Below are 72,089 nucleotides of genomic sequence, written 5' to 3'. Positions count from 1 at the left end.
AGCAATTCTCTGAGAAAGAAAAGGGAGAAGAGGGAAAAAAAGGTTAGATAAACAGATTCAGATGCTGGATGAAATTTTAAAAAAGCTGCAAAGCATTTCAGTACACTTAGCTGTACTTGGCTTTCTGTCTCCCAACGCCCATCTGTGCGCACAGAAACAGAGCACTGAAAGATTGGAAGGAGTAGCACATTCCTTAATATTTACGGCATCTGAAATGAGGCTCATGCAGGCAGCAGAGCACCGCTACTTTTCCTATAGAGGTTGGCTTGCAGCTCCAGCACTTGCCACATCCAGGTTACTGATCAAACCCAATGCACCAAGAGGTGCATTAAAGGGCTCTGATTGCTCATGATTTAAGGGAAGAATGGGCTGTTCTGCTGCCTGACAGTACAGCCCTTCCTGGGAGTTGCAGACAGGTAGACAGGAAGGTGAAGTGAGCTTCACCGCTTCACCCTCTTGAAGGTGCTGGTAATGTTTATATACTCATTCTTTTTTTTTTTACATAGATAGAGTGAGGAAAACAATTATCCTTCTTGATATTCCAAAACCTGGTCATGGGTGGCTGGATTAGAAAGGAAATTGCTTCTCACTCTCCCGTCATTTAGCATTCATATTTGTATGGTTTGCTGGGATAGTCAGAGCACTCCTCTGCCTTCTGGGTATAGTTCCCACTATCAGTTTATAAAACCACCTTCCTTCATCTGCTCAATGCCATAAAGCATCCAGCAGTCCAAGCAGCAAAGCAGAGAAATTTCCCAGGTGGTGTCCTTGTCTGTTTGTGTTGCAGTGATCGATTGCCAAGTGAATGCCCTATCAGGCTGTGTGTGCCCCACATGCTCTTTTCCACCTACTACTCCTTCCAGTTTCTTCTGGAGCAAGAAACAGGACTAGTACAGGGCTGCAGTGTGGTGAGGCAGGCGCTGGGCCAAGCCTTGCCCACATCCCACCAACACTCTTCACATGAGAGAGGGATGTGCTGTGTGCCTAGCAGCTCCAAAACAAAATAGTTTCCTTGCCACCCCCTTCAAGAAAATATGACTGTACATTAAGCAAAACAGGAGAGTTGAGTGTGCATGTGTGTGTGCGTGAGTCATGTTCCCTTCACTGCCTGGCACTGTTCCCAGATGCAGACCTGAGTCAAACACGTCACGCGTTGTTGACTCTTTTATAGTAACTGGCACTAATTCTGCCATGTTATATTCTGATAAAGTGGCCATGTCCAGACTTACTGTCACGACTGGCATATCTGTGCTGTGTTTACATGGTGCTTTCAAGCAAGCTGTAGCCACAGCAGTGCTGCCGAATAAGATGGGAGCAGTAAGTTTGACCTTTAAAGCAGACCCTTCCATGTTTCCAGGTATCTTTCTGCAAATCACTGCCACATTAGAAACCGAGCTCCCAATTCAAGGAAGCATTCAAGCATGTGCTTAACACCCATTGACTTCAATTTTCCTGTATGTATATCTTCTTTGGCAAAAAGGAAGGCAAAAGAAGGGTTCTTTTCATTCCTGGAAAGTGATACTAGAGAAGTGACCCCAGGAGTAATTTCTAACTGAAAAGTGACATGTATGCACACGGTTAAATGCTTCTCTGACTAGGGATACCCACCTTAGGACTGAGCAACTAGAATTAACCATCTCAGAAATTGAATCTTGCAATATTTCCAGCAGAAGGGTAAAAGACCCAACTGAGATTTGTTCTTCTAAGGTTGCTGATTCAAATACCATGCTATGGAGAAGCGGGTTCTGGCTTGTGCAGAGGTGCTTTGCAGTCCTCTCAGTTTGCCAGTAAGAGAATGGAGAAACAGAGCTCTACTGATAAACAATAGTGGTAGTTGGGCTAGATGCTTCATTGGCACCGATTATCTGTTCCTCCCAAAATTGTGTATCTGAGCACATCAGGGACCTGTTGTAGTCAGAGGATTGGACTCTTGAAACCTGTCCTTAGTGGACCATACTTTGACAAAGAGGAACTTGCATTAAGCATCCAAATTCAAGAACTCTAAATGGAACCAGATTGGAGGTTACACTGTATTTGCCTCGTTGTACGTTTGTTTTCTTAGTTTCTCTAGTTCCATCAGTGTCCTGGGGGCACATATTTACTCAGTGAGCAGATACTCAGTATTTTGGGGGAGTTTTTTATCAGTTTCCAGGCCTGAGTCCAACCCTTAATTACTGATCAGTTCTGATCAATACTGTTCAATATGCACACTGACAGAGAGCCTGCATGAGTCATTTAGACCAGACAACAGACTCCTACACAGCCAGGGTGCATGAGATGAGTATTACCCTGTGGAAAGTGTGGCACGACGCTTTGCAGCTGGAGGAGTCAGAGATGCCACTTTCCCCATATCTGCCCTACTCAGTGAGTTTCATCACGGTCACTTGCTAGAGATATTCCAACCTCTGCAAAAGATGGGTTGGTTTCCATGTCAGAGCCTTGACTCACATCCAGAGAAGCGTTTTGTGCACTAAATGAGGCAGACATCCTAGGGGAAAAATAGTCTACAGTCATCTAATGGAAGATTACATTGCATGGAAGCAAAAGTGAAGTCATGGGCAATTTTAGTTGCCTGGTTCTTCATCTCAGGTGTATGAGTGTGAAACACTCGTGTTCTGTTAAGGAAGTAGATGTCTTTATGCATCTACTTGCATGACATTTTTAATCATTTTGCTTTTTTAAAAGAAACAAAACCGGAGCTTCCATCATGTGACATCTTATTTGAGGTTAGGAGGCTTAGCTGTACCTTCCAGATTTCAGTAGCAGTAGCAAAGGAAGAGCAGGGTGGGAGAGCTATTTCTTTTAACTGTGAGGACAAGTGCTATGAGGACAGGGGAGAAAGGGATTTCAAGGTCTTTGCTGACAGCAGAGAATGGACCTACTCCTGCCGTAGTGAGCTAATTGCTGCTAGGCTGCCTATCCCCCCCTCAGCCCCAGTGCCAGCCTCTGCTCATGCAGTCTCCTGTCCCACTGAATGCCATGTCCCTGTCCAGGCTCCCTCCCACCAAGGGTCTTTGTTCTCCCAGACTCAACTCAACACGGCTTCCCCTCTCAGCAGCCATACCCACACCTTCTGTTGGGGCTTCCAGTTTTCATCACGGTCCCATTTCTTTCTCTTTTCTCAGTTTTTCTCCCTCTTCCTCCACCTCTTCCCTTACCTCGTCCTGCCCTTCAACTCCCTGGGGTTTCCCTGCCCAGGCAAGTCCCATCCCCTGTCCTTGCTGATACCACTTGCAGCCTCCCATGTATTATCTCTTGGACATGAAAGACCCTTCCCAGATCACTGCCCATCCTGGACAGTCCCCTCCAGGGATGAAGTGCCCAACCCAAAGATGCCACAGTAGCCACAGTGGGGAAGATTCCCACAGTGGGGAAGTCTGTTCCCTGAGAGAAAAACACAACAGGGGCCCAGTGTTGGGAAAGAAAGAGAAATGCAACCTCTGAGGTCCCGCAGAGCTAGGCCAGCTCGGAGCATGAATCTGCAAAGATTTTACCTTCAGTGCTTGTACAAGCCTAAACGTGTGCCATTTTGGGATGCTTTAAATGCTTTTAACTCGGTTGACAGGGGGTGATTTTCTGAAGGAGCACCATCCCTGAGAGACCAGTTCGACCACAGGACAGGTCTTTGCTCCCAAATACAGGGACCTGAGAGCAGTTTGTGGAAGTCCTCACCTGGCTCCTGCTGGTGCATATTTGAGTTATTCCTGGAAGTGATGAGGCCATTGGGCTGTATGTTGGACCCTCAGCCTGACACAGCCAACTACTGTGGAAAATTAAGGCCAAAATGATTAACATTTTGCAGAATTTTACTATATGAGACCACAATTTATGACTGAAAATACCAAACAAAACTGAGGAAACTGAGATTCATCTAAAATGTCAAGAGACTGGTGTAAGAAAACCTAAAATTTTATAATATCTTTTCAAAGAGAGGACAAAAGGGGAAATGAAAAAGGGAGATATAAATAGAAGTATCCTGGACTGCCTTTTTGGGAGTGAGGGAGGATGTCTGGGAGAAGAGACCTTTTCTGCCAAAAAAATATGGCTAATATATATATATATATATAAATATATACATATATATGTATGTATATATGTCCTTGCAATACTTTTCCAGAGGATAAGCGAGGCTGAGGTGCCACCTGGAGGTGTGGAGGGGCAGCACAGCACCCTGTGCCGGCAACAGTGCCTGGCTGCTGCCCCTGCAACCCCCACTGGGATGCCTCTCCCAGGCCCCGCATCTTTTTCCTTCTCTCGCAGATGATTTCTTTACCGATTTGCAAGGTCTTTTGTAGCTAATATTTTGTTATTCTACCAGAAACCTCTTCAGTGATATTCTGTAAGGTACTGTAGTTAATTAAATTTAAACCATAGCATTTGAGGTTTCCTAAATGGGAAAAAGGACCTCATTTTGCAATGCAATGACTGTGGTTTATTTTTCTAAATCTCTAAGAAGATGCTGTGTAGAGCTTCTTTTAGGACGATGGGCACATTCTTATTGAGTGTGGTCACCTCCCTCCTCATGTGAACCATTTAGGGACCAGCAGCTCATCACTCCTAGGATGTAGCTTGGCTTTAAAAGGATGCCTCTGTGCTTAGGGTATGACATGAGGTGTTGGCAGTCACAACTGAGTCTTTAGAGCAACCCTGCCCAAGACACCCTGTGTTTTTGTTCCTGACCTGCCAAAAGGGTCCATGAGTACCTCCACAGCACTCAACTAACACTGAGGTCCAGCTTTTTTTCTTTCTCAAAGCCCCTCAGATTCTTGGTGCAGAGTTCCAATGTGCTGTGAGTGTGCAGAGCTGTGAGATCTGAAACTTGGCATCATCTTAGCTGAAATTGTTCCACTCTGATAATTTAATTAATCAACACTGCAGCAGAGTGTTTGAAATAATGTGTGCATTCATTTGCATAATGGGTGTAATTGCCAAAGCTTCATAATATAAGTGTAGCAGTTCCACAGATGATAGCTTGATGGACCATTTTCCTGCAGCCAGGCAGCAGCACACGTTTCAACCTCTGTTATTTGCTTTTCCACAGAGGAAGGAAGTGACAGCTAGATTTATTAACCAAGGTACAGAGAGGACTGGCAGATTTTTGATGGTACTTAACACATGTATTTTCCACATGACTGTGTTGCTGTGTCAAGATAAAAAACCCACAGTCAGGTTTTAGAGAACTCCTGCTCCAAATGGAGTTTAGTCCTTTACGAAGTAATGGGTTGTTTGGCTGTGGAGATGTCCAAACACAGAGCTGGTATTTTCAGTGTCATGTCAAAGTGGAGTCCCTAGTTTCAGAACTGCAGTCACTATGTACCTGAGCAATGTCTGCAAAGAAAATGGGTGACTGCTATTGGAGAGTCCCCATCAACGAGATATTATCTTAAATAAATACTCATCTTGTTCCAGACATAACTGAGGCATCAGTAGCCATGCAGCAGTTGTGGAAATATTCTCAGGAGATGCGCTTTATGTAATCAATTGGCATCTTTTAACTATCTTACTGTATTCATTACTTTGCAATTAGCAAGACAGTTATTGACTGTTAACCAAATGCCAGATGACTGCAAAAGTACATGTGCTGAAGAAAAAAAACAACCGTGAAGCAGAAATATATTCCCTGCTCTGCACACAAGTGCGTTGATCTAAAAGGGCCCAGTCTGTGCTCTCAGGAGGATGCCTGCTGGTAAACCTTGAGTGCAGAATAGCTGTATCAGGCTCAGACACATCATTACTTCATTGAAATGAAGTGACACTTGAAAACTAAGTTCTCAGAGCTCCCTGTGAATGGTTCAGGGCCAAGGGTCCCTGTTGGTTTGGAGAGTGCTTTGAAAGTCATTTGATACCTCTCCATTTTAGTTTCCCTTCTAGGTTTGAGGGACCCAAAGTACATTCTCAAGAAACACAAGAAGAAAAAAAAAGTGAAAGCTTTAGCTAACCTCTGCTGGTATCACAGTCAGTGGGAGCATTGCAAACCCCAGTTTTCATCATCAGGGGACAAGCAAAGAGCTATAGGTGTCATCCATATGGACTTCTGTAAGGTCTTTGACATGGTCCCCCACAACATCTTTCTCTCTAAATTGGAGAAGGATGGATTTGATGGGTGGACTGTTTGGTGGATAAGGAATTGGTTGGACAGTCACATCCAGAGGGTCAGTGCCTCAGTGTCTCAATGGACACTGGTGACAAGTGTCCCTTAGGGGTCCATACTGGGACAAGTGCTATTCAATATCTTTCTTAATCAGTGTCATAGATGGTGGGATTGAGTGCACCCTCAGCAAGTTTGCAGATGACACCAAGCTGACTCATGCAGTTGACACACAGGCTCTAAGCAACCTAATCAAGTTGAAGATGTCCCTGTGCCTGGTAGAGGGATTGGACTAGGTGACATTTAAAGGCCCCTTCCAGCCCGAACTGTTCTATCATTCTGTGATTCTATGATTTTGGATAGAGAAGATGCAGAGCTGGATGAGACATGTTAACAGCAGAGGCAGATGCAGCACTAGGATAAAGGGCTGAGTCCATGGCACAGGCTCAGCACACAACTGGGAGCATGGCCTGCTTTCATGGCCTGGCTCCAGAGTACTGGAGTCCAGAAACTGGTCCAGTCTTCAGTCAAGCTGGCCAGAAATCTCCATGTCTTACTGAGTCTTAGTAGAAAATGTAGCTGCATTAAATACAACTGATGTGCAAAAATGTAACTAACTGACATTTCCACAAGTATATTTTTTCCAAGATCTCTACTACTGGTGCCTGGCTGCTCCCACTGTGTGCAGACTGACTGAGTCCTTGCATTTCTTTTTCCAAAGGTACCGTGTTGTGGTCCCATACCCACCACAGAGTGAGGCTGAGATCGAACTGAAGGAAGGTGACATTGTGTTTGTGCACAAGAAGCGGGAGGATGGCTGGTACAAAGGGACATTGCAGAGGAATGGCAGGACGGGCCTCTTCCCAGGGAGCTTTGTCGAGAGCTTCTGAGGATGAATCGCCGCTCTCTCAACTGAGGAGCTTTCAGGGGAAACTGCATAGCACAAGAAGAGACAGCAAAGAGAAACTGGACTGATAACCACTGCCATTTTTATTTCCAAAGACTTCCCCCAGGCCCTTCAGTCTGCAGCTCTGGAGACGCAGTGCCCACTGTGCTCCCGAGACCGTGTGCGGTGCATACAGTGGTATGTTGAAGTAGTGCCTTCCACCTGGAATCACAGACTGAAAGGACACCCATCTGGACTGTAGTAACCTAAACTCTGGCTGTTAACCCTTTGTGTAAATTATAGAGAAGATATCTTTAAAAAAAAAATAAGAGGAAAGCTGTTATATTGCTGTAACTTATTTGTCAGACTGCAGTGTTCTTATTACTGGCCTATGCAAGATGGATTTGAGAGTTCAAGAAAGTGTACTAGGAAGCTCTTAAACTGGGATTTTGTTTTTCCCAAGGGAAAAAGAGGGAGGGGAAGGTGGAGAAAACCCCAGCTAAAGATCAGTGCATCGTTGTGCAAGAAAGAATGAGGAGTCCAAAATGTTAATGTCATGCTTTCTATATACCTCAAAGATATGCTGCGCAAGTTTTTCGGTGAGTGTGTTAGTGCTCAGAGTCCCATACCACCTGGTGTCCTGGCGCTGCTGCCGGGGAGGTCCTGGAGGAAGTACAGCTCCACCATTAAACTGTGGTTATTTGAGCAGAATCCCTTTTGCCTGTCTTCTGCCCTTATTATATGCAGCATGGATTTTTGTCCTTCGGTATCACTTTCCATTGCTTTTTTGTACAAAGTACCTTTTTACTGTAAGAATTGCTCTACTTTATATATATTCCTACTAGATCAGACATTTCCTCTTTTCATACATCTGGTGCTATTTTTTTTAATTGTTAAAGATTTGGTTAAACAGAGAGGCTGCAACAAGATTTGCATTCAACATATGAAATTAGAAGTGTACCTGGAGATCGAGATCAGACTGCTTGTTCTTGCTTCATAAAGAGAAAAAAAGCTGCATGGCCACCAATAAATATACCTGGGGGAGCATGCCTGTGCAACATGCACACGCTTGCTCTCTCCTACATATTTAGAGTGGCTGGAGGCCCACGCTGAAGCACAGCATTCTGTCTGGAGAGTGATAATGACTCCAGAATTGGAAGCAATTCCCACAGGAGTCGTTTTAATTGACTTTTTCATGGCAATAAGAAGAACACTGCAGGTTCTAGCACACGCAAGGACTGTGGAGTTTTCCTCTGTCATTGCATGATGGAGTCGAGAGCTGATCTGCGACAAGCTGTAATTAGCGTTATTGAAATGTGATTTCTTACTGTAGAAATGTACAGTTCTGGAGACTTTTTGGATTTCTTAACGTGGTCAAGCTACAATACAAACTGTATCAGGCAATATAAGCTTCCATCTACCAGGGACTTAAAGGTGCAATAAATGTAAAGTGAGTTTAGCCAGTTATTTGAATGAAACAGAATGAGAAAAAAATGCCGTAATGGGATTGTGAGGGTATTTAAAAAGACATCAGCTCTTGAGGAATGAATGGTGATGAAAGGCTTTTCGTAGCTGTATCCATACCTTGCCTCTGACAGCAGCTGGCTATTTGCCAAAGCCCACATGCTGTGGATGTTTAAATGCAAGTTGGAGGCACTGTAACCTGGAGATGATCTTATTAAAGGGAAGAGGCCCAGTGGGTGAACATCATTACTGCATTACCAGTATTTCATATGTGAAGGTGTAAGTTTTGTTCTCATTCAAGCCGTGTGTACTAGTACATATCAAAACCCATGTAAGTGAGCATTCCTATTTGAGTTCAACTCTGTGACTTTGTTCTCTGTAAAATAAGTTCTTCTTGCTATCACATGTAACAAACCAATTCCAGAAACACAGTCCATGGCCAAGTATAGCACCTTCAAACAGGGAGGCCTCATTTTCAGGGTGTTTCTTTATATACTTAATGTTGCTGCATTTGTTGATATTCCAGATCGTAATGAATCAGCCACTAAAAATTTAGTTACTGTTGAGAGGAAATTGCCTTTTTATAACCAGTAAGAGACTGAGGAAATGTCTTCTGGAAAGACTTGATTGAGCCATATCTGTTCCACTTATTTGGTCCAGGTCAGAATTGGTGTCAGTGCACCTCAAACAGTAAACTGTAAACTGCACAGTTAGAGAGTCAGCAACACCAAAATGTGTGTTATTGATTCCAATAAGAATTCTGGTTTAGATCTGTCAGAGATGAGATTTTTTCTGACAACTTACAGTGGTTAAAGCGCTCTTAAAATTCTGTTCCATGGTGTATTTACTACAGTCAGAAAAATGAAACAGGATGGCAGCTTGCTTGCTGCCTATTCTGTTTAGCCAGGTCTAAAATGGTTCCAGATTTCCAACTTTTCATGCTTAACTCTAACAGGACAAAAGTTGGTGTGTGAGAAGATCAAAGAAAACATGCAGATGTCATATCATTAAATCAGTGCTTTGAAATATATTTTGCAGGGAGGATGATGGGTTTTTTTAAATGGTCAACAACCTTTCCAGTCATACCTCCTGCAAGGAAAAATATGGGGGAAGGGATGTGTTTTATTTGATAGCAGCTGTTTCTGGCCCCTGTTTATTGCTTATCATCACAGTTTGTGTTACTGAGTAATCTCCTTGGACAAATCACTTCCATGACAGGAGCACAAGTATTAAAGTGAACTTAAAACAGCTCAGTGATACAAAAACAAGACCCAGTGCCATTCAGAAAGTCCTGGACTGAGAGGTTCAGCTCATTCTGTGGTCTAATTTTTACCTGTCATGTCAGGAAAAGGGGGAGGAGGGGACGTCTGCATCTCCTGCAACAGGGTAGGGAAAAGGAAAGATTCCTTCTGGTGGCCTCAGTTTGTAAAATGCCAGGTTTGCTCTTCTAGAAATGGGTTCAAGTAATTGAACAATTCCTTTGAACTTTGCACAGCTCAGAAAATGTTTTTGTTATACATGAATGTTAACGTGGTTTAGGAAGTGTTGGCAGATATGAGTACAAATGAACTACAATGACTGTGTTTCTGAATCTTTAAATAAAATAAACATTAAGGCAACTTGACTGAAGTTTCCCTCTCTATTAGACAACAAGGTGAACACGCAGGGTAAGTGGCTCTGAGGTTTGCAAACAAAGCAGGGAAGGCCTCTCTGCAAACCTTGTAGTAATTCCCACATAAATAAATGCCACTTAAAGGTAAGACATGCACGAACAGAAATCAGAATCTCTTTCTCCTTCTTCTTTTGGCAGATCAGGGGTTTCTTCGAAATCTCGAGAAGCTAACAACTAACCTGTGAAGAAAAGGTGTGTAGTCCAGAGCAAGAGAGCAGGAACAGGCCAGGAAGAGGGAGTAAGGTGGCAAAGGCAAGGCTGTGCCGGAGAGGTTAGGAGAGGTGTGGACGCAGAAATGTTTTCAAGGAAAACAGCAGCCACTAATCCTGCTGGTGGACTCCAGGGATGCTCTGAGGTCACCTTGTGGGTTGAGCCGGCTTGTAGGCAGAGGAAGACCCCTTTCCTCCTGCCCTGGGTGGGCTTGGATGTAGTGCCAGCAGGGTCCGTATGTCCTCCAGGCAATGAATAGTCAAGGAACTGAAAGAGGTGGAAGAAGCAGGTTGTACCCTGGGCATCTGAATGCCCTCTGACTCAGGTGATGGCTGTAAGCCCATTCTTGCATGTGGCCCGAGATTCCCATTCAGCAGCAAGGTGCAGAACATCTGGAGGGGGAACATGAGTGCAGGAGGGGGTCTGGATGTCTTTGCCTTGATTTGGCTGGGAGACACCTCTGTGGAAGAGGCACCCATAGGTGGTGGTTCATTGCCCAAGTGGGGAATGCATAGGGCAGGGAGGAGCAAGGCACAGCCAGCTCACCAGGTCATCTGCATGAGCTTGCTCAAGGCAAGCCCACCCCTCCAGCGAGGTGATACGGGTCTCTCTTTGCCCCAGCTGAGTCCAAATTTGAAATGTGGGAACCACAAGAACTTAAATGTGGGCAGGCAACCCCTCTCCCTCTGCTCAGCCTCACTGGCTGCCCTGCCTGACAAGCAGTGTGGTGCAAAACACTGCACAGAGGAGCCTGCCAGCTACTTCCAGCTCGTCTGGCGTGCCAGTCCCTCCACACTTCACCAGATTCTGTTGCTCTGGTATTTCTCCAGCCCCCACTGCCAGCACATACACACACCTCCCCAGTCTTCATACAGTATGTTGCCCCTTGCTTCGGCTCCAGTGCCTGATAGAAATCTCAGCTATGTTTTGAAATAAAAATAATCATTGTAAAATTGTTACATGGTTTGACTGTTCCTAAATGCTCATAGAGAGCAGAACCACCTGGACAACATCTGCAGGGCTCTCCTGCAGCCAAAAGCTCTTCCTGACATCAGCAGCTCCTTATACATGGTGAACCTGGCAGCTACACAGCCTGTCTAGTTGGTGCCAAACCAAATAAATGAGCTGTACTAGAAGGGAAGCCAAGAGGTGATACAGTCTGGAGAAGGCCCTGTCCTCATGCCCCAGCCTTTCATGTAGCAAAAATAACTTTCCAAGTGGTCACAGATGTATTTCCAATCACTGGGGTGTGGCTGTCTCCCCTCCCTTCAGAAAACGACTTGATTTTTCTCAGCCACCAAGCAACACCACCTGCCCCATGGGGCCGGAAAGGGGCCACAAGCCAGGACACCAAAGGGCTTTCTGGGGTGGTCCTTTTGCAGCACATGGCAGACAGCCCACGTGTGTCCCCCCATTCAGAAGTACAACTCAGTTGCAGGTGAGCCCATCCCCAAGATGCGACACAATGTTTTTCCAAAGGCAAAAGAAACAATCTTGCATGCAAGATTACGAGCTTTGTGACCTCCTCCTGTGTGCGCACACGTGTGTGTGTGTGTGTGTGTGTGTGTGTGTGTGTGTGTGCAGAAAAAACCGTGATCCAAGAGTGCTGGTGGAGAGTGGGGCTGTGCTGGTGCTACCTGCCCACCCCTCTCAGAGAGGGCACTGGGGAGGAAAGGGATGGCTTTTTAGTTAAGGGTGAGTGTCCTTGGGGAAATGCGTTGTTTGGGGAAACCTTGGATTGGTCAGTGCCATCAGTGCTGCACCACTGCAAAAGATGGGAGTGAGTGATAAGGAAGATGCTTTTGGTGGAGAGGTTTCTGTCATCCATGGGGTCCCCCGGGTTGCTGTCACCCTGGGGAACATAGAAGTGATGGGGAGCACAGCTGAATGATGGGGCAGAGGAAAAATGAAGCCATTGAGAGAGAAGGGAAAAGTGTCTTCAACTTACTGTCAGAGAAGGAAGACATCAAATTGGCATTCTGCATCAGCACAAGGGCTTGGTAAAGCTGCTGTCAGTCATGCTAGTTCATGCAACCCCCCCGAAAGGCCCCAGGAGTGAAGCTGTGGGGTGTCTGTGGCAGTGGTAGAGGGCAATCCCATCACCAGGAGCTCATGGCCTCTGCCATCCCCACCTGGTCAAGCAGGATCACAAGTGCTTAGGGGTCAGGGTCCCCAGGAAGGGCACAGGCACAGTCCACAGGACTATGGAGACAGGGCAGTGCCTGACAATGCATCTCCACCTGCTGAGTGGACAAACACACAAGAAAACCTGCTGGGGCATTCGGCTCTGCCACTGAATTAGGCTGGGAGTTGAAGTCAGACACATCCTGACTGCTATCCCTGACCCAGGGGTGGTGACCCTGTCCCACATCATCACTGCCTCCACAAGGCACTCGGGACTGGCTCTCATGTGATGCTGCACAGCCAAGGGGTCTGGAAGCTGCCCCCCTCACCCTTCTCCTCAGAAATAAAAGAAAGGCATTCCCTTTCTCTTCCTCATGGGCATGTCAAATTTGCCCTCCAGCTGCCCATTGGAAAATCAGCCTTGAAGGCAGGGGGGCAATTTGCTAGGGTTTTTCCCCTTCCCCAGATAAATTCCCTGGGATCTGTGTTAATGGAAACATAAATTGACTGCCACTCTGCTAAATGACAATCAGGTTTTGTTTGACAGAGCTAGGAAGTAACTTATCCTGAACATTGGCACCGAACAATCTAAATGCAAATTGCAAAATGTTTGGGGGTAAGGAGGCTGTTTATCTTCTGATGAGCTTATATGATAATGCAGAGGGGGGAGAGAATTGCCTTTCAGTTCCTAAAGGCTATCAAAATGTGTAATGTTTAAACTGTAGGGCCAGCGTTTACATACTATTTTAATGGACCAGACTCAGTTATTCAGCGTGGATTTTCTTTTAACAAATCACTTTTTAAAACAAGATGTAGCACAGTGGCATTTCAGCCATATTTCAGCAATTTTCAGGCACCCAGGTTAGTGTGGAAAATGACAAAGCAGCCATCATTTTAATCCTGTTATGTCTATTGCTCCCAGCTTGTTCTCCTCTGATGAAACACACTGCAGTGCCTCGAAGAGGCAGAAAAACATTTGCTGCACCCCTGGCCTATTTCTCTTGTTAGATTAGCAGGTTTATACACAGCAGCACTGCCCAGGTTATCTCCAACGTTCTTATGCAGGAACAGGACACAGCTGAAAAATGAAATGCAGCCAAGACCAGTGGCTTTCTGAGACGCCACCATGTGCTGGGCTTACATCTCGTGCTGGATGTCCCATACTGGGCGTGTAGCAGCTTTTGTGCTAGCTGGTTGGTTATAAAAAAAGTTACCGCAAAAGTCAAAACTTTTGAAACTGGTCAGCACATCACTCTTGAACTACACTCTGTGCTGTGGTGCTGAGTACTGAGGTGAGGTGTGGGGATACTGGGGCACATGCCAGGGCCGGCATCCACAGCAGCTGGCCATGAGGGTATTGGATCCGCACTGGCATTGGTCCCACGTGCCATTTTCCACAGGGAAAGCAATAGTTTTCTTTAGTCTTGTCCTGTGGGGAAGAGGTGTCCATGGCAGCTCAGGAGGTTCAATAACTCAAAGCTTTCAGCAACTCGCAGAAGTGGTCTCCTTGAAGTTTTTCCACTGAAAGTTTGTAATCTAATCTTCTGAGAGTTTGATTTAGACTTCTGCATTTCTCCATAAATTAAGAAACAAGTTTGAGTTCACTCCAACAGTTTTGCTCATCTGGGAGGCAAAGGAAGGAAAGGATTAATGTGTCATTTTTATTTTCCGATTTAAATATGTCTCATGCAGAAAAATGAGCATGAATCTCTGCAAGGCAGGAAAAAAGCAATAGATCTGTGAAAGTGACACGAGTTGTGTGTGGATAAATTGTTAGGCCCGCAGACCACTTGGTGTAGAACAGCCAAATAACTCACACAAATCTGTGATTAAAAGGACATTTGAAAGAAGTGAATACACCAGGGTTGGCCACAGTAATCTGGACTTGTGGGAAGGGAGATCATTAAGTGGTGATTGTAGCTCCATTTAGGAGGGGGCAACCAGGATTTTGGTTTCACCCACTGTCTGATTCTGTGACTGAGACCTTTAGAGACCAGCCAAGGAGTCCCTTCAAAGGGACTCACTGCACCATGGGACATGACTGTGGGCAGTGCTCCAAATCTGGTCAATTAATGAGCACCTGTTTAACTTACTGCTGTTAGAAAACACAGCAAGTGACTTTCAAAAGACTCTGATGACGTGGCTGCTAAACTGCAGCTCTTGTGAGTGGGTGAGTTGAGGACAGACGGTGGTTGTTGCTTCACAAACTGAACATGATGGACTTTGCCTTCACTACTGTGATAAATACATATATATACACACTCATATATATATAGATACACATACCCATCTATTTATATATACCACCATCACTACTTTAATACCAGAAAAGAGCCTGGCATTCTTGCTGAGCTTTTAGGGTCCTGCAGCACTGCCTGCCATTTTGATTGATGCTATTTAAACTGGTCCAGGGCTACCGGTGCTTACAACTGGAGCATAGGGTGCGTTGTAAGGGTTTCAGATGTCAGCTGTAAAGCAACACCGGGAACTCGAGGAAAGCCACCCTGAGGTCTGGGCTGTGAGTGACTCCTCTGTCTGAAGGGCATGGACCTTCTGGCAGCTTCTGAATTTCCTCTGATGACCTCCCACCAGAAATACAGCAATAGGATTCGTTTAAGAAATTATCCAATGTCCAAACTTTCTATTAATGTCAGAGCACTCTGGAACACGTACTTTAAAAGGAAATTGAAGCAAAAAATGAAGCCCTCCTTCCTTCAATTCTCCAATCCTCAAGAAGAGCTCTTCATTAAATAGGGCAGCACTCGTTCAGATGTAAAGGCAGTAAAATGTATTCTTGAGCATTTCCCATGGCTTAATATGAAGAGCAGAAGCAATACTGCACCTTCATCCATTTACCCTGAGCAGAGGACAGTAAATTGGTCTGGAAACACATACCAAATTAATGCTGGATTTTGCCCAAGAAAATTTGTTAAAAGCACTGCTTCACTTTGTCTAAATAAATATTCATTAGCTGAGATAGAGAGCATGACAAAAGTACGGGAGAGTAACTGGAGTGGGGAGGATCAGGTTGCCGGTCACTTCTCCAGCCAGTGTCTGGTTAATTATATGCAGCAGAGAGATAGTGAGCGCCCAAGGCACCTTCCAGCCCCTCCATGCCCCATCCCAAGAGTCAGACACTGCACTGGGAGAGGGGCCAGCAGCTCAGGTTATCCCAAGGATGTGGAGAATCACATCACCCTCTCAATATTGGCTGAAGCAATGACACCTTGGACATGGCTGGATACTCAAGCAGCTGGAGGGGCAGCACCTCTCATCACCCCTGCAGCACTGCCAGGCAACGCCTGAGGTTCAGCATGAGCAGGAAGGGATGAAGCAGCCCACAGCACTTCGGCCCAGCTCCAGGAGCGCTGATGTGGGGGCTCATCTATCATTCTTCTCCTCCCTGTGCAAACAGTGGCAGCACGCAGTGCAAACCAGTGTTTGAGAACCCTGCTGAATCCCACCAGCCCAGACACAGCCATTGCTACTACTGCACAGGGTGATCCCTGGAGGGGGGATTTGTCCAAAATTAGCTCTCCTAAATGTGGTCATACAAACACCCCCCTTGGCCATACAGTGGGGTGCAGGCAAGGGCCACCACTAGAGTGGTGATAGCTGGAGGAGGAGCTATCCAGGTCAGCCCATTTTCTCACCAACTACTTCATGTTCACACAGATGCAGAGCAGCTTTTATTATGCAGAAAAGGCTGCTCTCCTCAGCAAGTGAGCAAAGCAAATCGCGCTCTGGAAGCTGCCTAGTGAAGCATCCTGCTGATTTCAGCGTTGGGGAGGCTTGCAGCAGTGCAGGCTTGTCCCACAGCCCCGCTGCCCGTGGCGGATGTTGCTCGGCGCTGCATCCCCCTGCTCGGTGCAGGCCTGGCAGGATGCAAGGATGCAATCCCGGCGGGTATTGTCGGGACAAGCGAGCTACTGGCCCACCCTTGCTGGGGCACGGCTGCAGCTCAGAAAGGGACACCCACTCAGTACCTCATTAGTCATAAACTACTCTGGGTAGATGGTTATAAAGTGATTTATTTTGTCATTAGCCTTATCTTGCTTTCTAAAGCTTAGTTTCTAAACTATATTCATTTCTTCACTTCCATTAATCTCCTTGGCTTGATAGATTAAATTAACCTTTTTTGAGGACAGATGAAATTTCTTCAACTTTTTCATGGTCAAACAAATTCAGGGGATTTCCCCTCCCCCCCTCAATTATCCTTCACTGAAATACTGGAAGTATACTCATGCACATCTCTGTAATCCAAGCATTGGGGATTTTTTCTTCCTGAGGCCTCTGCTAATTTTTGTACTGAAGCCTTCCTACCACATCCCAGATGTTAATAAAATTGGAAATGAGCTGCACCAAGAATGCAAGCATAAGAGAGATGGAATAAACCACAATGAGGGACGGTCCCTCATATCAATAAAATCTGTCGCATTTCTCCAGGCAGTGTGTGAAATATAGCGGGCACATAATCCACACGGCAATAAAAGGCTGCCACATGCCTCCCCAGCTCCCGGGGAGCTATCATTTTCAATTAGGAACAAAAGCCTCTGGCATGTGACAGCAACGGCAGAAGAACTGCACGCAGTTAAGGCAAAATTTAGTTTCATTACGCCCTGACGCAGATTACAGTTTTTTCTTTGTTTTCACACCGCGTCTCTTTGTCACTGTACAGGAGGCAACGTGGCAGCACAGGCTTTTCTAATGGTTCCGGCAGAACCAAAAATGAGTTGGAGGAGACCCTAAAATGATGTTTTTAAGAGGACTGCAGCACAGAAGACCTTTATATCAAGTCTAAAACTATCATTCTCACTGAGCAGAGTGCTGTAATTTAAACATTAATCTGTTTCTGTGGTGCTAGATAGCGATCCCAGTAATCATCTGCGGATGTAAAAACTGTCTGTTTTCTATTTAGCTGGGCTTTGGGCTTGATTTTAGCTCCTTTAAGCCATCACTTTTCCTTGGGCCAAACTGTGATAATATGAATTTTAAAATCGACTTTTGGTGCCTGCTCCTTTCCTGCTGCTTATGGCATCAAGTGCTCATATGATGCAGCAGCAAAGTGAAGGAAGGCACAGTGCCTGCCTCTGACTTAATAAAATTACAGCAAATCCAATATATTAGAACACATCTCTTTAATGTCTCACTTAAATCTCCATCATACCCTAATAAGTATAACTCAGTTTTTACCTCAGGTTTTCAGAAGTTAATCTGCTACAACATTGCCATAAGTATTTCTTATATTTTTAACTGAATACATTTTGCAACCTACTTCTGGATAGGTCACTTTTTTTAAGTGTGTCAAATTTAATTCTTCTCCTCCTTCTGGAGAGAGGTGAGAGCTCAGATCAGCCCCTGCAACAGCCATGCCTAGCCCTGGCACCACTCTGACAACGTTGTGAGGCCACCCCCACGCTTTTGCCTCTCCATGGGTTTGTTCTGCGCCAAGCAGGAACAGGGGCACACAGAGGGAAGTGAACTGGCTGCAGAGCTGGCACAGGCTGTTCCAGCATCTGGGAATCACCAGTGAGAGTGCAGCTCTGGCCCAAGGGCAGCGGGCTGTCACAGCCGACACTGGCTACCACAGACCATAAGCTCATGTGGCAAAGCTGAACGGGAGGAAGGAAAAGCCAGTGGTGCAAAAGCAGGACACACCAGGATCCACCAGCAGATAAAGAATAACCATGGGCTTACTCAGTGATGCAGACCTTTGTGGGGCTGTGGGTCTGGCTGACAGAGGGATGTGCTCCGCACTGTCCCCACTGCCAGCACTTTGCCTTCTGCACTCTGCAAACAAGGGCCATCAGCACCTGTGCCCAGAGCTTTTAAACCTCCTCACCTGCACAATGAGAACCAAACCAGTGCTGTAGTGGGACTCCAGGAGCACTTCTGTTTCCCACTTTAGTGCAGGTGAAGGCCTGGGACTCTTCACAAACAGAGTTTGGATGCAGCAATCTGCACAGTTGCCCTTGAGCCACCAAGACCTGGGGTTTATTTTAACTCCTTTAGCTGTGGCTGCTTTTGGTCAAGCTGCTTGTGGCCAGCAGCATTGAGTCATTCCTTAAAATTCTTGAGACAGCCACAGTCAGGAACTTAAGTTTGCAACAAAGGCTTCAGCAAAGCTATGAGAGCAGGGGGAAGAGGAAAGAAAAGAGAAGCAAACCACAGAGCTGAGAAAAAAAATCACAGGCAGGTCAAGTGGAAATAGTGGCCACAATGGCAGGAGTCTCCATCTCTCTCTTAGGATGGTCAATAGGGCCCACAAAAGAGAATCCACCCAGGGCAGTGGAGCTGTAATGTAGATGTTCACTCTCTCCCTCCCGGGAGAGCTCCCAGTCAACCCCAGCCCACTTCTGTGCTTCATCCCTAGTGACACCAAAGCGAAATATCCGCACTCCCTCCCTTATCCAGCACCATGGGACCTGTGAAGCTGTACAGACACATAGCAGACTAGCACATCCATCAGCAACAGGCACAATAGTGCTCCTGGTTGTGAATGTTTTTACGCAGTCCTTGTGAAAATATGCAGGTGGAAAAACACTAAGTACTCTTCCTGCTCTAATCTGCCATTTCGGGAATTATCATATTTCATGTGCTTTACCTCTGAAGCAATGGATAAGTATGCACAGACTCACCCATGTAAAATTGCCCACTGCCCTCTTACTGCCTAGTCAATTTTTGTGCAAGCCTAAAGTGAGTCCCAGTCCTGAGACAGCAATTACCATACCTATCCCATATCTTACAAAATGACAAAATTTGAGTCTTCAATAGTGGCTCGTATAAGGCACAGAAAGGTTATTTTTTCCAGCACTCCTGACCACAGGGAAATACTGTCCCTGTTTCAGAGCTGAACATGAACAGACAGAGATCCCAGGGCACATGCAGATCATAGAATCATAGAATATCCTGAGCTTGAAGGGACCCAAAAGGACCATCAAATCCATCAGGACAGCCCCAAGAATCACACCACGTGACTGAAAGTGTTGTCCAAACACTGCTTGAACTCTGTCAGGCTTGGTGCTGTGACCACTTCCCTGGGGAGCCTGTTCCAATGCCCAACCGCCCTCTGGGTGAAGAACCTTTTCCTAATATGCAACCTAAACCTCACCTAACACAGTTTCATGCTGTTCCCTCGAGTCCTATCACTGATCACCTGAGAGAACAGTGTCTGCCCCCTCCTCTTCCCCTAACAAGGAAGCTGGAGAGTGCAATGAGGTTTCTCCTCAAGTCTCCTCTTCTCCAGACTGAACAGACCAAGTGACCTCAGCCAGAGCAGAGCAGGAAGGCAGGTTCAAATCCAAAGTTAATCCCCTCTCCCTCCCCACAGCTTCTTCCATGTTCACATTTTAAACACTGAGGCTTCCTGAGAAGTGTCCCTGGCCAGGTTGCTGACATTCCACTAAACAAATATATTGTCACACTGCTAGTCCAGAACCTCTAAGCACCAGCAAAAGGCTAAACTCTTTCTGATACTAACAGTTCCAGAAGAGCTTGTCTCCCATCACATCAGGGTTTCAGGCTAGGTCAAGAAGGGTGAGAGATCCCCAGACTTCTCATGCGTAGATCGGGCTAATCCAGCTTTTCACACCAGTGATGGGCCCAGTGGAATGGCCACCAACTGCTCAGAGCTGAGCCAGTTGTGCCGTGCTCATCGACAGGCACAAGGCGCAACCTCACACCCTTGGCTGTCAGGCCAGGCATCCCGCTGCCTTGTCACTGCTCCATTTTGTCAGGGCATGCAGCACAGGAGCGCTACAGTCAGGAACACATGTCCTGGCAGACACCCGAGCTGATGTCAAGCTGTTATCTTATTAGTCTTTATAAGAAATAGCATGCTGCATTTGGAGACAATATGGAGCTGGGAGGTGTTACAGTCACAAGTGAGGACAGAGAAATTATACAACAAGGCCTGAAAAGTTCACAAATCCTGTACATTTAACGAATAACTGAAAAATAAGCTGGAGAAGGTGAAAGCTAATATACCTGGGGAAAATAATAAAACCCACAGACATTTCATGAAGGAAGCACTCAGCAACCAAGGGCCAAAACAAGTCTACAAGCAAGAGATGAAGAATGAGTGTATGCATGTGTGAGACAGCAAACAGGAGCCCAGAAGAACTTTTCTCAGCAGGAATTGCACAGCACTAAAAGCACAGGGTCATACTGCAGTTTTAAGGACACTGAGATACGTATTTAGCTTCTGCACAGTCAACCCAGCATTGTCTGGGAGGAAGGAAGGATGCAGAACTCCATCCCTGTCCCCGGACAAGAGACTGTGCCTTGCTAAGAGCCACAGGAGCCCAGTGGCTGCCCCCCTTGCTCAGGCCCCGGTGCAGGGGGCTGCAGGTCACTTTATCACAACCAGGTGCCCCCACAAATGTGCCACCAGCACTGCAGATCTTCCTCACTCCTGCTGCTTTCCTCTGGGTGCCATGGCACACAGTCCTGTCCTGCAGAGGTGAGAGACTGTGCAGCAGTGCACAAAAAAATAGTGATTTAATAAATAATGAGCAAACCCTCCCAAGCAGCACTCAAAAAACTCTTAGGTTTAAATCCTTTGCAAAACGATGGCAAATGTTACTTGTTGTCCATGCTGCATTTGCACTAAGTGATCCAAAAGCTTGCAGTTAACCAGCACATCCCCATCCTGGATTACCAGGGAAGAGTTGCATCCCTCTGGGGTAAATTGTACAGCTGCATCATCCCTGCTGCCAGCAACGTCCTGGAAGGCTGCAGACACTAAGGCAAGGGGATAAGACCCTCGTGACCTACAAATGGAATCACAGAGAGGGATGGAAAGAAAAAGCAAGATGGTGCTGGAATGGAAACCCACAGATGAAGAGACAGAGATTATTTTTCCTCTTTGCCAAAAAGGCTCAGGTTTCATCTCCAAATTCTTCGAAAATTAGCCCCAAGGTAAGAAATTCTTTGAAAATTAGCCCCTTCCCTGCTACCACCAGCTGAGAAACTGGGGCATTTACCTGAATGGCAAAGAGGCAGTGACAGTCCTCATCTCTTCTCAAGTGAAGATGGACCTGCTCCATCTGGCTCTGAGGATATTCCTCCAGCCACCAAGCAAGGCTGAGGCTCAGCCATCCTGCAGACCACGTGCTGGAGTCAGACCACCTAGTATAAGTAGTATCCCCTACTGCCCAACCCAGCTGTGAGGACTGTTCAGATGCTGACCATCCCAGAGCACCACCAGGATGCCCACAGCATTAACACACGAGCCCAGAACAAATCCTCTCTGGCAGCTTGAAGGATGAACCTCATGTGATAGATGAGTGTTCAGACCACACTGACCCACACATGCCAGAGAACAAAATGTTTCATTGTGCCCAGAGGAGCAATTTGTGCAGAATGAAATGAAATTACATGTTTTATTTCACTGGGTTTTGTTCAGAAAGGAGAAGAAAAGGCTTTTTCTTTGGGATTCTATAGGAGTCAGGGCTCGACTACTTCCTTTGCCTTTGACAGAAAGAAGAAAATACTCCTCCCATCACTGCTGACTCTCAGCTGGTGAAGTTTTTTCTTCCATTGCCTCTACCATTTGCTGCAACAGAACTACTCCTGTCCTACTGCCCATCCTTAAGAGGATCAGACATCACCCACTTCAACTCTGCAAAAACCCATGTCAGAAATCCAAGAAGGAAATTCTTTTTACTAATTAGGGAGTTTTCTGTTGTTTTACCTGGCTATATCTGTACTTTTAATCTCTACTTTGAGCAAGTTCCAAACCCATCCTCAGACACTGCTAACAGAGCATTGCAGCAGGAAGCAGAGAGCATCTGCATGGGGCCTGATGGAGCCTTCCAGCTCCAGTGTCAGCACACCAGGGCAGGCACATTGGTTGTGCAGTTTTTACTCTGAAGGGTGTTTTTGGGATGTAAACCCACTGAGTATATTACCAAAGAGCATGCTTTTGGATCTAGGTAATGCACACTTTCGGTAATGCACATTTTCAGCTTTAACCCCAAAAACCTCCACCAGAAGATTTAGTAAGCAAGCAGCTGAGATGGAAAAGGATGTGCTGTGATGTCTAGAATTAAAAGAAAATGTGCAGTGAGAAAACACACAAACTGGTCTAAATCACAATAATCTCTCATGTATTTTGACAACTAAGACGAGACAGAAAAATCTCAAGACTCTTCTACATCCAAGCATTAACATATATTGTATCACACTCCCCAGCTTGAGGTGGTCACGATTTTTCACTATTGTCAAGCCGTGCCCGCCCCAGCTGCTCTCCTCTCTGCCCTCCACATTGCTCATGCTGAAGACCTCATCCCTGCCAACCAGCCTTTCACATCCCACGCTGCTGAATCCTTCCTGCTGCCTCACTCTCACAGACTGCAAACTGCCCAAGGATTTTCCATCCTGGTTGCTTCAGAGGAGTAAAATCCTGACAATCCTCTAATTTTTGGCTTTATAAAGTGGGGCTTTCACAGCTTTCCTTTGCTTGGGGGTTTATTTTCATGCTTAAACATAATTTTTGGCTGGCAGCAGGACACAGATTCAGGAGCTGCAACCTCTCTGGGGTGGTCACATAGCACCCCTCACTGGCAGTCTCCATAAAATAGATTAAAACAGGCTTTAAAATAGAGAGGAGAAATAAACAAAAAACATACCACACAGAAGATCCAGAGAAACACAGACCATCAGCAACCACGACATGCCTTTCCTTTCTAGTTTCCAAGAAATTACATTTCCGAGATAATTGTAATATTCTTTAAAAAAACAGTCTTTCCTGCAAACAGATCTGGTATTTCAAAAAAACAGACGTCCTGGGTCTCATGTCTATTTTTCGTCTGAGCATCTACATGCAAACATTTTATGTTAAGAATCCTTTTAGTAGGTCATTAACTCGGTTCCAGCTACTGAAGGTGAGCAGATTAAGGATGACACCTGAAATACACATCCAGAGGACACCTTGATCTATGTTTCTCTTACATTTGGCATAGTTACAAGATTAGGGATAATTCTGTAGGCTTTGTTGTAGTCTTGAGTAAATGCTGGCCAGAGTAAAATTAATTTATTTGAAAGTACACAGATCTGTAAATTCCTCTGCAGAGTTTTGGATGGGCTGCTGGGCATTTTTAGTACATTTCAACTTCATTTCACATCAGAAAGGAAATATTTTCTTTTTCCCATCCAGTCAAACTCACCGATGCACCTTCAGCCTCTGAGGCTGTGCAAGGCAGGGTCCAAAAACTACTGCATGGGGTTTTTATCCTTCTGCTAGAGGGCAGGCAAATTTAATGCTTCAGGTATTGTGTTCTGAGATATTGTGTTAGTATTATTGTACCTTATAAAAAATTTAAAGCTGTAAATAATTTTTTAGAAGCACATCAGGATTGAATACGGTTTTTTCACACATCCTATCCAGGCCAATTTCCAAACATGGCTTTTAGCAATGTGCATATTAGGCTGTAATTCCTTTACCTGTCTACCCAAAGTGACAGCAACATCAGCCAACTGCTTACAGCAATCACTAATTCACAGCTTGCAATGCGGTATCTTTACTTATTGATCCAGTAAGCTCTGCCAATATACAAACACCATTATATCATCCAGTAAAACTCTCAAGGATCACTCCTGACCTCACTGGCAAAGTAAGGCATATTCAAAACATATGACTGACATGCAAGCCCTTACAGGGGAAATCTGGTGTTCCACTTACCATAATTACATTTCACTTACCAGGAATATTATCAGCAGTGCCCTCAGCTTATTGTGATCTTTAGCCTCTGTGATCATATTTTCAGTGATTGGATTCACAAACTCATTGGAATATTAGGATAGTACTTCCTTGGACGCCAAAATAAACACCTTGTAGTCTTTTCATTAGGATTCCTATACTCTTCCGAAACTACTGAAACAGAGCATCAGTGTTTCTGTAATCTTTAAAATTCAGCTCACTGAACTGCAGATTCCCAGAGAGTCTTCATGCATCTCCTGTTTATCTCAGTTTTTTCCAGGTAAAGAATCCAGCCCAGCAGGGATTTATGAGAGATGAATGAGTTTTGAGCCTTTCTTCCCTGCCCTGCCTGCCAGCAGTGCCACTGTCACAGGATGCTGTCAGTTAGACGCCTTGTTGGTCTCCCTCTCTTCAGCCACTCAAATATGAATTAAGTCTTTGCATGCTCAGGTGGAAGGCAGTTTGTGCCCAGATACTGTGAATTTGCTTAGAAACTGGCTCAGCCTCTGCCAAAGCTGAACCAGTGAGGCTGGGGATGAGTCTGAGGTTGCACCAAGGCAGGAGGCTACAAAAGGCTTTCTGGCAAACACCAGCTCCCAGGCCAGGGCTGCCTATCTGGAAAGGGAAGTCTGGGATGGAGTTTGTTAAAAGTAGATTTTTTTTTTTTTTTTCCCCTGCTGATGATTCCAGAGCCTCTCAGCAGTCACATGTAAACACCTGCCCTCCCCAAATCATCATTACTCAGGAACCTGAGAAAGTCCTGCCTTGTGAGGAACTCCACGAAATACATCCACAAATAATTTTAGAGTGTGAAGAGTTTTAAACCCAGCCCCTTGTTATTCCTGATTTGGAGGAGGGATTTGAAATGAGCTTTCTCACCTTTCAGACAATGAACTTGGCTGAAAATTCAAGGCTAAGGAATTTTTGAGGTAGGTCTTCCTTATCTCCTGTTGAAACAGCTTCATTTAGTAAAAACTGCACCCATACTGGAGCAACGAGCAAAACATGACTTGAACTTAAAACTGCAATTTTTTTCTTTTTGTTTCGGGATCAATGCACACTTAACCATCTAAATAAAACTGGAAAACATTAGCAGGATAGACTGACAACTCAGTATAAATTATGTATCAGGGAAGCCTCTCCTCTGAGGAGGACCGTCACAAACACTTCAGGTCAACACCATGGACTGTATTCCTTTGGGAAACCCAGTATGGTTTTGGAGACATTAAAAATGTACATGAGTTCCTCTCTAAAATCTAAGTGACTGGGGAATCTAGATACAACAACAAATAAGGCATTTAAATTCTGTATTTAAGGAAACAAAGTACTCCTGCAAACCTAAACCAAAGAAGTTCGAATTCAGAATGCATCCTCCTCCTTGCGTAGATCACTCTCCACAAAAGCTCCTCTGTTTTATTTATCAGTATAAACAACAGCAGGATTGAGAACTATGTACAAGTCTGGGGAGCACAGACCTGTGCTTAGTACCAGCAAAGGATGTCAGGACAAGTACTTAGTCCACAGGTTTGCTATGGGATTGTAACTACATATTAAAAACTATAAGGATTTACTTCCACAGCTCAATTTCCCTGTGTGAGTGCAAGTTAAAAAACCCCAAACCTAAATACGCTTAAAAATCTGAGCTCTACCTCCTGTGGGTCTCATTTTCCAATGCAGTATCTTTCAACTTAATGCATTTTGAGAGAATAAATACATGGAAGATTGAGAAGCAGTCAGAAGATACTCAACTTGCCTAAGATTTTTCTTCCCCCTTGAGATGCTAATGTAGGCAAAAAGAACTTCTGTAACTTTGGAGACAAAACACACATGCCAGTCTTAAACACCATCACAACAGACAGTGGAATTATGTCTTAAATATAGGTATTTGCATTGTGCATTTACACATTTTAAATTATTAGAGGCATATATTGATTTAACCATGGGATAAAGCTTGGATTCATTCACCTACTGCAAACATAGTCATAAAACAGCACTGGTATTTTGTATTCCTCTGCATCAGTACTGCCTGATATGTTTCTAGATGGCAGCCAGTACAGATTTTCACTGGAGCCTGCAAGTCAAATGAGTCCTGTCCCACCCCGTGAAGTGACATAAGGCTAGCAAACATTTGAGGAAAGGCTGCAACAGAGTTCTGTGTGTCTCATCTCTCTGGTTGCTTGCACACCTTGGCAGCTGGATATACCAAAATGCACCGGGATCCCTGTGTTTTCCCAGAAGGCTAAAAGGACCAAACATCTTCACACTGCCAGAGCACGGGGAAGGGAACTCCACCTCTGGCTTTCTGCAAACTTACCAAATAAACCCCATCTCAGCAAAACAGCCATAAGTGGAAGCCATTAAAAACAGCTACGCAAACACCAGCACCTTCTTATCCTCTTTCCAAACATGCCACTTATTTTCTCTTCTCTCCGAAGCAGTGATGACTAGCAGTCTGACTGTTCCAAACTTTGGGGAAAGGAGTTAACATCTCCCTGAGGAGGAAGGAGTAGCTCCACATTTCCACTCTGTGAGGGTAACAGGTAAAATCTTAGGGGTGCAGAGAACTCGAACTCTGTCTTGCAGTCTCTTCTCACTGGGGAGGATCTGCCCCTCCAAATGTATGCAGACTAGTGGGGGAGCAAAGATTTCCTCCTCCCAGCACAAGGGAATGCAGGAACTGCAGCCAGGCATCCAGACCAAGTGTTAAGCACTAAAATAGTCTCTTGAACATATCACACAGCCTGGGGACCACTCTTAGCTAACTGTGGCACTGGTGAGTGATCTATATATCTATCTACATACACACCAGCAGGAGCGAGACACACCTCTTTATGTACAGTTATAAAAAATGTATGGGTTTGTATATGTGAATAGGAAGATAATAAAATCCTTCACACTTGGATATGAAAATCAGAGAAAGGCAAATTTCTGTCGTAAGTCAGAATTTAATTCTGAAACCATTAGTTTTACACTAAGAAACTCTGATATATAAAACTGCCGAGAGATTACTACTTAATGATCACAAGTACAAGTACCCCAAAATAAAGACATACTTAGAGACTTGATACCAAAAGACATTTGTGCAGCTCCATAACACTCTTTTTCAGAAAGCCTATGACTCGCAGGATGATAACCCGGAAAACATCCTGACGCATCTCACTAGTACTTCCCAACAGTAAAAACAGGGTATTTTCACGCACATTTCTAAGAAGCAATTTTAAAAGATTTTGGCTCAGAATCAGAGCAATTTCTTGGAGGAGCAATTGTACTCATAAATTTTCAAATTACGAAGACTGATTCCAGCATTTTAATGCCCTAGCAGGTAATCAACCACGTCAGCTCAGATGCTCTCACTACACTTACTTTTATACTGCTTTCCACGCTTTACAGCTTTGTTTCTACAGAAATTATTATTCTCTTCGTATTTGGGAAAAAAATTGTTCATGATAAATGCGTTTCAGAATCACAGAACAGTTCATGTTGGAAGGGGCCTCTGGAGCCTCCAAACCCCGTGGTAAAAGCAGGTTCAACTAGAGGGGGCTCTTCAGAGCCAGTGACACAGTTGCTCGGTGCCACAGTCCCTTCCCCAAAGTGAAAACTACGTCCTTCGAGCGCACCCTAGTGAAAATCTTGTTGACGACTTTTTTTTTTCTGGTTTAAAATCCTGCAAGTGTCTATACTTAGCTATCACTGTTTTACTGCCTTGATGCTAGGGCCTGGATTTTAAAAAATACATATATTAAAGAAAACATGGAGAAGTAGATGCCTCAGTACCTCATAAAAATCCATTTAGGTATTTTACCTGTCCAAGAATTACACTAAATTACTTTCCACGGTGATACGCTGGATGTGAATTACACAAGCCTTCACAAAGGTCTTGGAAAATTACTCATTTTTGAGTATTTTCACTTCTATAAAATATTATATTGCTGCTACTACGAAAGATGCTTGTGTCACCATAAGTTAAAATCACAGAATATCTCAAACTGAAAGGAACCCATAAGGATCAAGCACAACTCTATGCTCCTCACAGGTGTACTTAAAACTAAACCATATGACTACGAGCATATTCCAGATACCCCTTGAACTCTGACAGGCTTGATGCTGTAACCACTGTCTCAGGGTGTTCAGTGATCTACCATCCTCCCAGTGAAAAGTCTTTTTCTAAAGTCCAGTCTGAACTTCTGAACCTCTGGTACCCGCTCTTGTTAGATTTCAATTGGTCGGGGATTGCTCAGCTCTCTAGCCTATCCTGACCTCTCTGTAAGGCCTCTCTACCTCAGAGGGATTCCACAGCTTCCCCCTAATTTAGTATCATCAGCAAACTTCCTTGATGTACATTCAATTCCTGCACCCAGATCACTTATTAAAACATCAAAGAGCACTGACCCTAAAACAGAGCCTTGGGGTGACTGGCTGCCAGCTTCATGTTATAGCTCTTTGAGCCTGACCTGTCAGCCAGATTTAAGATAAAACTACTTAAGAATCCTAGCTGTGTCTTGTTACTGGGCATAGTAACTTCAAAGATATGGTTAAGAATATCATACAAAATATATATGGAAAATAACCTATGGAAAGTATCTAAAAAAATAAAACCTTCAGGTTTGTAAAGGCTGAAAACAATTATGCAATAGCCACATGGAGAAGGTACCATAACAATAAAGAAACCTTAATAAAGGTCCTGAAACCACTTCACCTGCAGGAAAAAAGCACATGGCCAAGATAAACTACAAGGAGCTATATACATTTTTATTTACCACCACTACTGATTCTCCACTTTCACACGATATGGTTAGTTGCTCCTTTATAATTCTTTGAACTGCATTTGACTGTCAGGTTGTAATGTGCACTTGTGTGCTTACCTGATATCTCACCTTTAGGCAAACTTAAACAAAACAACAGTGGAATTTCCCACACTTACGTATGACTCTCCACTGTTTAAATGAGTATCAAGGAAAAACAGAAAGAGAAACCCGCCAGCTCTTTCATTTTGTGCTGTGCCATTTTTGTGCTACAACTGAACAAACTCCCTTTAATTGTCACCTGTTCCAAACACCTGCACAGGTGCCTGCACCAGTTTTGTTTGCTGCTAAGTCCTGCAGGGCCAGCACATGCAACTGAAATAAACCCATCTGACCAAGACATGTGGTACCATACAGTCCTATTCGTGGTTTCCAGCTGTCAAAGCACAGCACCTCCTCTAGTGCTGGCCAGGCACAGAGATATCTAGGTCAAACAGTACTTAACTATCTCAGTCTTTGTCTTCAACAAAATTGCCAGACTAGAGACAGCTAAATCTGTCACTGGATACAGTTTTTTTAACGCTAATGAAGAGCTGTGCTTGAGCTAACTAATATCAGCAGCAGTGATAACTCACACAGGGATAACTGAGTGCTGACAATACACATCACTCAATTATTATTACATTATGCTCAAGATCACCTGGTAACACTTCCAAATGACTAAAAAGAATATTTTTTCTTTTCATTTGGCTGTTACCTTCTTTAAGGAGGACCTATTCCTTGCTTCTAATCAAACAGAGGCAAACGGTCCAGTCAATGGTAGCTCTTCAAGGAGCAGAGAGCTGAAGTCGATGAACCTTACTGGGTCCCTTCCAACTCCCTATGGCTTCCTTCCAACTTGAAATATTCTACGACTCTATGATAAGGACAGTGGTGTATGACAAGTAAATCACAAGTCTCATTGCCTTCCTGGTACAGTAACACAAATCACCTATTTTTTTTCAATCAATGAATGATTTAAGATATTTAAAACAGATGCAAAACATTTATTTTTTCAGATAAATATGAAACCTTACTCCTTTTAATAACACACGAGGCACAGAAAGCAGAACAAGAGTAACTCTTAAGCAAAACCAATCTATTTTATTTTTGTCAAGTTAGTATTTCATTGTCAAACAGTTGCACAAAAGAACTTCAGAGAACTGTACCTCTTATAGTTTTCCATTAGTTATCATGGCTACTGAAAACATACAAGGCATTTAAAACTTGTTTTAACCTGCAGCTCTAGTAGTTAATAGTTTTTGTAAAGCTTCAGCTGTAACTGAACACCACACTCATAAGCATCAAAAAGTTACAGGTACTTTCCATATTAAATAAACTATCATGCAACAGTACAGCACTGCAAAAATATTCCAATAAATTTTCATTAGAAAGACTATCTGAAATCTAGAACAGTGCATATACATACAAGCCTATAAAGAAAAATCTGTCAGCAAAATCAGTAAGTGGTTCAAATATGTCAACAGTTGTATTGAATAATACTTAGTAGACTACTAAACCATACCATTTGAAGAAAACTCATGGTGATGACAGTAATCACCTCACTCTATGTGAGATCATGCATAAAAATTCTTGTTTTGCAGCACGCAGCAATAAGAGATATCTTCCTTTCATAAGGAACTGAAACGCCTATACCTTCAAAAGTGCACCATGAATCATTGCTTCCTCAAAAGAAATTATCAATACTGTGTCTTCTGTCATCAGTACTGTGGAAAGCTTGAACTAAAAAACCAGAACAAGCACATAAACTTAACTTACTCTGAAGATATAAAACCAAACCAGAGAAAACAAACCAAAAATTTTCTGAAGTTGGGAGTTACTCACAGTAGCACAGATAATGACCTCTGTTACCAAGAATCCCATTTTCATATGTAAATCCAGAAAAAAAAAGGAGTCTAAGAAAAGGAACTCAGTAACAGTAGTTGAAATGCAATAAATTTTGGCAAAAACATAAGCAGGCTCTTATCACACACCACAAAAATGTCACATTTGTGAAAATATGTGCACCTACCTAGCTTCAAAAGTTCTTCATAATCTAGCAGTTATGAATAAATTCAGAACCAAAAAATCTGCTTTCAACTGCAGTAAGTTATTAATTAACAAAATGTCATTTGCAGTAAATTTGTAACCTATCAGGAAAAGAAATTAATAAGTTAATTGACTTCTGGTTCTGGAGGAGAAAAACATTTAAATCAGTTTAATTTATTATAAGAGCATTTAATTCAATTTTTATATATGAAGAAGTTGGGCATGTTATAATCTGGAGACTACTTTTGAATGTATTTCTGAAATTCCACAACCTATTCAAGCTTTTCTTTTGGAAGCAGAGAAAAAAAGAAGTGGGTGGAAGAGAAGGAAGTGAAATCTTTATCGGGTCATATTCTGCACTCTGTGTAATTTCACAGCCAGTTTTATCAACCTCTTCTCTAAAAAATCTGTATTAGGAAGACACATGTAATATTATGAGACAACAGCAATCAGATCACTTCATAAAACTAACATACTCTACATTCAAAGCGTTGAGTGCTGCAATCAAATACTATTTCTGGAATTCCCTAGGTGAATTTCTCTCTCTAACTCCTCCTCCTCCTCACTTTCCCTTTCGCTCTGTTCTTGAACATTCATAATTCCTTCATCTCTGACATCAAAGCATTGGAGTTCAAGTTGAAAATCTTGGTTCTTTCATGGAAAAAAAGAAAAAAAAAGTTCATAGAACATACAGCAATTACTCTAAAAGTAAATCCAAGCATGACAATATTTTACACACTTATATCTTCTTATCACACAACAGAATAGGTGCAAGTTTCTGACTTTTCTAAAAGATTACTGAATTTTGAGTTATAAAAGTGAATGTGAAGATTTTTTTTATTGCTACCTCTGATGACCAGCATCAGCACTCACTTTCTGCAGTCCCTGTCTATTCAAATTAACAACAGGGGTAGAGATGAGCACTTGTGATTGGAGCAATTCAGCTGTAGCTTTCTTCTCAATAAACTCAGCTATTTCATCTTCCAGAACTTCTTTCTTTTCCTTTAATTTCAGTTCCTCTTCTTGATGCATTAGCGCAAGACATTCAGATTTAGTCTGTACCTATTTTAAGAAGGCACAAATAACGCTTCCAGCTAGTAACACAAGGTGGTGATATCACAACATAAAACCCGTCTGTAAATTAGCAGCAAAACCTACCTTAACTGCTGTTTGTAGTCCTAAGAAATTGCAGTTATTTCCCCAAATTGTTATGACTAAAAAAAATAGCAAACCATAAAAATAATCATTCCTATCATACTGTTCTCACAAAGCTGGGCTAATACACTAAGTACAGGTGGAGAACATGGAAGGCAGTAAGTGAGTACTAGGTTTCCTACTACATTTTGCTATATCTTTGTTATATCAAAAATAAGGAGGCCTTTAGATATGGAACAACAACCAACAGACAGATTAAATCAGGATTTGTCAAGTAGAATATACTTCACCAAAATCAAATGGGCAAGGAATCATACATACTTTAGTTACATGGATATGTATTTTCAAGTATATATATATAATTTTAATATGTATATTAATCATATTTAAATATCAGTAGCTACAGACATAGAGTTAAGTCTGGTTAGGGAGTTACTGGTGGGCTGTAAGAAGTTAACTATTCTGCAGTAATTGTTCTCTGATTGTTCTTTTGACATATTAATGCATTTTAATCACCAGACATATTTTAACCAGTTTAAACCTACTGTGAAGTTATGCACGATAACCAAAGGCTACTTCACTCCATTCTTCCTCATCTCCCATCTTCCCACACACTAAATCTAGAATCCTGCTTCTATATTAATTTGTATGGGTGTAACTCTGAGTGCAGCTACACTGGTACAGATATCAGAGAGATTTATTTCCCTCTTTTGCAAAAAAAGAAGAAATAACTAGGACTATAAATATAAAAGTATTCCTGTTCTACCCAGTAGAGCTCTCAGATTTTATAGGAGCACCTACAAGTTTTCTCTAACGAAGGATGTGAAAGCAATCTTCAGTACAACAAAAATTCCTGGTTTTCTTTAGTTTCCAGGTACACACACACCCTTCTTGGCAATTGAGCAGCAAGACGATAGATATGACAAATATTCTTTAGGAGTGACTGCATGATCCCTTTCCCATATCAGGAACTTGGAAAACTAATATCTGTAATTCAATTGCAATATGCAGAATTCAAAAACCACCTCATATAAATCAAAGAAGGAAAATATCGAAGAGCATCACAGATATTGTGTAAAACCTTGCTGAACCTACTTTGAACATGGCCAAGTATTCTTCCAGTTGGACAGCTTCATATGAGAAGGACTGAATCTGATCTTTTTTCTCCACAAGTAGCATGGAGATCTTAACAGGCTTAGAAAACAAATATTAAGCCTTCTTATTTAAAACATGCACCTGAACACCTCAAAAAAAACTGCTACAGCTTTGCTGGGGAAACTAATGTACAGAAAAGAACATTAATAAAAATACACAGGTTTCCAATTTCAATTAAACCTGTATTTGAATATAAATACGCATGGCCATGATAGAGTCTGGCAGAAGGTAGATGAGAAGATCCTGTTTTGCTAGTCCAGCTTGACAGGACTAAATCTTCAACAACATAGTAAAGAAATATTCCATATCTCCCAATAGTCTTAAGGCAGCTGGGAACAGCTGAGACTTTAAAACCTGAACCAACCTGGACCAACAAAACTACTACACTTTCAAACTTCTCAATCTGAAGGTTAGCTTAGATTTAATAACTGAATCTGGATGTCATAAAAACATATATAGCCCATGGCATTTTTTCCTAAAATCCTGGTTTTTACAGAGCAACCTATGCATGAAAAGTACCCAGTGTGCTGCTATAACTTACCAATGTTTCTCAGTATACTGCTAGAGAAGACAAAGAAACACAGTTATTACATTCATCACTCTTTTACTTCACCATATCAACTCCTACTCTATAGATTTGGCCCCGCTGTCCACCAAAGCCATTAGACTGTAAGCTTGTTCCTTCCAAAAAAAAAAAAAAATGCCATTTATAGAATGATATAATCATTTACGCTGAAAAAGACCCTTAAAACCGAGTCCAACCATTAACCCAGTAATGCCAAGTCCACCACTAAACCGTGCCCCCCAAGTGGCACACCTACAGGGCTTTTAAACACCTCCAGGGACAGTGACTCCACCACTGCCCTGGGAAGCCTGTTCCAGTGCTCAACAAGCCCTTCGGTCAAGACATTTTTCCTAATATCCAGTCTAAACCTCCCCTGACACAACCTGAGGCCAGTTTCTCTCATCTTGTCACCTGGCAGAAAAGACCAATCCCCATTTCACTACAACCTCTTTTCAGGTAGTTCTAAAGAGCAATGAAGTCTCCCCTAAGCCTCCTTTACTTCAAGCTAATCAATCCCTCAGCTGCTCCTCCTAAGTCATATTCTCTTGTTTGCTTGTGTCTAATCAATCTGCTAAACCAATCAATCTGTGTAATCAATCTGCTTTTGATTTAAAGCGTTACTGTCTTCAAAATATTAGGAAATTATAAACATTAACCGGTGATTCTGTTAAGAACTTAACTGTTCCAAAGCTCAGCAAACAATATAGAAAGGCATGCTTACCTTTTGCTCTGCCTCTTTCAACACTGCTGCTTTCTCCTTCACTCTCTGCACAAATTCTTGTTTCATCTCCTCTTCTTTTCTTTGCAGTTCAAGGTAGAACTTATGCCTCTTTGCCTCATAGGCTTCCTGCAGACTGAAGTCCAAAAACAAGCAAGTTTCCAGCATGTTGCTTTATTCAGTGTGGAAACCCAACAATCTAGAAAATCATTTGAACAATTAATATTCATCTGAAATATTAACTTCTACAGCTTCCCACATAAAAATTCATAAACAAACCTGAACAGAAGCAAGCATCTTATATTTCTATTTTTTTATTAACGTAAACAACCCCAAGTAAAATTATTTATGCTAACTGCTCCTGGGCAATTTACATTTCAAAGTAAATACAGCACTTATAGGCATCTAACGTTCTAAAGACTTGAGTTATACCTTGCTGACTCCAGCATGCATAAGTTTCTCCTTTAAGCTGCTTACTAATGGAACACTGAAATCGCCAGAAAAATCCCCCAGAACTTCCACATTGTAAAACCTCAGTCTTAAAGTAGGAATTTAAAAAAGCAATTAATATAGAACATTAACACAACTAAAAAAATTATTACTCCTGTATGAAAATTGAAGACAATAACAGGATCTTCAAAATATATAGCACCCTCTTTATGTAATGTCAAAATTTAAATAGGGCAGTTATATTAATATAGAATAAAAACAATTTCCTGAGTAGTTCAACATTTAAAAGACAGGGTTACTTTCCAACGTGCATTAGTCAAAACCTCAAGACTGTTTGGTTTTTCCTGAATCCTCTCTCTCAGAAGCAAATACACTGCATACATGCATACTTATATTTGAAATTATACAGGAGGTGTAAATTAGTTCAGATCATCGAGTAAATACCTGGCAGCAGAACAAATCAGCAAGTAACTAAAACATCTCTTTACTTTTAAATCTATGCCTCCCTTTCCTTTTAGTACACAAGATAATGTTTTTTGTCCCAACAACAGGCACTTGAAATTGAGATACTTCTTTTGTGGCAAAGCATATTATGTCAAATTAAAAGACACTGGTAATTTATTCATACAAATAAACTACTAGAGGTGTGAGGTCTATAGTACCCACTGCTATCACCCAGTGCTGGCAGAAAGTGTTCAGCTTTTCAAGGAAAAATGAATGGAGCTTGGACACAGATGTATCTGATACACCAAAGTGCACACTGCCTTTGAAAAACAAAACTGCTTAATGACACAAATTCTTCCATCAAAACTTTTACCACAAACTTCTGAGTCACAGGATTCCAGAGAGGCAGAACTGGTAGATCATAGCTGTGCTGATGGTTATTAGAAACTCAAAAGCACCTGCCCATTATCTTCTAGGACACAGGGCTTATGAACAGATCAAAACATGGATAATGTTCAAGCTCTTTGTTTCTGTTACACCACTGATCTCTTCTAACACTTCATGAGCACTAACTAGTCAGCCCTTCTCAGCTAACATCAGTTAGCCAGGTATCTCATGCCTTCCACTCTGGCGTAAAATAAATAGGTATGTGTATAAAATATTTAATTTTGCTTTATATTTTTAATATACATCCATACTTATGTATCAGGTTTTGTCTTATCTTTTACTGTTTCTATTTAAAAAGTTTATAAATGGAAAGACTTACTAAAAAGGGCATTTAAAAAGTTAATTATTTAGAGCAACAGTAAGCTTCAACTGCTCTCTTCGATATTTAAATTTATGATGACTGGGCAATTTCACAGTCCTAAAGTTTCTTATTTGTATTCAAAATATCATCTAAAGAGAGAAAAGAATCATCTTGAAATTGCACATGCAAACAATGTTTTTAAGTTATCAAGGTCAGAGTGCTCTTCCTATTCTATCTTATTTGAGCACTACACAGCAACAAAATTAATTCAGAACAATCACCCCTTTGTTTTTTTATTTGTTTTTTTTAAAACCAGCTGTGAAGTAAATTGGGTCATCTTGAAATTCTAAATTCTATCTATCACATGGCATGGGGGCATGGTTTTCATACAGATACATTAATTCATGGAATCCTTAAGTTTAGATAATAAAGCTACAGCACAGCTTTTTCAAGTGCCAGCAGTCTCACACCAGACACACTTTTGCACCCAGTGTCAGTTCTGCCAGCAAACATGCTGCCTTTGGGTGCAGTACAGCTGCTAGAGCAAGTGCTAGACTGAGCTTACATGCTGCAATCACTGAATGCCCCCTCTCCCTGGACTGAATTGTTCTGGAAATCACAAAGACAAAACTAGAAAAACATTTTCTCTTCTGCATTTGGGAGATCAGCACCATAATGACCCAAACACTGTTTGGTTTTAGGAGGTTTGGGGAGGAGGGGGAAATAATTCACCAAATCTTAAGCCAATCCTTTCAGCATTACTGCATCCATTACTCACAGTACAACACTTTTCAGTTTATCTGAGGACTGGTTTCACTGTTTCTCATTTAGAACATTATGAAAAACAAATTCATAGGTTCTCTCATTCTTCTGGGTTAGACCTCCAGAATTTTATACTCTGTACAAAGACACTTGAAAAATCTAAATGTTATAGCTAATTATTTAAATAATGCATTCTTATTAAGGTTTTGGAGGAAGGGATTGTGAAGAAAGTCTAAACTAATCACACATACCCACACTACCACATACCTTTCTGAAGAAGCATAGCTGTGGCATATAGTTTCTCTGTCTGCATAAGACTGAAAGCATGGAAGCCTAAAGATGCAAATCAAACACGTTATGTTCATAAATAAAGACTCTGAATTGAATTCACACAATGTTTGTGCACTTTGAACACAAGTATTTAAATTTTTTCAAGCTTTCAAATTTGAAAGTAACTTCTTGCATAACATTTGACTATCAATTAAGGTATATCAGAAAAACTAAAAAACCAAAACAAAGAAAACCAAAAACTCCAAACAAACAAACACACAAAACCAAAACAAACAAACCCACAAAACAACCAAACCAAGCAAAAACCAAATAAAAAAAATTAAAGGTTAACTACTGGCAGGTATTTCTAGCATGATGCCTTGACTACATAACTACCTAAGTTGATATTAAGCAACACTAAGGCTGTGGTAGATGTAGATAATTACCGTTTTCCCAGTGCAGGCATTAAAAATAGGTATTTTGGATGTAGTTCAATCTCTCCTTAAGACAGTTAAAATATTGAGCTCAAATGCAAAGGTCTGCAGCTGGTCAGATGAACTCCATTCCCAAGTGACTTCTAAAGAAAAACATCTAATAGCCTTTCAGATATTAGGTTTCTTTTCTTAGAAAAGACAACGAGAGTCATATTAACCTTTCTCTACGCATAAACTTTATTCGTATTACTGAATCCTTCCTGCTTTTCTATCATCATCTTCAAAACAGACTGAAATATAAACAAGTTCAAGAACAGCAAGGTCTGAATATCCCAGTTTCAGGGAGGAATAAAGCATGGAATATATGATTCCTCACATTCTGAGCAAACAAGCTGCTTATGTTACAATTATGCTTAATTGCAATTATGATGAAGAAACAATTGTAATTATGATGACAGAAAAACAATTAACCAGAGAATGATTAACAGAGAATCTAAATGCAAGCACACAGGCTGAATATAATTCTCAGCTTTTTTCAACAGTCCCTGGTCTATCAGTTTTCTTCTTTTAAATCAAGAAAGTCCTGTGGACACCAACTTAGCTTAGATCCAAAAATGAACTTAACAAAATGTCCAGCTTCAAAACACTACTAATCTTCTTCCATCCAAACACCTAACCTAACTATGTGTGTGAATATATTTAGAAGTTTGCTTCACTGGAAGTGCTCTTCATGTCCAGATTTACGTTTTCAACTATTCCCAATTTTTCTATTCAAAATGTCTCAGCAAATATCTCTCACCGAGAATGACCTGAAAGTAGGAATTCATGTTCCAAATGGACATAACTGGACCATGGAAAAGGCAGTACTAGATCATCCACAATCAAAACATAGCTTATCTTTACTTTTCAACAACAAAGATAGGCAAATCCCAATTTTAAGCAGTAAAAAAAAAAAAATACAACAGATAAAATGCATAACACATATACTCTGCTATCCACTGACTTCATTACTTCATTCTTAGAATGTAATTGCAAATAAATAAATTAAAAAGCTATTATGAAACAGCTTCACAAAAAATATAGGAAAATATAGGGAATAGGTATTTTAAAAGTGTACACAAAACAGTCATTTCAGACTGTTACTACCTTTATTATCCCTTCTCATACCTAGCAATAAAGATGCAAACATATTTTTCTGTTGTGTGCTGAATCCATCTCTTTCTGCATCTCCCATAAAAAATAAAGCTTGCCAATGTGTTTTTTCACATGTGAGTGAAAGCCTTTACAGATGTTTGCCCACAACCTACTTCACAAGGTAGCTGAACACCCAAGAATTACTAGGTTTGCTTTGTAGTGGCTTACAAATTTGGATGAATAAACTACTGCGGTACTTCTAAATCCGAAAGAGTGGTAGAGGAATGTCACAGGCAGCTTCACAACGTGCTAAAAGTGTCTCAAGTGTTGATGTCCAAATGCTACAGATAGCCAATTACTCAAGTCTAGCAAAAGTTTTCTAAATTTACATCAAATAACCCAATGTGGATTATCAAATTTAATACGTAGACAGCTACATCAGAGGCACAAAATATGACTTCTCGGCATGCATTTTGATCATTATTTACACAAGCAGCATAAAATTTTAATCATCAGGCATATACTGTTATGCAATATTAATTTGACTTTAAAACTACAGCTCTTAGAATCCACCTGTATATATTGTAAACATCTTTAAGGACAAAGAGGATGACAATTTAATAACACATTTTTGCCTAGAACAACTGGGTAGTCCCTATTCTGAAAGATATTTAAATGTACAAGTCATCAAAACAGGAAGCACTGAACTTCCTCTAGTAAAAAGACATTTTCTATCACGCTGCTGAGGATGACACTTTTTATGGTTTCCTCAGTAGCTTTATAAAACACCTTATGGGTGTCTGCTAATTACACTGCATACAGATCCCCTAAATTCTCTTCCTTTTTTATGGTATCATAAAACATCTCTCCCAAAACACCAAATGCCTTTTCTTTTAGACCTCCGTGTCATTCACTATGCCACACAACTGAGGGACAACCACACCCACCCTAGTCCTGCTTTTCTCTTCCTCTTGCAGTAAACCTGTGAAAATATTTGTTTTCTGGAGTCCTGTGGAATATCTATTCTCATCCTTCCAAATAAATGACATTTTCAATAGATCCAGTTTACCAAAACTAATTAGTAAACATACTTTCTTGCCAAAAATCTCTCAACAAACCTGGCATTTAGCGGGCCATACATAAAAACTACACATCAGAGGGATCGCAGCTCTTCTGTACATCCATGAAGTAAACAACTTCTAAACCAGCTTCTGAAGTGTAAAATACCAGCACATTCTGATACAAACCTGCCATTTTAGACCATTAGTAAAATCAAACTGTGTAGGGGTTTTACAAAGAGAATTCTTAAGTTCATGGAAGAAAATACATCTGTGGATGATACTTTTTATAATTTAACTTCTTTCTTGAGATGGCTGTACATTGTGACATTCAAGTTCAGAAAAGCCAAAGGTACTGCAGTCAATATTGCCATGAACATATCTCTAAAAAAAGCTTCCCCTGGACAAAGATAATGAGACATTACCTGTTAACCTATGTTCTTAAATCTAAAACAAATAGAAGTCTATGGTTAATTTCAGTTGGTTTTAAACCTCTTTCACCTTTGGTTCTCTATGAAAAGGAAGTATTCCTTTCTTATTAAGTCAAGAGAATATTCAAGAGATTACTGAGAGTCATGGACAGGTCAACATCACCTAAATGAACCAATCTGCACATGACCCTTGACATTAAGACTTCATTAAAAACTGTCCACATCCAGCATTTTCCTTGGCCACATTAATCTTACTTAATTTTTATTGTTTGAACAATATATAAACTAGACCTAGTCAAAGTGAAAGAAATGCTGCTCCATTTCTACAAGTTACAGTAACTGAGACTTACTTAAAACTTCTGTGCAAAGAACAGGTGAAAGCAAAGAATTTAAGCCACTAAAACCAACTGTTTGGACGGAAGACATTTATTTTTACCAGAACAGAATGAGTAAAGACACTCTGATCACTAAGTAAAACAAGAAATAAACAAACCAGTAGGTTCCAATCATTAGAAACTGTTCTTAATACAAAGTATTATTCGGTTTTCATGCCTGGTTTAAGTCAGTATTTCCCACCTACGCAACCATAGCACTTCAGTAAAACCATGAACAACTCCTGATACATCAGTTCTTCCCCATCGGGATTCTGACCAATTACAAAATGATTAAAAAAGTAATAAAGTACATGTACCTGAAGAAAACAGACATTTTTCCTGACAAAAATTAAAATCTCCAGGTTTATAATAAAAGAGAAAGATTTCAAAATACATCTCACTTGCATGTCTTTAAATCAATGCTCACTTAATCCCACATACTTCTCCATGAAGATAACTGAATGAACAGCTACATCCTTTGATTTAAAAAAACCCAAACTCTTCTTTCCCTCATAGAAAACCTATTTTGTGTATGAACACTGCTCTGTATTGGGTTGATACAGTCAAATGTGAAGTGAATGGATGCTGAAAGCAAGTGCTGCACATGAAGTCCTTTACCTGACTGGTTTGGTCTTGGGGTCAATGTCTCTGAAACCCATCTCTTCCAGTCTGCAGCGTCTGTACAACTCATAATGTTGTGTATGAGTCTTCTCTCTTAAGTCTTCCATATTTGTGCAAAGCATCTTGCGAAGCTTTACAGTGTCACAGTGGTTCTCATTTTCCACTAATCAGTAAAAAGAAAAAGATTGTATTACTATGCATGAGTAGCAAAATAGTTAAAATACATTTCAAACAGCACTGAGATTCATTTATTTTGTTTACTAAACATACTTCTAGAAAAAGGTATAGCATTGTTTATTACACCGCTTATACTTCCTTGTAATTTCTTACATACAACGCTGAAGTACTGAAGAACCGTAAATACTGGTGAACATGTTTCAATGTGCCCTGATTTCCTGTTTGAGCTGAACAACACCACATTTCTTTTTTTTTACGCCCTTCTTTACTGACAATCATAAAGTTTGAAATTTGGTAATGCTAGAGGAACAGTCACCATACTACCCTACCCAAATACTACATACACCATCTCACACCTTGATTCCAAGGATGTATCAGTGTTGATAAAACTACCAGTTAGTGCACACCTCAAATATTAATTGCTAAACTTCTTAAGCTGTTGATCCAAAATACAATCAGCATGGCATCAGTGGACCAGCCCTTGTATTACTGGTGAATTTTACACTTCAGCAACAACAGCAAAAATCTCATAAAAACATCTTTGAGAATTCATTTACCTTTTACAATGCCCCAAGGGTACTGACGAGCTCTCACCATTTTGTTTCCAATATTCACCTTTTCCGTGCTTCCTACTACAGCAAAAGGCAAATGACCCTGTAAGAGTCATACCAATAAAGTCTTATCTCTCAATTCTTATCTCATTCTTATGCCACAACTGAAAAACACTTCAGAAATAAATTAGGGGGAAAAACACCACTTCAGGAAAGTCCAACAGGTGATTTCAAACCAAAAACCTCTCTGAAGAGATCAGTAGCTAGTCACTATCTACTGATACAAAAGTCAAGCTACAATAACAAAAGCAGGAGTGGTTGACAGACCCAGATGGGTGTGCTGCCAATTCAGAGGAACCTCGACAGGCTGGAGAAATGGGCCAACAGGCATCTCATGAAGTGGCAATGTGAGCAATGCCAAGCCCTGCACGTCAGGAGGAACAAACTCATGCCCCAGCACACGCTGAGGGCCGACTGTCTGGAAAGGCACTTTGCAGAATAAGATGTGGGGACAACGACCTGGTGAAACAACAGGTTGGACCTGATTCAGTAGGTCTGCCCCAATGGCAAAGGCAGCCAACAACATCCTGCATGAGGAAGAGCATCATCAGCAAACAGAAAGCTGCTCTAGAACACAATTCGCATTCAGTCAGAGTTCATATCCCCAGTCACAGTCATGTGACAATCATGGGTTGGAACCCACTGTATGGTTACTGCTGTGGGCTGCCCAAACGGCTGACTGCCTGCCTGCTGACCCACAGCAACTGACCAAGCATGAAAAATCATAAAGTGGAAAACACATCATTGAGCGGAGCATGGAAGGGGTAGGTAAGAGCCCACCACCTCTCCCCACAGCAGAAGGACCTGTCACTGACCAAGAGCTGCACACGGTCACTGCCTGGCCAAGTAACAGAGGCTGGGATGCAGAGCCATGCGCTCCAGCACACCGGCTCCTGCTCCCTGCTTTCAAACCTGGGTACACACAAACACATGCTCATGTGCATCTACAAACACTTGCACATAAACAAATGCAGAGTGCTCAAAACAAAGTCATCTGGCCTCAGAAGCTTAGTTGAAGCTGGCAGCTAGTCCTGGGAGGATCTGAAAGGACAATAGAAAATAAGCCAGAATTATATCTGACTTTTTCATCCCCAGAGAAAATTTGCTCTAATTTCAAATGAAAGTACTAAATAAAAGAAAAAAATGCCGGCAGAAGACTTGCTGTGATAAAGACCAGAGAAAACTGGAAACACAAGGCATCTAGATAACATGTAAAGCTGTTTTGCCGAGGAAAAGGGCAAAGTCAATGTCTATCCATAATAGTAATTACATATTAAATTAGAAAAAGTATTTATGCATGAGAACCTCTTTTCCGTTTCTGAGCCAGAAAAAAAAAAAACAAGTGATATCAACAACAAAGGGACAGGAAGATTTGCAAGTAGGGAAGGAAAAAGCCAAAACATATGAGCTTTTTAAGGAGAGAAAAATAAACAAACAAACTCATGACATACAAACTTACAAATTTCAAGACAATGGTGAAAGAAATTCCATTAATCAACATTAGAGAGTGATGCTTTAGTACTGAAATATAAATGTTTTTGTCATTTACTTACATTCATGATGGTATTAATTTCAGAAACAGTTTCATCATCAGTTGGAAACTGGTATATCTGGATGCCATTACTAACTAATTCACTCATTATTTTGCTCTTGAACTCCTGTAGCTCAGTTTTAGAAATGCTGTCTGCTTTGCCTATAATTGGTATAATGTTCACCTATTAATGATATAAATTATATGAAATGTGTGAGATTTCAATTTTAAGGTGACAGCTTTTGTAACTTAAATTGTTTTCTAATAAGCTCTTTGACTTCTCCCCAGCCCAAAGTTTTCCATCAACTAACATCAAAGCTTCACAAATCATTAAAAATATGCTCATGGGCATCATTAACAAAATAGCAACAGATTATTTAATTCTTCCTGAAAATTAATTGAATATGAGAAAAGAACAAGGAAGGAGGTGTCATACAGTGGAGTACTCAAAAGAACAATAACGCCTACTCATTAACTAAATGTCATTATTTATATTTCTACTAAAAAACCAGATTGTTCTAGATTCTAGCACCAGGGAATGTGGTTTAGGTGTTAAATGAAAGCAGAGAGTTTACATTCACAAAGAAAAGGAAGCTGGCTATCAAACCCTGCCTACCCCTGAGCCTCTTCCTTGGGTTCCTTTCAGCTACAACATCATCTTGACCTCACCACTGCAGCAAAGACCTTCTCAAGTATCTGATGTAAGCAGAGGAATGACAATGACTGAAGAATCTTGCTTACTAGAATTTACACTAATTATTCAGAACTTGAAATTCAGTTTTACTAATCTGCCCTATTTCCTAAAATAGCTATGGTGGTAACTTAGGACAGTAGTAGATGCTTTTTTTTTTTTTTAAATCCTGACACTGCTCCCAAAACATACATTTTTCAGAACTAGATACAAATAATGAACGCTAATATCCAAGTATTCTGGAAGAACAATACAAATAATTCTTCCAGATTTCAGAAGATGAGAATTTTAGAGAGTTCTTTGATCATAGGTACAAAATGGAAAGAGAGAAGAAAAAAAAATAAGCCCACATATTTTCTATTCTTTTGATTATGCTGTCTGAATGGAAATGCCTAAGCATGGAAACTCAAGAACAGATTCAAAATGGATATTTTTCAAATAACACTTCTGTCCTAAGCAAAATGTCCAAACAAAAAGGAAGCAAGCCAACTCTGAAGTATGACTTCTAAGACTGCATGATGATAGTCCTTATCTGTGTAGCCTACACAACCAAAGCACCTATTGGGTAAAATATCTAAAATCAAATTAAATGTTGGAATATATTTTTTTAATAAGTGAGTACAGGTAGGATAATTCACAGCTTGCATCGAATTAGCTGAGGGACGTCAATTTAGATTTTTTATAATACAGCTGTAAAAATGGATGTAACAGAGAGTCCTGAGAATCAAATTAACCTCTATTCTGTATTTTCAACAGCAAAGTTTTTCAAATACTCATTAATTAGGAGAGAATTTCTTAGAAAATGAATAGCAGAGAAAGACTACTGAGATCAGTAACGAAAGAAAAGCAAAATCCTCAGAAACTGTGACTACAGCTGTCAATATCGATGTTACATCACAGCCATTGTATTAAAATTTAAACACATACATATTATGGAAATTTATACATTTTTGAAATCATTACTGTTTGCAAGAGCAAGCTGATTTAAGAGTATCTCTATTAATCAATATAAACATTTCCAAAGATTCTTTCTGAAGGAAAAAAAACCTCAAACCCCACTAAGTACACTCGTAATTTCCTGACTTAACTGTAACCTGTACACAATTCCATGAGAATGAATTAAAACTGCAGATCTCTTAGTTGACTGATCACTATTCCCAGCAAGAAAGGATACAGAAAAGAATTCCCTTAATCTGTGAATGAAACCCGGCTGGTCCGTAGTGATTGCATCCTAAGCAAAACTATGGGATTTTTCAATGTCTAAAAGCTACAGCCCAAATTCTTAGCCAGTCATCCAATTTACAATTGGAGAAAAATTAACTGACCACAGATACTCTGGTTTTTTGCTCCCAGGATTACAGAGTACACAATGACCTTATCCTATTCCAAGAGCCCTCTCCACCTCTGTGCTGTGTAATCTGGGCTTGTCTTGTACCAGGCAGACCGTAACAAAAGCACACAGTGTACACTGTGCTGGCTTTAGGAAGAAACTGAGGGCAGCTTTTTGACATAGATTTACACATTTGATGTGGCTGTAACATTTTCTCTTTAGGGAACCCTGTACTCAGAAAATGCACCCAGGGATTTCCACATTCTAGGAAATCCCAAATTCCTAATGGGCATAAGAGAATGCAGTACCAAAAGCACCACAACTACGTTTCACAATAAGACAGAAAACAAGCTACAGTTAAAGTATATACTTTATATGCAGTTAAAGTATATACTTTTTCTGGGTGTGTGTTTCAGTATTAAGATCAGAAAGTAGAATCCATTGCAAAGGGATAAAATAATCAAGTTCCATGTGGTTCATGTTCTTTTTGTGCCAAAGCAGAACTAAAAATAGTTACAGTAGGTGGCTAGAAGCCAAATTCCCCAAAGCAGAATTACTTTTAGTTATTCTGATGGAAATATTTACTCAGGATGCTGAGACTCATGGATCTATACCCTTCTCTTTTGAAAGAAACACTGTTTTAAAGGGAGAGGGCACAACCTAGAAAACAAGTATTTTTGTGATTAAACACAAACTCCAAATTTGAAAATCAGTGTAGAACATGGTCCTTGAGATTGTTCTGTTTTCTAGAGTAGTTTCATAAACATTTAAATCTGGCATAAACCAACAACACAGCACACAGAAGTGACCCTGCTCTCCCCTACCTTTGTACCACCACACCTTCACTCCACTTGCTCTGTGCTACTGAGAAGGTTCAAAATGCAAAATACATCCACAAACAAAATTTTAAAAAATCCCAAACATGCTCATCATCAGAAATGTGGACTCGACAGCTGATTTAATCCTTCTTATCTTGGAGAAATGTCAAGAAAATGCAGAAAGAAAATCTAGCAAGGAGGGGCTCTATTAAAGCACAAAGGAAGGGACTAAAGGCACAGAAAATGCATCTAAGTTTTCAAATTTCTCAACATTTCAACAAATTGAATCCAAATTATGTAAGCTTTCTTCAAATAGGTTAAACATTTAGCTTCATCTAGTTCACACAGCCCCATTTACAGGAAAAAAATTAAGGATTTAGAAAGTGCAAGTAATTACACTGGAAACTGCTATTTTAAAGCTTTCTAAACAAATAAACATGAAACCACTACTGCAGTCTATCTTTGAAAAAGCCACAATTGCAGAGTGATCTGTTCATGGCACATGCCTCTTCAGTTATCTATAACAAAGATCTTCATAGCACTGGAAAGCCTTTTATTTGCAAATGTTCCAGCAGCCCCAGAACTCCAAACAAGCTTAATTAGAAATACCACAACACTCATGGAAGGTACCCTATCCAGTCTCCATATGATGTTTACAGTTTTAAAGTTGGTGTGGTTCTACTTCTTTTACTATTTTTTTAAACCATGTTGTACTTTTTTTCAATGTTCTTGCTGGATGTCTCTCTCCTTTTGACTTGTGAATAAAAAAGTGACGAAGTGCAAGCTACTTGCAGAGACAATTAATTCCAAGCTTAAGGTACACTGACACCCAAAAAACCAACACACTGCAAAACCAAACACACAGATACAGAACTGAAAGGTGGTAGTGGACCTGAAAGCTTCAAGATGCTTCAGAAATTAAGACAAACTCTTCGAACTCTGTTTCAAAGTCTTACCTTACTGTGTAGGTTTCTCATGGTTAACAAATCCAGGGTTTTTAGGGAACGGCCTGTAGGTGAGATGAAATAGAGGCAGACATGGATGCGAGTATCATGGTAGCTAAATAAAGAACGTACAATTTTCAGTTCTTCCTGGAGATAGGCTTCAAATTGTGCATCTATATAATCCGCTATTGGCTGATAGCTGTAGGAAATAAAATTTTAAAACCAGAGATTAGCTACTCCTAAACAAAGCCAAACTAAAAAGGGAATTCCTCTTGCATTGTTTTATGGATTTTTGCTTTACATGTCAAAAGGCTGCTAAAGCAGAGCAAAAAATTAAACGTACAGACTAATCCTAATTTCTGAAAAGCAACTCAAAAAAGAATTATGTATCTAATACAGATAAAACATTTCCTAGTAACCATTAGTGAAAAAAGGTACACAAAGTTAATTATGATTACAACTGATCTTCCCAAGTGATGTTTTTAAATTTTTGCCATCAAGCTGTGCAAACGCAGAACTCTTGGATATAAGAAAAACACAATAACCTCTTAGGTACAATACAAGAAAAGAAAAAATATGCAACTAATAGTATCAAAAAACAGGACGAACTTTATCTTCTGAAATACTATAATGAGAGAGTTCTTAAACAATAGATAAAAACTGAAAATGAGAAATGCAGAAGAATAATGTAAATCTGAGCAGGTACAGCCTAAGTATACTTTATCCTACTTAAAACCAGATTATAATCCGCTTTCAAAAAGGAAGTGTTGCTAGATGTAAAAGCAGCCTACCCTTACATTTCTTCTGCTACACAAAGTTTATACACCAGATCAGATGTTATCAAAATTCAAAAGCAGCTGTTACACACAAAACTAAAAGAACAACGAAAAGGCAGCTCCTGTACCACACATCACAATCTCTAATAGCTCTATTAACATGTACCTGCATCTCATTCATCCAAGTCACTAGCAGTAGCTATAATCCAGTCATATACCATAAGCCATGGCTCTCATGACAATCTTAACATGACTCTCTGGCCTTCGTTTATTATTGCCACCATTTAGGCACTCAAATAGCATAAATTCTTTAAATTAGGGTAAAAGAAACAAAATCTGCTGAGACAGCTCCGTGCTGTAAAATCTTCAACTCATAAAAGCAGAGACTCTTAAAAAAGTTCTGAAAGACACTAGTGCACTACCTCTACAAAGCCATCCAACATAAAGAACAGAGGCCTTCAGTAATCCACAGGATGTTACTTCCAGTTTAAGGTCTTCAACACGTTCCAATCTACAGCACATGATCAACTGCTTGGCTGTTTAAAAAGCCTCCCTTTGACCTCACTGCTTTCCTCCACCCCAAAAGAAACTACTGCATGTTGTACGTACACACATTTGTAAAAGAATATATCACAAGTAAAGGGGCAGATTCCATCTGATTTAGGAAAGAATTTCCTACATGAAAAGAAAAACGTGTTTACTTTGATACACAGTAAAAACAGTTAACGTTATATTTAGAACATACATAAGCCAAATACTTACTACAAAGCCCAAAGATAAGTCAACTTGACACTAAGACCAAAACTTCTGCATAACATAGGGACACAAGGGCACTTACCTATCTCCTTTGTTCATCTGGTCACCAAATCCCACTGTATTTACAATGGTCAGCTTCAAAAGAACATTACTTTCCTGAAGTTTGTAAGTCTGGGTTCTAAGTTGTACACTTGGCAGAAAGTGTGTTGATGGAGGGTCCTCAAAATTGCTGTTAAACAAACTGTTTATCAAGGCTGATTTCCCAATTCCAGTTTCTCCTAAAGTTAAACAGAAGGGTTGGGGAAGACATTTTGCACATCAATACATAATAAGCATAGAAAGTACTACCACAGAAACTCAACAAATTTACACAAAAATTTCTCATCTGACTCCTCCAAGCAAAATGCATTCCTTTAACGAACACTAAATATCTTAATTTTTTTCATCCTACATATTAGGGTAAGTTACCAGCTAATGAGTAATAAGCAGAACAGTCTCTTGACACTTTGATTTCTTTAAAAGTATGAACTAATTTCCTACAGATTTTAAGAAGCTACATAGCTAGCTGTGAAAATACAAGGTTCAACAAAGGGTTTTTATGAATAAGGGTAAAATAACTAGAGCAAATATTTGATAAGTATAAAAACAATTCAGTAACACCACCTTGGAATTTTAGGATTTTTAACCTGAAGCTCTTTGTTACAAGTGTAGTCCAGTTTACTCAGAAGAATCCAAAAAATGCTGATAAACCAATAAACTCATGGTATCGGTTTTCAACATTTTTGGTCTTCATATTGTTTACAAAAATGCTAAATATAAAACCAAAGAATGGACACAAATAAGCAAAGATGGGGGAAGGGGCAGAATTATAGTTCATGCGTAACATTAAAGAAACCATTTAACACCACAAGTGGATTTAAATTTCAGTTACCTTCAGTTACTTCAGTTCCTAAGGACAGGTATATTACTAAAGCCTTAAAGCACCCAGATACTACTCACCAATGCAAAGAATGTTGAAACAGAAGCCCTGCTTGATGGATTTCTTAATCAGCTGGTCAGGTAAACTATCAAACCCAACATGCGCAGACAAGGATAAAGTTCGACAGTCATCATTTTGCTACAGAAAAATAATTTAAAGATATGTTAATTAAGCGATTTGCAAAGCAGTTAGCAATCGCAACAAAATAACTCTACTAGTAAGCTCGAACAGGTTCCTTGCAATTTACATGCAACGAAGAAAAGCCAAAGTCTGAAAACAAAAACAACAAAAAAATCTGTCAACAACTACTACTTCCCAAAGAAATAATACACCATGTAGTTGAAAAATAAGTTACTGGTGTATTGCCAGATTAGAAAAATGGTGGTAATTCAAAAATCATAGAATCATAGAATGGTTTCATTTGGAAGGGACCTTAAAGATCCCTTAAGAAGGGATCCCTTAAGACCTAAAGAAGGACATCTTCCACTAGACCAGGTTGCTCCAAGTCCATGGATGCTCCAACCTGGCCTCGAACACTTCCAGGGATGAAGCATCCACAGCTCTCTGGGCAACCTATTCCAGTGCCTCACCACCATCACAGTAAAGTATTTCTTCCTAATATCTAATCTAAAACTATCCTATAGTAAGAAATCTAACCCTAAATTACGAACTGTAGATCATACTGAAAGCAATTCAGTTACCTTACTAGCCAGTCTCTTTGAATTAGTATCTGTTGCATGGTGCAGTTTAAATATGCTTGAAGACAGCATCTCATTCAATTTTATTCAGTGAATAACTCAAACCTTATCATCTGGATGCCGGTAATGCTGCAATATTCCCATAAATACGTCCTGTTTCTCACTGCTTCCTCAGAACTGATACTCTGAACAAAACAGCACATAATACAGACAGCCTGAGATGGTCTAAATTACATCTCACTCCTTCCCTCACCCCCTTTTTAAAAGGCTGGTAGCACAGCTAATGCATCTGGATTTCTGCAGATTCATTACAGTGGACGTGGCTCTGAGCAACCTGATGTAGTGGAAGGTGTCCCTGTCCACAGCAGGGGGGTTGGAACTAGATGATCTTTAAAATCCCTTCCCACCCAAACCAATCTATAATTTAATCAAGTATTCCAGTGTATATCAAGTCATCTTGCCCATTACAAACAGCATGCAAAGGCAAATCATTGCCTGCGACAGCTTAACATTTAAAACTTATTTTTTTCTTGCAGAAAGAAACTAAAAAAATTAGTTATCTTTTAAATCTGTCACATATTTCTGACTAAAACTGCACAACACTGGGCGATTCCCTAGCAAAAGCTGGGTCTCAAGACTACAAGCATCTTTCTGCATAAGCCTCTGCAGAACCAAACTGGCAGTCCAAGTAAAAAGCTAGCTTTCCACTGGGCTGGTAGAGATGACTGAAATTTGCCGTCCAAAACCTGAGAAAAAGTAACAGACGTGTGCCGGGGCAGGAGGCGAGGGTCCCGCCAGCCCCAGGCGGGTACGCAGGCTGCACAAAAGCCCTGGGAAAGGATGCCTGGGCATCAGCCCCGAGGGTGGACATCACCACATTCACATGCCCATGGGCACTCCGAATGGGACTATTTCAGCGCCCTGAGTTTTCCACAACCACGGACAGGTGTGGGCATTAGGGAACTAACGCTGCAGCACTGATGGGTTCGACGTCCTCAGAGCACGGTAAAGCCGGCAGCTTTACCATGACGCAGAACCAACTCTTCAATAGGCACGACTCAACTTATTACTTGAAATATGCGATGCGCCGCAGAAGCGCTAAGAAGGGTGACGTCTGCCAACAAGTTCCTTTAACAAGTGTTCTAAAAGCCTGGCAGCTCCGGGATTGCGGAGGGAGGATCCACTTTCCGCGCACTCCCGACCCCCGCCCTGACGCGGCCCTCACAAGAGCCCGACACGGATGCGGGGCAGACCGCGGTGCCCCGCGGCGAGGGCAGCTCAGTTGGGGCGGCACTTCCACCTCCCGGCACAGATTTACCGCCGCTCTCCTTCCCCTCCCGATGCCGGCGCTGGCGGACCCATCCGTGCCCTCAGCCGCGCCGGGGTGACCCCCAGCTCACGGGGCTGCTCACCAGCCGCTCCCCACATCCCGGAGGGGACTTACCGGGTGCCGACCGGCATCGGACGCAGCCATCGCCTCACCAGGCGAGGAAGGGAAAAAGTGAGGGAAGCAGGGATGAAGGGAAAAGCGCGGTCGGAGCTGCCGCCGAGGGGCGAGAGCCACGCGGCGGGGAGGAGCGCGGGGCGGGGACGCGGTCCCGGCTCCGCCGCCGAGGCGGGCAGTGGTGGCGGGCGCCTCCCGGCCGGAGGGCGGCGCGATGCCTCTGCCGCGGCAGTGATTGCTGGGCATGCAGCCACCGGGAGGAGGGGCGAGGGCAGCGACGGTTCTGCCGCGCCCGCGCCACCACCGGCATCAGCAGCAGGAGGAGCGGCGCGGCGCGATGGGGTAGCGGCGGCGATGGCGGAGCCGGCGGAGTTGCGGCAGGAGTCGGTGGTGCGGTTCCTGGCGGCGCGGGGCGGGCGGGCGCGCAACGCGGAGCTACTGGAGCATTTCCGGGAGTGGCTGAGCCCCGCGGAGCCCGCCCGGCGCGCCGCCGCCAGGAACCGCTTCAAGGAGCTGGTCAACGCCGTGGCCACCGTGCGCCAAGAGCCCGGCACCGGAGTCAAGTACGTGCACCTCCGCCGCCGGTACTGCGCCCCGGAGCCCCCCGCCGCCCCCGAGACCTCCGGGGAGCAGGAGCCGCCGCCGGCGGTCAGAAACAGCGCGGAGCGGTCCAGCCCGCCACCCTCGCCGCGGGCGGGCGCTGAGGAGGCGCCGCCGCCGGCGGCAGCGGGCGAGGATGCCGGCAGCCGCCCGCAGCCCGCGGCGCGGCGGGGAGAGCCAGCCCGGCCAAGCACGGCGGTGGCCGGGGGGCAGCGGAGGGGCTCCCGCCGGGGGCCACCGCCCGGGCGCGGCGGAGGCGGTGGCGAGGAGAGCGCGGTAGCGGAGGGCCCGGGGCGGCCCCCGCCGACGGAGGAGGCGCCGGCGGCCGAAGGTGCCCCCGGGGCGGCGGCGCAGAGCGGCGGCCGCCGGAACCTGCGGGAGGGGGCGCGGGGCGGCTCCCCCCAGCTGAAGCGCGGCGCCCTCCCCGGCGGGGGCCGCGGCCGCGACTCGGACAGCGCCTCGGTGGCTTCGTCCTCCGCCGAAGAGGAGGGGAGCACCACCGGCGCCGTGGCCCTGGACCCCTTGGAACACGCCTGGATGCTGTCGGCTTCGGACGGTCGGTGGGAGAGCCTGGAGGGGCTGCTGAGCTGCGAGCCGGCGCTGCTCTGCAAGCGGGACTTCATCACCGGCTTCACGGTGCTGCACTGGGCCGCCAAGCACGGGCGGCAGGAGCTGCTGGCCACGCTGGTCAACTTCGCCCAGCGGCATCGGCTGCCCGTGGACATCAACGCCCGCACGAGCGGCGGGCACACGGCGCTGCACATCGCCGCCATGCACGGCCACGCCGAGGTGGTGAAGCTGCTCGTGGGTGCCTACGACGCCGACGTGGACATCCGCGACTACAGCGGGCGCAAGGCTGCGCAGTACCTGCACCGCAGCACCTCGGGCGACATGCGGAGCCTCGTGGGGGCCCTGGAGGAGGAGGAGGAGGAGGAGGAAGGGAATGCTGGCAATGGGAGCGGGCGCTGGAGGCTGTCCAAGGTGTTGCCGTCCAACCTCATGAGCTACAGGCTCTCCCACCACCATCACAGCACTGGGGAGGAAGCTGAGGGCACCGACGGGGCAGCGGTACCGGGCAAGGGCAAGGAGATGACGAGGAAAGCCTCCGGCAGTGGACGGATGAAGCCTCGGCTTAATAAGATCCGCTTCAGGACTCAGATCATCCACAACACGCCCTCCTTTCGTGGTGACACCGAGGAAGAAGAGCATGAGGAGAAATCCCTCAAAACGTCGTTCAAGCTCAGGCCAAAGTCCAATGTCTTTGGATAAGGCCGTGGAGCAGGAGGTCTGGGAGGTGGGTGCATGGACCAAAGTGCCCTAAGGTGTAGCACAGAAGGTGAGGCAGGTACGAGTGGGTGCTCATCTACACTCGTAGACTCCAGCCAGATGAGTCCTGAGTATCTTGCTTTAACTCTCAGATCGGTGGTGTCAGTGAGCCCAGTGGGTCAGCGGGGCTCTGGGAGCTCACAGCTCCCGAGAGCAGCTGCTTTGGCTGGGCCCTCGGTGCTGAAATGAGAGCCAGCGGATGGGCTGAGAAACGCTGGGGTGTTTCAAAGCTGTGCTCCTTTCTCTCTAAAAGCAGGCTTCAGTATCATAATCCTGTGTTAGTGGATCTGCTAGGATTAGAGAGTTGAGGGGGAAAGAAAAGGGCAAATGCTTTACTCTTGTATTATCACCTGGTACTATGCTGGCAAACAACTTGCTGCCAGAACACCTCAGTAATACGCAAGTATACCTTAAGTTTCTCTTTAACAGCAATACCACCTGGCACAGTGTGGAGTTGGGTACCCAAAATGAGATGGTAGAGAATGGTTTCCTGTCAGAATCCAAGCTTCAAGCCATCAAAGACTTGAGCCTGTGTTGACTTTATGCATTGAAAATTGCCTGATTTGACATCATGAATATATTTTTTAAAAAAATCATTGCACTGCAAACAATGAATAAAGTCAACTATGTGCAGAAGTCTCTGCTGTCTGAGGTACTACTGAGCTTGCTTATTGCTGTTGGAATATTAATACAAGATAATAGAAGCAAAGAGTTTTTATATATTTGGTATCTTATGTTTTGTCTTAGGCAAAGCAGTTTTATTTTAATCACTGTGAATTCTCAAGTGCCAGACCTAGCGCAGTTCCAGTTATTAAGTCTGGTCAATTCCTATTAATATTCTTTGTGTAACTCACTGCATTTAAAATCAGAAAATTGTGTTGTATGTGTTACCTGTGGAAGTTGTTCTCTTTTAGAATAAAAGAGCAAGACACCATTGCATGAAATCTTCATGAAACTCTAATATGGTCATGTACATGTCTGCGTTCACTAGTAACTTGTGTGCCAGTCCCTTCAACTCGCTTTGTGCAGAAATGGAGAGAAAAATAAAAAAGAGGGGGAAAAAAGGGAAGGTGTGTGAATTCACACACAGGGTGAAAAACTAGAATTCTGAAACTCTATCCTTCTTTATCATTCTGAGTGAAGCAGTATAATTACATATCATAATCTAGTTAAGTGATGGCAATGGTTTTTGAGTTCTTTTAAACCTGTTTTTCTAGAGAAATGATAACCAAGGCTTTGAGCTGTTGTTTAACAACCTAGTAAGTCTTAATCTGATTGACGAGCCTATCCGTCTGCTAAAGCTTTCGGAAACCTTGAATCTTGTTTCTCTGCTTTAAATGTAGCAATTCCAGTGAAATCTAGCAGGCAAATTTGTATCCATATTCAGCTTTCTTTAAAAACTGAGATACTGAGCTGACCCTGGATCCTTAATGCTGCTCAAGGTAGCAGCTCATCTGTGTTTAGTGTTGAGGTTTGGCCTGTTTAAATGCAACATTTGTCAAAGCATGATACGAGTTGGCTTCCTAGAATGCATGTGCGTGTCTGGCCAGTAGCTAACCAAAAGTAGATAGGCTTTGACATGTTAAAATCCAAATTTGAGACTCTGGTTAACTGCATGCCACAAGCTATAGAACACCTCACAGGGGAACTGCTGCTGGGAGTTGTGCACTTTCAAGGTAACAGCTGCGTGTGGCTCTTGCTGGTGGCTTGCATTTCTTGTAGCAACAGGGAAGGAAGTGCTGCCAATGCATTGGCTTTAGACTTCCCATGCAGATAAATTACCTGTTTCTGCACTTTGTGTCAAAACTAATAAATGACAGTGTTTGCATAGGCATGCAAGTGACACACTATTTCTGGAAAAAGTTACATTTTAAAAAATTGAATCTCTGTGTAGGTGCTGGTCATTACTTTTGTGCAGAAAGACTAGAAATTATACAGAGATTCAGCTTTAGTTTATAACTTATAAGCTATATTGATATAGATTTCACGTGCCTTCATTTTGGGTTTGTTGCCACAAATGCGATGGATAAAATCAGTCTTGCAAAGCACTTTCTTTACATCTATGGGATGGGACCAGAAATTTTCCCTTGGCCCTTCCCATTTAAGCTGTACACCTGTGTAACAATGGAGTGTCTGAAACAGAGGGAGGGACCAATCATACAAATTATAGCGTAGACCTAGCCCTGTTGTAACAGAAAAGAAAATTAAATCCCTAAGTCTTAAACTTCCTTCTCTCTGGAAGATAAATCGCTTTTTAGACTTTTTTAGGAAGGAAGTTTTCTAACAGAATGCTTGCAACGTGAGCTCAACTGAGAACATAATCCAGACAACTACCAATGTCCAGACCTTATTAAAGTAGCTTTTCTGTTTTGAGTTTGTAGTTGTTTCATACAAGCTGGTGGGTGAAGTGTTTATCTCTTCACATGCAAATAGCAAAGAATTGCACAAAAATACTGAGCTTTAGATAGCTGTTGGGTTCTGGGATATAATTTGAGGGTTTTGAATATAGCACACCTTGGATTTGAAGAGACTAACTGGAACATAATCTTGCATAATACAGTAGAACTTTGGTAATTATTAAGGGAACTTGAAAAATAGTAAAAAGATGCCTCATTTATAACTCATTATTTGATGTATCAGAGTGAAATTGTTGGTCCACTGATACTGTTCATCTGTCAATTAATGAAATTTCACCACAACGGTCCAAAGGTCTTTGCAAGGTGGAGTGCAACAGAGCAAACACCTCTGTTGGTGTCGGAGATATACTGAGGAATGGCTAGATAACCACTCGTGTCTGTCTGCGCTATGGGACTAAAGCACTTTGATTTCACAATTGTCACATTCCACATGGTTACTTTTTATAACATGAGCTAAAATTTAATGGGGTTTTTTGAGATGGGAAAGACTCTGTTTCAAGATATTTACAGTCTAAACGTACACTTGAGTCAAATATTTTGGATACATTGCCCAGAAAGATGTGAATTTGAAATAAAATTGTGTGGTACAGAAGACTGGAGCACTTACTGGTATGTTTAAAATGGTACGTCTGAAGTTACTGGATGTGTTCAATTTTTATGATGTGTGTAAGGTGGCAAGACTGTAATGTAAACATTTGGTATCTTTTGTTGTACCTTAAGTTTGAAAAAAATTAGAATCAGTTTTTATTAATACACTTTTTATGGGTGTCTCTCTGAATGATTTTGAGTTAAGAACCTGTAAGCTTTGGTTTTACGAAATAAAAAAGCCCATGAATTGTTTATGCTTGAGTCAGCTCCTGTATGCTACATACTTAGGTGCTATGTGCATATTGGGTGTTAAAACAATGTACTGTTTTGTGTTGGGTTTTTTTATCATCAAGATGTCTGATGCCATCTAGCACTCAAAGAGTAAGACATGTAAAAAATACAGTTGAGTTGTTTGCAAGAAGTAACATTTTTCTTTGGCAGTTACTCTCTAATAACTCATGTCAAAGCAAATGAAGACACAACAATTTTTGTTGTAGACAAGTATGTCTAAATAAGGGCCTGGAAGAGTGGCATTGCTTAACTGAAAATAGTATCCTGACCTTACTTCTGTGCAGCTTAATATCTCTGACCCTGAAAAGACTAATACTAGTTTTGGTCACTGTGTACAGGTCAATACCTAATTAAAAAAGGTTTAGGATTAAGGTATTTTGGAACATGTTTTAAGTACAGCTGGTGGTTTCTCTAAAAGGAAGTTTCATTTCATTACCAAGCTAGACTGTGGGATCTTGGTATATTTAAAAATTCCTAGAAGCTGCCACTTTACCGAAAGGTATTTTAAAACTAGTAAACCTTGTGCGGCTGGTAACTCCTCCGACAGACATCCAGATTTGTGCTTAGACTGAAGAAGTCTCAGCTGTTACCATGCTGGTGGATCAGGATGGATGCAGCAGGATGCATGCACCAAGCAACCCCAAATCAGTAGTATGGTGGCACAAGTGAGAGTAGAAGGGAGGGGGAAGTGTTCTTGGAAACTTAGGAGAGGGTAGAGGCATGTAGGAAGCAGCGTGCGGTTACGGGAGAGGTGGAGGACTTGGTAGGAGAGCAATCTATGTGAACCTTGCTGGTCATGCAACGGCTTGATAATTTAGAAAATTGTATCTAAACATACTTCCCTTCTCCTATAGAGTAATAGTTGAGAAAACTGACTTGCTGAGAGCTCTAATGTAAATTAATGTCTGATGCTAAGTATTGTAGTTGGCCCTCTTGCCAACATTTCTTAGTGTGACTAGTACTGTTTGAAAAAGCGCAAACAACTCTTGTGTTGAGTGTAGCTACAGCTGTTGCAGGAGAGTCCTGGAACATCAGAATGAACACACTTAACTTTAGGCTTCTCACTGGAAGAGAAACCCTTCAGCATTGCATTGCTGACTTTTTTTTCCATTAGCTAGAAAGCAGGACTAAGGGGATTACAGTCCTGACTTAATATGCCTTGACTTATATGGAATGCATATGAACCTGAAGGCAGTAGATTAAACTTCAGAGACTTTATCCAGAAAAAGGTATTTTAGTCATGCATTTTGTTTCCCTGTTGACTTTGAAGAATTAAAAAAAAGGTACATACTGTCATTTTTTTCACGTCCTCTACTGAGGGTGGGGAGAAGGAAGAAGTCTGAGATTAAAGTTAGGATTTGAGAGAGGGACTAGCTTTTCAGTTTGTGTTAAAACTGTCTACAGTTTGACAGAAAAAGATAGAACATGATTTTGAATTTCCAGTTTTGTTATACTGAACCATTATTTTGCAGCTGTTCCAGAATTTATCTTCTATGATTTTTCAGTTTAACCAAATCTAATACTGGTGTGTCCTAATACACACACATTATTCGGAAAACTGAGGCAACCTAAAAGTTTTTGTGTTTAGTTTTAATAAAACTCCGTTAGAGGTATTTCCTCTTGTATGGTAAAACCTGAAGAAACCGTATTCTGAGACTTTTACCAGGAGTTAAGCTGCTACTGACCTGTGAAAGAGTTGCCCTTAGAGCAGGTAATACTCGGGTCAAGGTGCAAAAGCATTCTGTGTTCTTTCAGCTAGATCAGTCATGCCAAATGAACCATTCTCATGCACTTAGGTGCACCCACCCTTCTATGTAGACAGCGGTAAACTGTCTGCTCTCCTAGGTTACTGAGGAGCATAAGAAGGAGTTAGCAGGGTTTTTTTCTTTTCAAAAGGAGATAAAGGATGCCTTCAATACATTTCGGGGCACAGAAATCCCTTGAGCCATTTCGTACTAAAGAGGTGCTGTCCCTTTTACTACTTTAAATACAGGAAGACAAAATGGACTGCGCAGGCTATAAAGTTATCTCTGTTCACTGGACACAAAACCTGCATGACATAAAGCATCAAAGTACCAGAAAACATGTTTGTAACACTTGAATGTATAAGGACATCTATATTTGCTATTTCTCTTCCTTGTTACCCATGGCATACTGTCTTACAGAAATGACTGTGACGGTTTGGGAGACTACAACTAAAGGAATGCAGCTCAGAAAATAGGGATGCTTCAAATAAAGAAATCTCTTTATTAAGAATTAAATGGAAAAACTTAACATAAGCTTTCCTTTTCTACTTTATACTTCAGGAGTGAGAAGAACAAAAATTGTGTTGATGTAGAGGTCTCCACATGTAGCATTTTAATTATAACAGAGACAAGAAAAAGTTAGTGGGGAACTGTGGGAAAAGACCACAGTTACCGCAGTTTCTCTTCCATGATTTTAGTGTCGTGTACCTTAAAGGCAACACTGGTGTATAAAAAACACTAAGCATATTTCATGGTTTTCCATTAAATCCATGGATTTCCAATGATTATTCCACTAGCCATGTCAAAACTATTATCTTTTACAATGAGTCCTAAATGGGAGTTCTGACTAACCCGAATGCCCACTTCATCCTCTTTTGCTGGTGAGTGCCCTGTGATCCCTGTGTAGATGAATCCAAATTCTGGAAAACTGTGCCTCACATCGTATTAAAAGTAGAATATTGTAACTTTACAGATGACTAATCAAAGTTAACTTCCCTACACACCCTCCAAACTGAATGCCTGACGTAAGAAGAAGGGGGAAAAAAGCGTAAACCATCTCAAACATGCCAGCACACAGAGTGACTAATCAGTACAGGGCAACAGCTCCTTTCTTTGTAATCACAGAATGATTTTATTGTTCCACATTCCACAAAGGTGCTCTTCAGGGGTCCTTTCCTGGTGCCTGGTCAAAACTTGTGCTGATGACATTGCACAGTCAGTATCCCATAATATTGTCCAAATACAAGAAAGGCTGTAGCTCCTCCCCCACTGTCCCTAGAATCATTGCAACCTACTCAAACGGTGGCAGCCAGGCAGGAATCATGTATGTATGTACGTATGTATGTATGTATGTATGTATGTACACACATGCAAAAAAGAAAAGGAATGATAGCTTTTGGCTAGATGTTTTCCTACTTTTCCCTCATATCTCTCTATGACTTTCCTGGGAGCCAGACAATTCATTTGATTGACTCAAGGGATATTTTTAGCCTAAATTTGCAAACCTATATCCTTTAAACTTAGTTTAAACAACGCAATTGAATTCAGGCTTAACTGATAAAATATTCCTAGGAAGAACTTAAGCCCAACCTAGTCGATGAATATATGTGAAAATCAGTGTGTGACTGCAAGACTGGCTTCAAGGCTTTAGCTGACAAGTTGCATTTATATCCTGGGCTTGACAGCTAACTACTATAACGATGAGTGCTACAGAAAACCTACTATGTGAGTTCCTACACCGATATCTCTGAAACAATGGCAGGAAAAAAAAAACTCTGTTAAAAAATCAGCATTTGAAATTTTGTTTAATTTTGCAGGGTAATTTTAACTATACACCAGTTACGAATCAGATTAACCTATATCTGATATGCTTATATATAGGCTTGCTTACTATAATCTGGTTTTTGATTTGGGGAGTGTGAGAACAAAGACAATTGTTATTATAGGATCCTCAGGTTCCCGTGTTTCATCATAACAGCAGTATTACCCCATCCATACAGAGCATCTGTAGATTCTCTACAGACACTACTAAGTTGCTTACAATCCACATATGGGAATGGGAAATACTGCGTAAAATATATCCCAAAAATTATAAGCCTGAGAAAATAAGAGGCACACAAATGCTGTATGAGTTGTCCAAGTCTACACAGGAAGGCCATGTATACGTAGGAAGTACTGTATCCTTCCCCAAAAGAAAATCTGATCAACCAAATTCTCATTAAATATTCAATCATCCAGTCTAAATATGGAATTTATGTGGTATTCCAACATTTGGTAATTTTAGAGTTTTTGACTAACATCTTTAAATAGTCACAGTTTCTTCACTCCCACGAATGATAACTTTGCATTTGCTGGTTGTCTCCCTTTTTTTTCCTCCACCCTGTGGCTGGCAGTGACAATGTGGCAATTCATGAATGAGTGGGTGACATGAAAATGTCACTGTTAATCTTCTCTGGTATTGATGTAAAGGGCCTATTTATGTTTGCTGGCTAAATCCTGCATCTAACAGAAGGCATTTATTAGTATGTTGTTAGAATAATTGTTTCTTTAATGACATAGTGATGTTATATCTGATTGTGCACAGAAGCAGAAAAGACAGCTGATGGAATTATAGTGCAAATTACAAATTTCAGTCTCACAGGGTGATAATAATAAAATCTTAGGGCATTTTTTCTGAGAATTGCTCTGTATTACACTAATTTATGTACGTAGCTTCTATTTAACTCTGGAGCTGTGATTAACTAGAACTTCCTTATGTTTAAGCTTAGCTACACTTTGTTCATGTCAAGTGCAGGAATAAATTTGATGTAGGCGTGTGTCTGTCAACTTGTATTTAATCAGCAGCAACATCAGCATCTTGATTGAGCAGGATCTACAGGATTAATATGGTCATAAAGAAATTAAATTACTATAGCAGTTACTCTTCTTAATCTTTCTAAAGTCAAAGGAGGGAATAAGGACTTTCTGAGGGTAAGTACTTGTAAGCCAACATAAATTGTTATGGTAATGAGTCAATAGAGAGCCTGAGTTCCCCGTGACTTGCACACCACAAGCCACGTCACACCAAATTATGGCATTGCAGGCCAGTTGTTTGTCCACAGATTATGGAATAACTTCAAGAAATTACTCCACCCAACTTTTATTTCTCTTGTTACATTCTGATAATTAACTTCAAAAGAGCCATATTAATGTACAAGCCCTGTTCCTGTGTGTGAATAATGAGGTGTTTCTCTATGCTCTGCCACAGAATACTCCATGCCTCAAAGCTTAAGAATTGCTACTCCAGGGTAAAAAGTAGAAGAATTTGATGTTTTAGAACCCTCCCCATCAGCATAGCTCTGAAGTAGCAAATAAGCATCTGGAAACACAGTTCTTGACTCTATACTTTGGTTTGATGTTATGCAGGCTCATTTGGGCTTCCACAGGAAAGACATTGTTTCCCCCTGTTCCATCCCCATCCTACTGCCAGCCTCGTATGCAGTACCAACCAATTGGCTGCAGGGTGAGGCTCTTTAGCCTGATAACCAAACTGCAAGCTAAGCTGTCACTGCCTTCGGAATGAATTCTGGTCTGTCTGAGGCCTTTGGTGCCTGGGGAGTTTAGTTCCACCTCAGGGTCAAGACAAGACGAGCAAGGAGTTTATGAAAGAACCTTTTGACTTAGACAGTGAGAAATATTTAGAAATCAAGAGCCACAAAGGGACTTCCTTCTTACTTGTTCTCTCAAAAGGTTCTTACTCGTTTTCTCTGAAGTTATTGGGAAGAGCACAGGTTTGTTCTTTGAGGGAGGTGATGGATCTTGCATGACTAGCTAAAACTAAAGTAATTTTTTATAGAATTCTTCAATAATTCTCACTGGATCTCTTCTCAAATCTGTTCCTTTTTCCTATTCTAAGAATTCTACAGATTTGTTTCCTCACCTCATGTTACAGGGTAACCTTTTAGGCACTCTATGCTGTTCACGCTGGGGAGTTTCCAGGGCAGAGGAATGTAACACTTTGCAGCACACAACACCGATCATCTGCAGCATTCTTTGCAAACTATTCGTCAGTCATTAATGGGAAAGACAAAAGAAAAAGGAATATTTATTGAAAAACACAACAGATGACTTAAGAAGAAACACCTCCCTAGTTTTTACTCTGAGTTTTATATTGAACTCCAGTTCTCCCACGCTTAGATTGTCAAAGAATGGGAACTGAAGCTCTGAACCCATCGAGCTAACCTCTGCTCATATAAGATTTAAAAGAAACAATGATGAGAAAGCAAGCAGAGAAAATTTACATTGAACTAACCAAGTCCTCCTTAACAAATTTTTGTGGTTTTGACCAAAAAAAATATGAAACCAGAAGTAGTCAAAAGTTTAAGAGAACAATAAGAGAACTAAGTAGAAGTATTCAAAAAACTCCCTTTTAAATTATTGAGGTAAACTCTAGCAGAACTGGCTCCTGCTTTACCAGAAAAAGAATAACAACAATAACCTTCTCAGTGCTCCTTATCCTGCCAAGGTTGCTACATTGCTATAGCCTCTAAATCCTGGCTTGAGTTCAAGAACTTTTTTTTTTTATATCACTACAGAAAGAATGTCATTCTTCAGCATATTTGTGCGTGTAACAGTTTTTCTGTATTAGTTTTCTATCATTATTGTCTGTGAATTTGGTATTTAAAAGAATCAGAGCTGGAGCTAGTATTGCTCAAGAAGACTGTCATCTGCAATTAAATAATTTATATCAAAAATTTCTAAGCTGGATGTGGGGATTTCCTGGTACTATTGAATGAAAGACGTGGCTAAATCTCCTTTGCTGTTTTAAAAGTCTCAGTCTTTTCTACAGAATCTTGACCTCCTATAAACATTTGCAGTTTTAAGCTGTTCTCTTTAAAAATGTTGCTTAGACTCCAGAAAGTCCCTTCCTATGCACACTCCTCAGCATTTCAGTTCTGCTGCAGCTTAGCAGCAGTGAGTGTCAAGCTGGGACAGCAGCACAAGAGGCAGGAACCGCAACTGGCATTGCAGTGTTTTTGGGAACAGGCTGTGTACTGATACCAACTCAAAACCAGCAACACTTACAAAGAAAAAATGCATTATGCCAGCAGTAACCCATACTGATGTGGTTGCATCTGAATGACACTTTCAGCTGTCTTCACAGTATTGATCTCCTTGAGCTTTCTTGGAAGAGATAAACCCTGGGATTTGAGGCTGGTTTGTTTTTCATCATTTGACATGATGAAAAACGTTTATGCTGTAAATTCACAGGAACTGGGAGGGAAGAAAAAAGACAAACTTTGAGCAATCTTCAGTCCAAAGGCACTCTAACACTGTTTAGAGTATGCCTATCAACTGCTACTCTATGTCCCCAAACAAACTGTTTTTTCCCCTACCCTCAGAAGCTCTACATAGACAAACAGACAATGCAGCATTATGAATCCTTCAGAAAAATTATGGAGTTTTATACCTCTCGAACAGGCTCATTTGAGGCTCTATGGTTACACAACCACAGAGCACAGTTAATGAATCTTAGCTCCCAGCTGCTGCAATATGAATGACAGAGCTCTGCCAACCTACGTGCTCCTTGCCACTGAACATGAGGTATCAGTCCTCTGCCAGCACTGCTCGCACTGGGTGAAAGCCCTCAACCTGTTCCAAGCGCTGGCTCTGGTGTTCATCTGATGGAATGACGCACCAATTGAAATTGCTGTGCTGACCAAAAAGAGCCCCGCCGAAAATAAAAGGTGAGCAGTTTCTGCCAGGTTAGAATTGGCTCACCAGTTCTCATATGAGGGACAGAGATGGTTCAAGAGAAGGGACAAAGCTAGGACCACTAGAGAATGGCTGAGCTGCCCCTTCTGGCAGTGGCAAATGGCTAGTAATCCTCAGATGTACTCTACAGCTATACCCCAATGTTTACACATGCTCTTGGTGCATCCTAAAAACCACATAATGTAGTTTAGTTTAAACCTGTTCTACTGTCATTCCCAGCCTAATGGCAGTTATTTTCTTTGTGGTTTCCAGAGTTCCCTTAATGCCAGAATTCACACAGATGTATTTTGCAATTACAATTTCTGTGCCTTAAATTTTTATCTTATTTACGCTAATGCATTTTCCATCTAGCCCAGTTCTTCCTGCCTGTGAGGACTTCTGTCTTCTGCTTCCCAAGACAAGTGAAGCATTGCCTCTCTCGAGACCATCAAACGCCTCCAAATGAAGTACTCGGCACATGGCAACGCACGGAAGAGTGACCTGATGAAAAAATTCTTGTGTAACTGAAAATGTAAATGAAGGGGTTGGTCCCTTAAGTGTGCTCAGAGAGCACTAAGTACAGGGAGACCAGCCAAATCAGAACAAAATGGAATGAAGATATCCTAATCACTTAAATATGCTTACTTGTAAATAACAATGGAGTCTCACTAGCCAGAACCTGCTGTACCAGAAGACTAGTTTAGCTGAATGGTAGTCTCCTACTGTGTGGAGGGATTGCCATCGGATTTCTGTGCTGTGTTTTATATTTATTGTGTCTTTGCTTTGTCCTATGTCACAATACTTGTTCTTTTTTTTTTAATCCACAGAGTACATAGTATATGCAGAAAACAAACAAACACTACATTGCAATAATATGCCTTTTGAAATCATGACATAATGCCAAAATACTCCAATTGGAAAGTTTCCTCTGAAACTTGAAGGTGAGGCTTTATCTTTACAGGTTCATTCACAAACCTTATGGTCATACCTTCTATCAGATTAGGTGCCCCTGCAGATGGTTCTTTACATCTTCCACATCAAGATGGTACACTTATTACAAGGCAGCACAGTTCATGTGCAGATAAGGTTTTAGGGCTGAGACATCCTGCCCTTAAGAGTAAGAATCTCTCATATGTTTTTGGCAGAAATGTTTTTTCCCTTCTCTATATTAGCAGCAGCAAACGGCTGTTTGATAATGGTTCTACAAACACAGAAAATAGGACTTTAGGGAAGATGAAAAAGGAGAAGCAAGCTGAAGCATGGATTGAAAATCAAACAGAAAGTGATTTGAAAATTTGGGGTGAAATTGAAGGGCGAGCAACAGAGCTGCACCTGGACTGCCAATATGAAGGCAATACTCACATTTTCCCAGCAGAATCGCTCAGAACATGGACTTGAGACCCTCGGTCCTTCTGCTCTCAGTGGCAAGAGGCTGGTGCATCCAGAGCTGACCCAGAGGGAGAGAGGGAGAGGGGCTCTATTGCTCTGGAATTTACCCTGAATCAGGGCTGCATCTCAGCTGCCACTCACAAACAGGAAGGGCAAGGGTCACAGAAAATCAGTGTTCTAGTGGCTATTCCTTAAATCTATATATACAGGAAATCTAAATGGGTTATGCTGTCAGTAAGAATTTCTGTTTATTTTAACGTCCACACGGAGGTCTCTCCCTCATCAGATTAAAGTTGTTTCAGAACAAGAGGTTTTGGTTTTCTTCTATTGGCTCAAGAAGTCTCCTTCTGTGTGCAGTGCAGGCTGGGAGCCCCAGGCAGATTCACTTTCTCTGAGTCCTGTCAGCAAACCAGGACTGGGGCCCCTCAAGATGCTCACGAGAGATGGGCAGCAGGGCCTACAACTCCTGTTTCCTTATGACTGTTTGCCTCCCTTCCTGCTCTCAATTCTTCCCACTTGGAAAGCAATTTACATGCACGAATTGATGCTGGGCTACTGTCTATTCAGAAGAAAAATAAAATTATTTTTTAAAAAAATTGTCTGTTTCATATCTGCTCTTTTCAAAAATGAAATGCATTTCTGTTCAGCTTTCTGATTTGGTATTTCCTTGACATTTACTTTCTATTAAGTTAAATATGAATGAAAATGCTCAGAGCAGAAACAATGGTGCATTTTAGGCCAAATCACAAATTTCATTTATCCTGAAATTATTTTTTTTCCAACCTTTTAATTTCACCAGCCATTTCTGAAAGGTTTCTGGTTTGATGCAACTCAAAATAATTTTTTCCTTTTATTTTTTTCTGAACTATTTGTAATTCAAAATATCCATTATCTTCATTATCCTCCTTCCAGGTAACTTGGATAATCAGGACCTTCCTTCATAGAAGATATTTTCATTGCTGGTAATTCCATTAGAGAATCTTAACTTTCTGATAAAAGAAATTGAAATATTTGAGATCCTTCATCTCAATAACGAGTGAATGCTAGTAGGCAGAATATACTGCCTGTGACAAGCTCTATAGAAATGATAGTTCCTGCATGTTATCTAAAGCTGAACCAGAAAGCAAAAGGACGTGAAAGGAGATGAGGAATTTTTAGAAAAGTATTAATTTCAGATCTGTTTTCAAAGCATTCTCATTGTCTGTTAAAGAGTACTGGAATTTGTTGTCCAGAAATCCCCAGGAGATGAATTTTAGACATTTAAACTCATGGCATTCCATGTGATGTAGTTTTTAGCTTATTTAAATTTTTTCCATTAACTCAATTCTTGTCACTGTGCAAGTCTGACACTCCACGGCAAACCCTTACAGTTATTTTAAAAAAATTCTTAATCAAGGACAACACTGATATCTTCCTCACACGGATTCCTGTTTTCATAAAGTTCTTTCCTATAGAATGCGCCTCAAGCAGACTACCCCAGGAACTGGGTCTGTTCTCTGCTACTTTAAGGGACCTTTTGTGCAGAGAAGTATGTAGAACAGCAACTTGGGATGTCAGTGTGTATACTGTAGGCACTGGAGCTCCTTATGTGAGAAGACTGGCACAGCATTCTTATTCTGGAATACAGCACACTTTAAAAAAAAAATGTTTATGAACTATGAATGGTAAAAAGAATCATTTCACCAATACCCATTATACCCAAATGTTTAATGTGAAAGAAGTAAAAAGAGATTGTTATCTGAAAGAATTTTATATCTTGAAGTGATTTTGAAAACCAGCACACATGTCACAGACTTAAAAAAAGAGGCTAAAAAAAGTAGACAGATGGTCAGTGACCAAATTAGATGCAATCAGAATGTGGAAAGATACTTTATCTTTTTTCCCCCTTCTAAGCTTTTCATGTACATACTGCACTTGGCAAGCTGTTAATCTGGTCTGACGAGTCCTTACAATGGAGCTGGGAGCTCAGAACGCTGCCAGACCCAGCAGATCTTCTCGTTTTCTGCAGACTTAGTCCTGCTGGCCGCTGTTCCTGAGGTACTGAGTGCTTTGGCCTCACTTGGTCATTTGCTCTTCCCATGCCCATGATTTCACTGTGCAGTAAATCCAACATTAGGGCTCCTAGGTCAAAATCACTGCAGCCACACAATGTAAAGTGCTGAGTTACACCAAACTCTTGTTGCTGAGTCAAGTTTTCACAGCTAATCTGTTGTACTGGCAGGGTTGGGGTTTTTTTATAGGAGATTTAGCATCATCTGTTTGTGCCACTTGAGCTTTATGCTGGATCACACTTCATCTCCTACAGCCAGCCTAGGGGCAGCACAAATCCTGTGTCACGTTCTTCCTGACCACGTGGGGCTGGGACCTCGTGTCCTTGACTGATCCACATTATGTTTGGCCTGGCATGTTCAACGCCAGATTATGACACCCTGTTTTCTGCTGCACGTGTATAGCTCAAGGCTGAAAGTCTTTCAGTAACAAATGTGCTGGTTTGGTTGTTCATTTCACTTCCCAGGAAGGTTTTGGAGCAAATCAGTTCATCCCAACAGCACAGGGGAGGGAATGCAGTAACCAAAGCAGGATGTGGGACTACTGTAACTGGAGCCTGGGAAAGCCTCCCTCTCTGTTTCCCTTGGTCAGATTTTCATACCTCTGCTGTCCTAGATTACCATATAACTTCACCCAAGTCAGAGGCACACTGAGACCAATCTTGCAGCGCTTCCTACAGCTTGTCCTGACTCAACTGCCCTGTGTCAGTGGAGGATGGAGCAAGGCATGACCAGCATGGGTGCAGTTAGACAAGACAGCTTACCTGCTCCAACAGCTCTTTGTTTCCAAAGGAGGGAGATCTGCCCCCTGTTTTCCCAAGCACTGCTCTTCCCCAACATATAATTCCTTCCTTGCTGGCCATCTGAACCTTTAGTGAATGGATTCAGTTCCCTGCTACAGACCCATCAGGGATTCAGTTTTATCTTGTGGAGTTAGTTTTCTGCCTTCTTAATGAAGTAACTCAGCTCAGAGAAGGGTCAAAGAAGTACCAGTGCCCAGTCAAATAACATGGCAGTAGCAAATACCTGAAAGACTGAGAAAGAAGGCAGTGATGGCACTGCCACAGCAGCACCTTCCCTCAGCAGACTTTAGTCTGTGCTGGCTAACAGGGCTTTCGCCCCACCAGCAACACTATTTCCTAAAATCACTAAGTCAGAAACACTGTAAGGTAAATATGAGCTACAAAGCTCTAAACTTGGATGTAACACTGGATCTGTAAAAGGTCAGAGAAACACAAGTTTGTTTGTGGTCATCTGTCTGTTTGTCCCCGTCCTGGAACCTGTGCCACTGGCAAAGGAAGCACATTAATGTTTAACTACCATGTTTTCCCAAGAGGCAGGATAGACATTTTCAATGCACTGTAATTACTCTAAAAATTATTGCTCTCTACCAGTGGGGCCCTCCAACAGGAGCCCCTTACAGTTCCTATTGCCCTATCTGACCCTGGTCCAGAACAGTTTATCTCAATGGGAATCCAGGGAGGACAGATTTTGTCCTCCCATGTTGTGACATTTCACTACTTTATTTCCTTTTCTGTGAGATTTAAGCTGTCAGAGATTTCTTAATTTCCATGGTGATGCAAGAGCCCATACTGTAGATCTACAGCCACATGCTGGGAGACAGCTTTTTTTCAGGTTATTTCTGGCTCTTCCATTTCTGCAAATGATCTGGAGAATCTGGCAGCCTCTTCGATACCCTCGCAAAATGATAAATAACACAGCTGCCCTTCAGAATTACAGTAAATCCTCAGGGCACTGCCAAGTTTTCCAGAGGTACTTTGACTGAGTGGAGCAAATCAGTTTGTACTACTCTCTAGTACCCCCTCAGCCATGGGCTCGTTCACTGACAAAACGAGGGCTGGGTGCTGCTGGATGCTGCGAATCTGCGGGGCTTGCTTTGAATGAAAGTGGGTCTCCTTTCTCCTTCCCCCTTCCCCCTTCCCCTCTGCAAGGAAGCTGTCTTGAGATGGATTTGCCCTCCTCCCTGGTCTTCACGCAAAACTACAGTTGGGGATGTATCTCCTCAAACTTTCCTTCAAGGCTTAGTTCATATTCTGCTTCCATTTTAGCAAACTTTTGGTAGATGCCTGGCTTCTTTCCTGAAAAACTGCCTTGAGAGACCCAGGTGTTTTCCTTTTCACTTACAGTCATGCCAATGCCCTACAATTTCTGTTTCCAGATGAACATACAAGTCGTGGTTGTGAAATGACAAAACCGATTAGTGCAGACATTAAAACAGACCAAAGCAATTCTCCTTGAACTTTTTTCAGAGGGTACCTGATGCGGTGCAGTTACCTCCACAAAAGCAGGTCATACCCGATGCAATCAGACAGACCTTAGGATTCCCTGGAGCTCCTTTCATCTACAGGTGATGATGGGATGGAACCCCAGCCCAAAGGAAAGACACCCCACCGTTCTCCATATCAGCTATATATTATTCTAGACAACTGCAGAAAATTACAGTAATACTTTGAGACCCTAATGTTACATTCAGTTTTTAATTTTTACTGTGGTGTAAGTCTCAGAAGATAACCATTCACCAATTATGTAGTGCTGAGGGACAGTTTTCCAGTAGAGTCTACTTTCTCCAGCCCAGCCTCCTGCCAATGGGCCAGAGATCTTTGCTGGTACATCTTCTCCTAAGTCACATAACAAGGTGGCTCCTGGCTTGGCAAATTGCTTTTGAAGTTGTCAAAAGACAACTAGAAAAGCTTATCAAGGCCACTTCCTGCTTGGAATAAGTCACACAGTTCAATTTGCTTGAGTATTGCTCTACTTGAGATACTGCATGTTCTGTGAAGCCTCCTCCTTAATCAAAGGAGATTGGAAAGATAAGAAATGCTTGGAGCAGTCCTAATCATCAGGATAAAAGCCAGAAGAAAGAGACTGTCCCCTGTCTACTATTAACATAATTAAGGAGAAGTTAGGAAATGGCCTAAAGTTATGCCAGGGAAGGCTTATATTGGATATTAGGAAACATTTCTTTACAGAAGGGTTGTCAAGCACTGGAACAGGCTGCCCAGGGAAGTGGTGAGTTACATCCCTAGAGATATTTAAAAGACATAGATGTGGCACTTAGGGACATGGTTTAGTGATGGACTTGGCAGTTGGACTTGATGATCTTAGGATCAGTAGAAATGATTCTGTGATTCTATGACTCAAATTAGCTTTGGTTTCAGTTTCCCCCACCTGGCAAACTTCAAAGCTAGATCTCCTTTAGTTCGGAGATCTCATTGCAGAGTGTCTGAGACTCTTCTGGTAGAGCAGCAAACACAGGCTTATGGATCTTAACAGTGCTACCTAATCAGTTTCAGTAGTGAAGACTTAGGTCTTAGAGATAGGCTTGATACCTCTGCCACATTTTCTTTTCCAGCTAGCAAGATTTACTGTCATTTATTGGTCTCATCTTTAGCTTTTCCACATTGTGAAATTGCAAAATTAAATTACAAATGTCTGATACTTGCTCTATTCAAGGACTTGAGATCAGCCTGGTAGCACAATCGATTTTTTTCTTTGTCAAAACAGGAGAAACCAAAAGAAAGAATGATAGCTGGCAGCAGGTACCAAGCACCTCTGCTAAATACCCCAGACTTGCACAAGATCATTATTCTATTCTGAGCATAGGGAACAGCATTGCATGGTCATATACTAGTTCCTACAGGCCTGATCATCACTCTTAGTCACCCCCTCCCAGCATTTTTTATGGGCAAATTTTAGCACACATGAAAGCAGCTATCTTGGCCAATTCAGCGTTTGCAAAATATGTTGGAATCGTCACAGGAGGGGCACCTGGGAAGGGCTATGAAAGCTTTGCCAGCTTTCTGTTAACACAGGAGGGCCACAGAAAAAGCTGCCTTGCTTTTATTACACATCTTGCACAGACACGTTCACACAGCAAACATG

General features: G+C 41.9%; 3 protein-coding genes across 4 annotated transcripts in view; 2 read left to right on the top strand and 1 right to left on the bottom strand.

Annotated features, from left to right (window-relative positions):
• Positions 1–10,072, top strand: part of SH3RF3 (SH3 domain containing ring finger 3) — a 250,917-nt gene extending 240,845 nt beyond the window's left edge. Inside the window, exon 10 of the mRNA XM_027889651.1 lies at positions 6,810–10,072. Within this exon, the coding sequence (XP_027745452.1) occupies positions 6,810–6,978 (169 nt within the window). The 3' untranslated portion in view covers positions 6,979–10,072. The remainder of the gene's footprint in view (positions 1–6,809) is intronic.
• A 20,401-nt stretch (positions 10,073–30,473) lies between these two features.
• SEPT10 (septin 10) lies at positions 30,474–52,319 on the bottom strand. 2 transcript variants are annotated; one of them, XM_027889643.1, is made up of 11 exons: positions 52,050–52,319; positions 49,928–50,045; positions 49,011–49,206; positions 47,409–47,595; positions 43,636–43,797; positions 42,029–42,125; positions 41,292–41,457; positions 37,240–37,305; positions 34,572–34,704; positions 31,849–32,037; positions 30,474–31,626 (listed from the first exon to the last, which is right to left on the bottom strand). In XM_027889643.1, exons 1-11 carry the CDS (start codon positions 52,293–52,295, stop codon positions 31,480–31,482), a joined length of 1,707 nt encoding a protein of 568 aa, XP_027745444.1. In that variant the 5' UTR covers positions 52,296–52,319; the 3' UTR covers positions 30,474–31,479. The 2 variants fall into 2 exon arrangements, with proteins under 2 accessions (XP_027745444.1, XP_027745445.1); XM_027889644.1 differs by lacking the exon at positions 43,636–43,797.
• Positions 52,320–52,328: 9 nt separating this feature from the next.
• SOWAHC (sosondowah ankyrin repeat domain family member C) lies at positions 52,329–57,232 on the top strand. The gene has a single exon (XM_027889645.1). The coding sequence runs from the start codon at positions 52,404–52,406 to the stop codon at positions 53,916–53,918; it is 1,515 nt and encodes a 504-aa protein (XP_027745446.1). The 5' UTR covers positions 52,329–52,403; the 3' UTR covers positions 53,919–57,232.
• The last annotated feature ends 14,857 nt before the right edge of the window (positions 57,233–72,089 follow it).

This window comes from Empidonax traillii, unplaced genomic scaffold, assembly GCF_003031625.1.
Source record: "Empidonax traillii isolate 1590-97213 ecotype Southwest subspecies unplaced genomic scaffold, ASM303162v1 scaffold268:size1028579, whole genome shotgun sequence".
Lineage (NCBI taxonomy): Eukaryota > Metazoa > Chordata > Aves > Passeriformes > Tyrannidae > Empidonax > Empidonax traillii.
The sequence above is the reverse complement of the archived record's forward strand: the minus strand, read 5'-3'. Positions and strand labels throughout refer to the sequence as shown.

Bases quoted from the DNA above. Each gene is read 5' to 3' on its own strand.
- SEPT10 (XM_027889643.1), bottom strand. From the start codon at position 52,295: ATGCCCAGCAATCACTGCCGCGGCAGAGGCATCGCGCCGCCCTCCGGC. The intron at 42,126-43,635 runs GTAAGTAAATGA...TGACTCTTACAG, and splicing joins AAATTAATACCATCATGAAT to GGTCATTTGCCTTTTGCTGT. The intron at 34,705-37,239 runs GTATGTGGTAGT...TTTGGACTTCAG, and splicing joins AGCTATGCTTCTTCAGAAAG to TCTGCAGGAAGCCTATGAGG.
- SOWAHC (XM_027889645.1), top strand. From the start codon at position 52,404: ATGGCGGAGCCGGCGGAGTTGCGGCAGGAGTCGGTGGTGCGGTTCCTG.